At 37.9% G+C, this 72,089-nt stretch overlaps 2 long non-coding RNA genes and 1 other non-coding gene across 5 annotated transcripts; 2 read left to right on the plus strand and 1 right to left on the minus strand.

Annotated features, from left to right (window-relative positions):
- Positions 1-14,607: 14,607 nt before the first annotated feature.
- On the minus strand, positions 14,608-15,684 carry LOC141591439 (uncharacterized). Its single transcript, XR_012520856.1, has 3 exons — positions 15,582-15,684; positions 15,415-15,482; positions 14,608-14,684 (listed from the first exon to the last, which is right to left on the minus strand). It is a non-coding gene; the product is annotated as an uncharacterized LOC141591439 (long non-coding RNA).
- Positions 15,685-18,912: 3,228 nt separating this feature from the next.
- On the plus strand, positions 18,913-19,019 carry LOC141618095 (small nucleolar RNA R71). Its single transcript, XR_012531300.1, has one exon. It is a non-coding gene; the product is annotated as a small nucleolar RNA R71 (small nucleolar RNA).
- Positions 19,020-50,992: 31,973 nt separating this feature from the next.
- On the plus strand, positions 50,993-53,362 carry LOC141591471 (uncharacterized). Of its 3 annotated transcripts, XR_012520920.1 has the most exons (5): positions 50,993-51,138; positions 52,037-52,098; positions 52,354-52,457; positions 52,853-52,980; positions 53,068-53,362. It is a non-coding gene; the product is annotated as an uncharacterized LOC141591471 (long non-coding RNA). The 3 variants fall into 3 exon arrangements; XR_012520912.1 differs by having other exon boundaries at positions 52,037-52,457; XR_012520923.1 differs by lacking the exon at positions 52,037-52,098.
- The last annotated feature ends 18,727 nt before the right edge of the window (positions 53,363-72,089 follow it).

Raw genomic sequence — 72,089 nt, forward strand, 5'->3', positions numbered from 1 at the left:
TTTTGAAGTCGACAACGTTTATCGTTCGTTATCTTATATTTTTGGCGGTTTGAATGGGGAGGGAAAAGATGTCAACGGTTATTTATCTAAATAAAACCGTTGTCAAATAATTGTTTGCAACGGGTTGTTTTTAACCGTTTTCGTTTTTAAATTTTTTTTCCTTTTTTTTTAAAAAAAAATTTAGCTTGTTCTAGCAATTTCTTTGAAATGCTATTTTATCAAGAATTTGTTTGTAAAAATTCTTTGAATGCTATTTTTCAATTTCTTCTTGAAAATAGCATTCCAAAGAAATTTGTGCACTGCAAAAATTCAATCCTGCATCAAAATATTACACACCGTGATCAGTTAAACCCAGTTTCAAAACAAGACAAACAGGCTGATCAAAAGCCAAAACACAACTTCCTCAAAAAAACAAAAGAAGCCAATACACAATGGCTCTATATATATATATATATATATATATATATATATATATATATATATATATATATATATATATATATATATATATATATATATATATATATATATATATACACACACACACACACGTACATAAATCATGAGCAAACTATTGAGACTCCGCTAATGAAACAACATAACTGGCCCACATATTTCTCATCCGATTGATTTCCTCTGGCGAATATTCTGGGGCTTTGTTGAGTTTTAGTGGAAACTACAATTCAAAATATATATAATCAAAATAGATATAATACATGGAAGTATACAGAATTGAACTCAATTTACATCTGAAATAGTTTTTAAATCACACTAACCCGTATTGGAATGGCAGAAAGTTTTCCGTCGATAACCTTCCACATGGAGTGACAAACGTAAAAGGCGCATTGTTTGTCGTCTAGTGCTTTAGGAGACTATTATATAAATCACACACAAATCAGCTGAATTAGATAATCAACCTCTTGCATATACATTAATTAAATGGTACGAGTAATTATTAAGAATACACTTACTATTGGCGTGATAAAATTGAGATCAGTGTTGCTTTCATATTTCCCAAATGGACATAATCTTTTTTTTGCTTCAAAATCACTAATTCATAAATATACACACATGCCATTATTATTTGGATATATATGGCTCAAGTCATACAATAACAAATGACATTATTGGAGGTTGTAAACTTACTCAGTTATCATCCTTACACAACTGTCAGAGGGTTTGCCTTCGCGAGAGTCAATCTAGTACACTGTTTTTGTTTCCACTTGGATTGCCAGTAGCACCCAATGCTTCCTATTCATTTTGAGACATTGAACTGTTAGTTCATTTACATGCATTTAAGCATGTTAATAATAAATTTATAAAACCGTGATTCATTACAATAATCACGTACTATACATACATATTCTCATTGTAGGGGGCAAGCCATAGTTTTTTGGACGACATCAACCGACGAGCGATACTATTGATTTGTTCTTCGTATGAAATTCTGTTAACAGAGAACGCCTTAGGACTCAAGAATCCGTAGGCGTGACTAGGGACCTTCCACTCAGGGAACTGATTATTCAGGTACCTATTACGCCACATGGAATGAAGATTGTTATTGTAATTGATAATTTTAACAAACATCATTATTCGTAAATGGAAATGACTTAATATTTATATTAATAAAATTTACTTCATCCAAATCAAAATGTGAACAGCATCTAAATTGTCAAGGTCAACAAATTCCATCAGTTGCTTCGGGTCCAGTATGGCTATATCAGTTGCGCCTATAACTTCCTTTTCAATGCTAATCATGACTACATCACCTGTAGGTGACCTCTTTACAGCCAGGTTGTGCAAAGCCTTCAGCGAAGCAGTTTTCATCTTTTTCTTATATTCACACGATTCATAATAAGAATCATAAGCAGGCTTGCCTGCAACAACTTTCGTTAATATATTAGTGATGCGATCCCGCTAAGTGTTCACAAATTAAGATGTGGTCGTTGGTCACGGTCGAATCAAAACACAATTTATAGCTTAACAAGCAACTCTTCAATTAGTAAAGAGGCAAGTAAAGGTCGGATCCCAAGGGACGGGAGTTGAAATGAGATTTCTATTGTAACTAGTGGTGTCTAAGGGGTGTCACAAATTGGGTTGATGTAGAAGGTTACTAAACTAGAATAACAATGAAAATAAACAAGCAAGTTGAATAAAAAGGGGTGCAAACAATTGATTAAAGGCACTAGGGTGTCATGGGATCATAGGGGAATCATGGGATATGATCATACAAACATGTTCTCAAATTATAAGCAAGCAATTATTGTTGTGATGGATTGAGTTGGGTTATATCTTACAATCCTAGGAAAGTTTGGGTCCCAGAGCCGAATCGATTAGATTGTACAACACCTACAAGTCGACTTAATCTTCCCTACTCAACAACATGCATGGTCTAATGAGACTCGAGTTGGGTTATGTCTTACAAGTCTCATTGAAAAGATAGGAGATGATAGTAAATGCAAGGATTCATAGGCTTAGCATTTCATCAAATATAACATGTGCATGAGTTGAGATCAAAACAAGCTAAGAGACTACTCACTCATTATCATGTTGATCATGCTAGCAAGGTTGTCAATCATACTAACAATATGAAACATGATGAATAAATGAAAGTAATTAACAATAATTAAAAAGGGATTAAGAGATTATACCTACTAATGATTCCAATAATAAAGCAAGAATAATAGAAGTACTTGAATGCTAGATTGAGAGGTTGTCAATCTCCCAATAATAACCCAAATAATCTTCAATTACCCAAAATAAAGGATGAACAAAAGAGAGATTAAAGAACTAAAACTTGGATTAAAACTTGATTAATACTTGATTACAATATTGAAGAGAGATTTGATTGATATTAACTACACTAATTATTGATAAGAAGAACATGCTCCTCTAATTAGCCTAATGGGGTATTTATAGTGGAAATTAGGAGGATGCATTAGGGTTAACTAAGGGCTAAACTAGTAATTACACTTTTTAAGTTGAGCAAGGAGGACCCGGTATTTTCTGAGAGAAGGGCTTCTCTTTTCGTAGCTTGAAGAAGACAACCCGTGCTGTGAAGAAATCCGGGCGGAATAAGGTCGGGACGGCCGGATTTGGGCGATGGAATCCGAGCGGATTCTGAGGAATCCGGACGGATTGTTGAGGGGGAATCCGAGCGGATTCTCGCACGGGGCGCTCGGATTGTGCGAGGCCGGACGGGCGGATTGTTGACAATCCGCTCGGATTGTCGATCAAAGATAGTAACTTCTTCTTTTCTTCCCTTTTCTTCATAAATTCCTTGGGGATTTCCTTGGGGACTCAAGGATCTTTCCTCAACATTGCTCTTCTACTATGATATGTACAAAGACCTTCTAATCTTGTCTCTCCTTGATGCTTGGTCATTGAATTCGATCAATTTAGTCTCGTTTTGCCATGAAAATGCAAGATTCTTACTCCTTTCCTACCAAGGGATCAAAATCTCAAAGAATATGCAAAACAAAGAACTAAAGATAAGAAATGACCCAAATAAGCACTAAAAAGCATGGAAACAAGGCTAATTCGGGGGCTAAATATGCGCCAATTATGGTCACATCAAATATCCCTAAACCGAACCTTTGCTCGTCCCGAGTAAAGAGGTGACAAAGACTAGGACCAATACTAACCTATCCTAATAATATAGCCGATATGAGACAATTAGCGGGTCTCACTCCGCCCCTTCAACTCACAACAAGACAACCATGAGGTAGGATGCCTTCTTGCAAGGCAAGGTGGGTCTTGCCAAAATGGCGACACATCCAATCATTAAGCACACAAAAACACATAATGGATGCATCTACAAAAAGAATAGCCACTTTCCTCATCTAAGTGGCGGAAATTATCTACAAGGGAAGCAATTCAAGGGTACACACTCCTTCATAGATGCAATTTCTTCAAACTACTAAGCCTAGAAGGATACCAATAAATCACCTCCAAATTGTGTCAAGCTAGGGTACCTTTGTCCTCAATCGTTAAATGCTTTTGTCAAGAGTAGACTCCCTATGGTGTTAGAAACACTGGAGGATCGCGGAATTCCCCCTCTTGCCTAGACAAGAAGAAGGGTCGTCCCCTCTCTACCATGCACAAAAATGGATACGATGGATAAAGGGATCAATAGAATTTGAGTTTCATTTGGGAGTTTGCTTTGTTTTTGTTTTCCCCCCAATTTCTTGTGGCATATAACATTTGAGAACACTTTCTTTGCCATTTCTTTTTGATTTTTGGCATTTCAATACTTGACAACTTTTTTGCATTTCTTTTTGAACATTTTCAAAGTCACCCCAATTAGTAACGAGGGTGCCTTGTATTTGAAGCTTAGGAGTTCTATTTTTGCTCCTCTTTTCATTTGATGCATTTTTGCAAACTTTCTTTCACTTTTCATTTCATTGAACTCAAATTGATTTCTTTTTGTGCCCATTCCCTTTTATGACAAAAATGTATGGTAGAACATAGATGAATGATGGTTGCATGGTTTCAAGGGTCACCTTGGAATAAACGGTAGCCAAGGAGTTATCACACCACAAGGTACTCTTGACTAGGCCTTAATCCATGGGTCAAAGGATACTAGCATGACACATCCTAGGGTGTTTTACAAGCATTCTAACTAGCAAAGTCTTAAGAACAAAAAGCATCTACTAGGGCCTATATACACTTGTCAAGCTTCCCAAGTAGACGGTTTCACAAAATTTTTCTAACATGCAACTACATGCCATGATGCAACTAGCATATAAACATCCTAATGCATATGATTCTACCAACTAATATGCCAAATAAACTAAATGCAAGTCCTAGATTCACATTGTTTTACCGCATCAATCAAAATAAAGCCACATAGTCATTAACATAAAGAGGAAAAAGGAGATTGGAAAGATCATACCATGCGGTCTTCAATATCCTCATGTCTCGGATGTGGCGTAGTCAATCAATGTGAACAAGGATAAAACAAACACAATATAACAAGACAATATATACAAAGGAAATGAACTTGTTTTTGGGTTTTTCAATTTTTTTCAATTTTTATGATTTTTTGAAATTTTTTCAATTTTTATGGGTTTTTGAATAAGAGTTAAATGTTAGAATTCCCATCCCCACACTAATATGGGCATTGTCCTCAATGGCGAAAATGATGGAAATTATGCAAAGATGATGCATGATTTCTATACTAAATGCAATCTATACTAAGCTACACTACATGATGCATGGTGTTTGTTATGACAGAGAGGATAATTTAGATTACCTCCCGTTGCGTATGCATTAACTTCCCCAAACCAAGTAAGACACTATTGCTAATGTCAAAGGATGGGTATAGTTCATGCACACACTATGCTATGCATGAAACTAGTTTGTCATTTTGGATTTTACAAATGGGAACAATAAGATAAGAACACCTCAATGGTACCGAGGTGTGAGTCCTTTGATGTTGCTAGGACTAAACCAACAATGATAAAAATGAAATAAAATACAAAGAGATATAGACAAACCATGGGAGTGTAGGAGTCTCCAAGGCTTGCTAGTCTTCCATCATGCTATCATCATCACCACTTCCCTCATGAGAAGTGGTCACATTGCCACTTTCCTTGTCATTTGCTTCTTCACTTTCTTCTTCATCTTCCTCTTCACCATCCCTTTCTTCTTCACTTGCTTCTTCCTCAATATTATCATCAACTTCTTCATCATTTCCAACAACCTCATTGTCTCCCACCACGTCCGTAGATGCACCCGGAAATAAGACTTCTCTATCCGCCCAACTAGGCAAAGGACAAGATGGATCAAGGAGTCCTTGCCTAGCTAGATGTAGGAGGGGTGGATATTGAGCCAAATACGCATTTTTCCGATCTTCATGGGCTTGCTTGTGCATAGCTTGCATGAGAAGAGTCACATAGTCTTTCCCAATTTCAATTCCTTCCGGCTTGAACTCTTCATACTCAAAGGGGTAAGGTGGTATGACAATGGAAGAGGAGGGGGTTTCAAGATCACCCTTTTGTTGTTGAATGATATACTCGGCTTCTTCGGAAAGGGGAAGTAGATAATTGGTCCAGTGGACGCTTAGGCGACAAATCTTCAAGGGCAAGGTGAACGATCTAGCTTCACTAGTTAACCATCCATATTTAGTGTCAAGGGGGTTATGGGCAACCCACTTGAACTTGTGAATCATAATATGCATATCAATAAGATGGCCACCTTCCTTTGCTTTTTACTTCTTATCCATATTGAAATTAGGATCAAAGTGCTTAGCTAGGACCGTGACTAGGCCGCCATTGACAATAACGGTCGTGCCCTTCTTCCCATTATCAACATTAAGCCATCTTTCTACCAATAGCCTCAAAGAATTGTAAGGCTTGGTGTGAATTCTTCCGATTTTCAAAGCCGATTCAAGGAGAATAAAATCGAGTCTTGTGAAATGATTGGTGTCTTTCCTAGCAATTATGGTATTTCTCACAACCTTGTGCCATACTCTTATGCCCGGATCATGGACCAAAAGAGCACGACATGCATGAAAATCCTCAAATTTCTTCCCGGAGATTGCCTCCCAAAGAGGCTCGGGGTCATACTTCCCATAATGCTTAAGATAACTCGATTCATCACTAAGACCCAAAATTTCACCTAATTCCGTAAAGGTAATGCGTCTACTAACATTAGCTAGACGAAACTCGAGATTTTCCTTATTCTCAACTTTGGTGACTTTCAAAGAACTTAGAAATTCCAAGACAAGGGAGGGGTATGTCAATTCCTTTGTTTCAAACAATTTCTTCAACCCCATGGCTTTGAAAAAGGCTTTTGTTTGTTCAAGAACACCCAATTTTTCCAAGGCATCTTTACATATGAATTTGGTGGATTGAATAGATTTCATAGCAAACTTGACAAAGGTATTTCTATGGGTATCGGAAATAAAAGTTACCTCCGGATAATGCAAAAGTTGATTAATTACCGGAGTAGAAGATGTTGATGGTCCCATAGAAGGTTGTTGTTGTTGTTGCACTTCCAAGTTTGGTGTTGCCACCACCATAGCCAAAACTTTCTTTGTTTGAAGAGCCTTTTGCCTTTGTGAGAGTGCCTTAGCCTTTGGTGCCTTTGTTGCCTTTGTTGCTCCCTTAGTCCTTGCCATTGATGAGCTTAACCAAGAAAAGAGTAAAAAATCTTCAGCTTGTAGTATGCCCAAATCGATTTGAAGGTGAAAGGCTTTGCCTTTATGAAAACAAAAATCGACTCAAAGGTTGAAGATTTTGTTCTTGGTTTTGATTTTTGTTGAAGATGGAGTGATTAATTTGTTGTTGGAAGGATGGTTTGATTTGATTTTGGTGAATGTTGTTGAGGGTTTTTGTTTTTATGATGGAGAGGATGATGGTTTTGATGTTCTGGGTAGTGTTTATGAATGAATGAATGAATGAATGAAGGTGGGAGGGGTTTTAAAGAGACCGAAAATTTCAAAACTGCAGGAGCAATCCGTGCGGATTAGGCTCAATCCGTGCGGATTCTGCTTCTTCTACCTTTGCAAAAACTCGCCTAAAGACGGGCGAATTTGGTACAATCCGCTCGGATTTACTGAACACGGGACGGGCGGATTTTTCCAAAGACGGACGGATTTCTGTCCAGAGAAATTTGCTTGTTTTCCTCAGCTGCAAAGACGGGCGTCTTTCTCACAAGACGGACGGATTCTTCAGGACGGGCGGATTTTCATAAATCCGCTCGGATTCTTTAACAGTCAAGAAAATTTCAAAATTCAGCTCTGTGACACCCTCAATTATTGCGAAAAGTAAACACGTAAATTCTACAGAAAAACTGACAGGATATGTTTGTAATAGGTTCATTTGGGTAAAAACCTGTAATTTTTAAAACCTGAACCTGTTATAAAGATATCCAAATGGGAAGGTGTCAAACATGCAAGGTCCAAAATAAATCTCATGAATGAAACATCGCTAAAGTCGCGAAACAAAGTTATACAAACCAAATATGAGAAAGGGAGACATATGTCCCTAAAATGTATTTGACATAAAAAAGGTTTAAGGGTCACGATGAAATAAAACCAGTCTAGGTCCCAAGGTTACTTTGCTCGCTAGCTCGTCCATGTACCCCATATATGCATCACCTACCTGTCATTCGCATTTTATACAAATACGAAAGCCACGGTCGAAAGGGGAGTAACTCCGAGTTCTCCCAGCCACGAAATGTCATAATTAATATAACATGTAAACATAAGAATATGAATATGAATAACACATAGCCTTAGCATATAAATGCTAGACAATCATGCTTATCATGTGAACAACAATATAACAACACATAGTCCTAGCATGTGAATACTAGACCGACTCATACTACACTATCATGTGAATCACATAACATCCAGGAATCCAAACTCTATCAACCATAGCCGGCTTGCATCTCACCTTCTATGATTCATAGAATCACCATACAAGAAAGGGTAATATATCAAAGACAGGCATAAGTTCTTAGCACCGTCAATAGTCACTCTGTAACTCGAGTCTATGCCACGAGGTAGGGAAGGTAATCGAACCGGTATCTTGGCTCAGAGGTTCTATCAAAACATGGCCAAGACACAACACAACCCTAGCCTAAAATCTGCGCAGACCTAGACATGCGGATACACACCACCGCACCCAAGACCCACAATTTTTTTAAAAACAAAGTGAGTACCCTAAGGAGTCCACCAAAGGGTTGGCTAGTACTTAAGCTGACCACTTACTCTCAAAATAAGTAACGAGGTCATGCCCCAACTTGGATATAAACCCACCAAGTCAGGAACACAAAGGCTATTAAGCAGTGAACATATACTCGTCAAAGACTATAAAGACCTATCTATGATGAAGGCCGAAATACTCACCTAGGACCTAGTCCCAGCTAGTCCCAGCTTGAATACTTTAGCCCACACCACACAAGACAAGTAGGATACCCAATTAACCATAAGAGGGGCAAAGAGTCCAACTTACCAACATAAATACTAACCTTCTATCATGTGAAAAGCGAAAGTAACACATTATCAATCACCTAAACACTTAACAAACAACAGGCACAACATTAACTACTAATGTGACATTAATTCGTCGAGTAACTCGGAATAGTTACCTTAAGCTAGCAAAGAGACAAGCAATAAACTTGAGAAAGCTTCTAAAACCCAAAATTACTCTTCATCTTCAACCACATATGAGTCACCTAAAATAATTATGTGAAACGACGATATTAACGAATTATCGTTATATAAAATATGAGACGGAAATTAATTTAATTATATTTTAAATAAACCAAACTAGCGTCAAAACAATTTATAGATACGGCCCAAACTCGCGACTTAGCCAGGCCACTGCCTAGGCCACGGCCAGGCCACTGCCTAGGCCACGGCCAGGCCACTGCCTAGGCCACGGCCAGGCCACATCCAGGCCACAGCCAGGCCATTGCCAGCTGCTGCTAGGCTACAACAGGCCACGGCCTGGCTACAGCAGGCCACGGCCAGGCCGCTGCTAGGCCAACCTTATAAAAGTCACTCTCGTCCCAAAAATTAATTCAATCTCAACTCTCTACCCCATCTCTCTCATTACTCCGTCCTATAAAATAATACTCCATAGTAACCAGATTTCCATCTCAATTTCAATATCGATATTGTCAAAATTTCAATAATGAACCATACCAATATTTCTATCAAACCGTTCCATCTTACGGTCCTTTATAAAGAAATAGCCAACATAATAATACTGACCACAAAAATAAATCGTGTGTCTAATATGAAATCCTTCAACCTGCAAACGTGGATCCCCAAAGTCAAACATCAATTTCCTCAAACCTCTTAGTTAAGCACCAGGCCAAATACTTATTTTACAAACAAATCACAAGACCTATGAACCACTTAATTTTGAATACGAAAAATAGTTAGCACAGATTTCATATAACCCCGAACAATAGTATTAATAATAGGATCGGTAGAATCGTGTTACCTTAAACGCCCCTTATTCTTCGAATAAATGGTCCACAAGGCACGAGCCTCACCCCGGGTCATCGAATCCTTCATAAAAGGGCAAGAAAACGGAATAAAGAAGCTAAAAGACGACACTTTTATAAGACGGCGAAAGACGAAACCACTACAAAAAGGAGATTTTCTTACCTTAAAAGGAGGAGGAAGGAAAGGGGACGAGAATGGTACAAAAATTACGGAATTTGGTTGAGAATGGAGGCGGGATCTGGGATTGGAGGTGACGAAAATGGTGTGCGTATATGGTTTGTTGCTTCTGTTTGTTTTTCCAAAAGAAAAGAAGAGGAAGAAGGAGTCAGGGGGACGGGTGAGGGAGTAATAATAATAATAATTAATAATAATAATAATAATGATACACCAGCTAGCTTGCTAGCTACTAATTATACGTACGTTTCTTCATCGTTAAGTAATTTCACTCGTTTTTAAAACCGCCTCGAGTTAATAAAATCGGTTTTTAGTAAAAGTTTCAGTAATAAAACGGAATTAATAATAAATAAATTTAATGAGTGAAAATAAAATAAACTCAGCTAGTTAACGGAAATAATACGATATCAGCTTGACTCGGAATTATTAGCGATTTTTACGAAACTAACGGATATTAATAAAAATTGCTAATTTAGTGAAATAAGCTCAAAATAGCTAATTGGACGGTTTTGTTCCCAAAATCCAGCTCGGGTTCACTTAAAACAACTTCCATAAGGACTCGTAAAGAAACAGAAATTATTAAATAAATAAACTCGAACTAACTTTAAATAAACTTATTAATGATTATTAAAATTAACGTATCGAATTATGATGAAATTAATTAATTAGCTAAGCATATATATATATATATAAATCGTTAAATGATGTAATTAAATTCAAAATAGCAAATAAAAGAATTTTATCCAACTTAATAAAATACGGGGTGTTACAATCACCCCATCTTTTAAAAAGTTTCGTCCTCGAAACTTGAAAGTATAAATGAAAGGTTATAAAAATAAAACTGAAAGTGGAATCGGTAACCAAAACATTTTAAAGGTTATTTATCGTAAGAATCAAAATTCTTTCAAAAGTTTCAAATAAAATTTTTCGACAGAACCAGACTCTCAACAGAGGAACGGAAGTGTTCTCGTTACGTATTCAAGAACATCTCATTCCAAATCAAAGATAAGGTCAAAAGGCAAATTATTTGTAAAAATCAAAAATCAAAATACCTTCAAAAACATTAATGAAGATTTTTCAAAAATATAAGTCTCATTCATGGAACGGAATTTCTCTTGTCGTGCACACAAGAACGCTAACCTTCCAAGTCAAAGACAAATTTAAAACCGAAAATTACTCGCCGACAAGAGTAGAACAAGTTATTAAACGTTTCTAATAACGAGTTCTAACATCCGATCAACGTTAAAATCAAAAGAAAAGGTAACCACTCAAATTTGCTTTTGCAAAAGCTAAAATAGAAATAAAGGTTTCACTTTTAAACCCAAATGGGGGTCAAATCCCTGAAAATGTAATATTAAACTTTGACAAAGAAGTCATAAATAGATCATAGTTAACAGAAATTGGATAAAATTTAAAGAAATCTCGGGTTTAGCGATTAAAATTACGATAAATGAGTTTATATTCAAGGAAGGAATAGGGAACTAAATCAAATTTTCATTTTCAAGTCTTCAAAAATAGGTTAGGTTTGCAGAAGTGACATAAACTTTTAAGAATGAATCGAAACTAGTAGCTTGAAAGTTTAGAAATTGTACCAAAAAGGAAAGTAACTTAGATAGCATAAAAACAAACTATGTTAAGAGAGCTCAAACTTAACCAACAAGAGAGCTATAATGACTTTCATAGGGTAAAAATTGAAGTCAAAATTACAAGGTTGTCAAAGATAGAGTTTCACAAGATACGAGTGTCAAACTTAAAGGAGGAGCAAGATGAAGCGAGGAAAGGAGGTATGAACGGTAACGCTTATGATCGAAGAGAAAGGGAATTTAGACAACAAGGAAACTTAAGCAACATGTCAGGGTGTGAGACTAAAAGAGTCGGATCATAAAGATAACTAGTTAACAACCAGTAAGAGATATTAGAATTAGGAAGGTATTCAAGACAAGGAAATAACGAGTAAACTTTTATACTTAAGAATCAAATCCAACCAAGGTATGAACGAAAGGGGGGAAAACGATTAATGGTACGAAAGAGGATTTTTAAGGCTTAATCCATACGCTTCCTAAAACTTAAGGTTCTCTCTAACAAGGTCACGTCTATTAGGGTATTGTACCTTCATGACAAAACGACCAAATCCCAAACAAAAACAACAAAGCCAAGTTCTATAACTTTAGTAACATAGGCAACTCACTCTTAACACACATAATTCCACCTATCACTTATACTCACATTACCAAGGGGTTAGGTATAAGAATCCCCAAGTACGTCTCACCACACTACCTAAGTCCTTCCAATATCACAACTTCTCAAAACCGAGGTTATAGGTCAACCAGAAACAACTCCACAATCCAAATTATCCAACCAAGGTTAACACCCCACAAAAGAAAGAGAACTATCTAAAAGGCGTTAAGGGAGGATTAGCAAGGGTGAAAGGACAAGTTGGGAGTACAAGCTTAGCTTTTAAAGTAAAACAGAAGGGAGTTTAGAAGGAGGATAAGCACCAAGAGATTAAGAATAAGGCGAGATACAAAAAAAAACGAGAAACATCTTCAAGGGAGTAGAAGCATTCTTCAAAGGCCGAACAAATCTTCAATCCTCAGCAATAGGCACTAAATCTTGATCTTCTTAAAATATAAGTGTCCTTTCAATGGAACGGAGATACTCTTGGCGATCACTCAAGAACATCAATATTCCAATTCAAAGACATAAAAATACATTTTTACACCAACAAATGATAAAACTAATTATCAGACGTCTCCAATAACAAGCTTTAACACTAATTGACGTTAAAACCAGTGAAAAACATTAAAATATTTTCAAAACCTTTAGTTCAATTTTTCCCTTTTTTTTTTTATAATAAGGGTAATAACTCCATTAGCTATAGATAAGCTCACGGTCATTGATCCAAGAACACAACAATTATTAAATAACAATCAACAAACAGGTTAGTACCTAAAAAAGAGCAAACACAAAGAGACTACAACATAAGATCCTAAATCGACCCATCTTACCCATCTCTCAAGTTTATTATTTTAAGGTCAAGTTATTTAAATTGGGGTGCACAAACGTGCGTCGGGAGCAAATATGCTCTGATACCAACTGTGACACCCTCAATTATTGCGGAAAAGTAAACACGTAAATTCTACAGAAAAACTGACAGGATATGTTTGTAATAGGTTCATTTGGGTAAAAACCTGTAATTTTTAAAACCTGAACCTGTTATAAAGATATCCAAATGGGAAGGTGTCAAACATGCAAGGTCCAAAATAAATCTCATGAATGAAACATCGCTAAAGTCGCGAAACAAAGTTATACAAACCAAATATGAGAAAGGGAGACATATGTCCCTAAAATGTATGTGACATAAAAAAGGTTTAAGGGTCACAATGAAATAAAACCAGTCTAGGTCCCAAGGTTACTTTGCTCGCTAGCTCGTCCATGTACCCCATATATGCATCACCTACTGTCATTCGCATTTTATACAAATACGAAAGCCACGATCGTGGGGAGTAACTCCGAGTTCTCCCAAATTACGAAATGTCATAATTAATATAACATGTAAACATAAGAATATGAATATGAATAACACATAGCCTTAGCATATAAATGCTAGACAATCGTGCTTATCATGTGAACAACAATATAACAACACATAGTCCTAGCATGTGAATACTAGACCGACTCATACTACACTATCATGTGAATCACATAACATCCAGGAATCCAAACTCTATCAACCATAGCCGGCTTGCATCTCACCTTCTATGATTCATAGAATCACCATACAAGAAAGGGCAATATATCAAAGACAGGCATAAGTTCTTAGCACCGTCAATAGTCACTCTGTAACTCGAGTCTATACCACGAGGTAGGGAAGGTAATCGAACCGGTATCTTGGCTCAGAGGTTCTATCAAAACATGGCCAAGACACAACACAACCCTAGCCTAAAATCACAAGAGACCTAGACATGCGGATACACACCACCGCACCCAAGACCCACAATTTTTTTAAAAACAAAGTGAGTACCCTAAGGAGTCCACCAAAGGGTTGGCTAGTACTTAAGCTGACCACTTACTCTCAAAATAAGTAACGAGGTCATGCCCCAACTTGGATATAAACCCACCAAGTCAGGAACACAAAGGCTATTAAGCAGTGAACATATACTCGTCAAAGACTATAAAGACCAATCTATGATGAAGGCCGAAATACTCACCTAGGACCTAGTCCCAGCTAGTCCCAGCTTGAATACTTTAGCCCACACCACACAAGACAAGTAGGATACCCAATTAACCATAAGAGGGGCAAAGAGTCCAACTTACCAACATAAATACTAACATTCTATCATGTGAAAAGCGAAAGTAACACATTATCAATCACCTAAACACTTAACAAACAACAGGCACAACATTAACTACTAATGTGACATTAATTCGTCGAGTAACTCGGAATAGTTACCTTAAGCTAGCAAAGAGACAAGCAATAAACTTGAGAAAGCTTCTAAAACCCAAAATTACTCTTCATCTTCAACCACATATGAGTCACCTAAAATAATTATGTGAAAGGACGATATTAACGAATTATCGTTATATAAAATATGAGACGGAAATTAATTTAATTATATTTTAAATAAACCAAACTAGCGTCAAAACAATTTATAGATACGGCCCAAACTCGCGACTTAGCCATGCCACTGCCTAGGCCACGGCCAGGCCACATCCAGGCCACAGCCAGGCCACTGCCAGCTGCTGCTAGGCTACAACAGGCCACGGTCAGGCTACAGCAGGCCACGGCCAGGCCGCTGCTAGGCCAACCTTATAAAAGTCACTCTCGTCCCAAAAATTAATTCAATCTCAACTCTCTACCCCATCTCTCTCATTACTCCGTCCTATAAAATAATACTCCATAGTAACCAGATTTCCATCTCAATTTCAATATCGATATTGTCAAAAGTTAAATAATGAACCATACCAATATTTCTATCAAACCGTTCCATCTTACGGTCCTTTATAAAGAAATAGCCAACATAATAATACTGACCACAAAAATAAATCGTGTGTCTAATATGAAATCCTTCAACCTGCAAACGTGGATCCCCAAAGTCAAACATCAATTTCCTCAAACCTCTTAGTTAATCACCAGGCCAAATACTTATTTTACAAACAAATCACAAGACCTGTGAACCACTTAATTTTGAATACGAAAAATAGTTAGCACAGATTTCATATAACCCCGAACAATAATATTAATAATAGGATCGGTAGAATCGTGTTACCTTAAACGCCCCTTATTCTTCGAATAAATGGTCCACAAGGCACGAGCCTCACCCCGGGTCTTCGAATCCTTCATAAAAGGGCAAGAAAACGGAATAAAGAAGCTAAAAGACGACACTTTTATAAGACGGCGAAAGACAAAACCACTACAAAAAGGAGACTTTCTTACCTTAAAAGGAGGAGGAAGGAAAGGGGAAGAGAATGGTACAAAAATTACGGAATTTGGTTGAGAATGGAGGCGGGATCTGGGATTGGAGGTGACGAAAATGGTGTGAGTATATGGTTTGTTGCTTCTGTTTGTTTTTCCAAAAGAAAAGAAGAGGAAGAAGGAGTCAGGGGGACGGGTGAGGGAGTAATAATAATAATTAATAATAATAATAATAATAATAATGATACACCAGCTAGCTTGCTAGCTACTAATTATACGTACGTTTCTTCATCGTTAAGTAATTTCACTCGTTTTTAAAACCGCCTCGAGTTAATAAAATCGGTTTTTAGTAAAAGTTTCAGTAATAAAACGGAATTAATAATAAATAAATTTAATGAGTGAAAACAAAATAAACTCAGCTAGTTAACGGAAATAATACGATATCAGCTTGACTCGGAATTATTAGCGATTTTACGAAACTAACGGATATTAATAAAAATTGCTAATTTAGTGAAATAAGCTCAAAATAGCTAATTGGACGGTTTTGTTCCCAAAATCCAGCTCGGGTTCACTTAAAACAACTTCCATAAGGACTCGTAAAGAAACAGAAATTATTAAATAAATAAACTCGAACTAACTTTAAATAAACTTATTAATGATTATTAAAATTAACGTATCGAATTATGATGAAATTAATTAATTAGCTAAGCATATATATATATATATAAATCGTTAAATGATGTAATTAAATTCAAAATAGCAATTAAAAGAATTTTATCCAACTTAATAAAATACGGGGTGTTACAGCTCAGTTCAAGACGGGCGTCTTTTCTGCAGGACGCTCGGATTGCATAAGACGGGCGGATTCTTGGGAATCCGCTCGGATTCTTCCCCTATGTACACGGATTCAGTTCCACCCGTGCACAGCGCATTCCCTTTATCATTCTTCCATTCTTTCTTTCAAGTCTTGTGTTCTTCATTGTGGGGGCACTACTAAGGCATGGATAGCCTAGGCAATTGCCATCCCCACACTAAGGTAAGGCACTACACATCAATTGAAATTGTTAGTCCCTCCCTCACTTCTCTCTTACATGACAATTATTTTGATCAAAGTAAATAAAAATCCAAGACAAAAATGCAATACAAGAATTGAAATGTAAGTTAGGGAGTTAGAAATATTTACAAGTGGTGGTTTAGGGAGGACTCCACCAAACTCTCATTCTTGATGAGATGTCAAGGGGGCATGTTCAAGGTGTTGTTGATGTTGCTCAACACCTTGAAGAAGTAATCAAAAGCTTGTTCATTATTATGGTAGAGGTCCTCAATAGACCGTGGCCGTTGTTGTTGATCATGATCGATGGCATGTCCAATGTAGGGATTAAAAATCCCTTCAAATTCGTCGTCCCAAAGACCACAAACTTCATTGAGTTGATCATTGAAAATCTCTTGCTTAGATGGAGACAACTCTCCCAATTTCTTCTCTTGGCCAATGAGGCCATCCTCTTCTTCCTTGGTTGATTTTGATGAGCTTTACAAGCTCTCCTTGTCACAATTTACTTGCTCTTTGAATGGAGCATCTTCAATTTTCTTCCTCCATTGGAGTTCCGATTTCTTCCTTTCATCTTTTCGGCTATAGTGATCAATCATGAAACATGGCTCATGCAAACGAGGAGCTCTCATAGTCTTGTCAAGATTAAAAGTTATGCTTTCATCTCCCACTTCTAGAGTGAGCTCTCCATGTTTCACATCAATCACCGCACCGGCGGTGTGTAGGAAAGGTCTTCCTAGGATGATTGGAATGTTGGAATCTTCCTCCATATCAACAATGACAAAGTCCACCGGGATGAAAAACTTCCCAATTCGCACGGGGACATCTTCCCATATCCCTAACGGTGTCTTCGTCGATCTATCGGCCATTTGGAGTGTGATGTTGGTGCATTTAAGCTCTCCCATCCCCAACCTTTTACTTACCGAGTATGGCATGACACTCACACTAGCCCCTAGATCACATAAGGCTTTGTTGATCGTCGTGTCGCCAATGGTACACGGTATTGAGAAGCTTCCCGGATCCTTTAACTTTGGAGGTGAACTCCCTTGAAGTATTGCACTACTCACCTTAGTGAAGGCGATAGTCTCAAGTTTCCGGATTGACTTCTTCTTTGTGAGGATATCTTTCATGTATTTCACATAGGCCGGAACGTGATTGATTAATTCCGTGAAAGGAATTGAGACTTCTAAATTCTTCACAATTTCCATGAACTTTCCAAGTTGATCATCAAATTTGGGCTTGGCTTGACGACTTGGAAAAGGAAGTCTAATCATAATGGGCTCCTTCTCTTTGGCCTTGTCTTCATTTTTCTTTGAACTTTCTTTTTTTGATGATTCTCCATCTTTGGAGTTTTGCACAATTTCTTCCTTTTCACTAGCTTCCACAACTTCATCCTCAACTTGCTTCTTTGGTGCTTCATACCTTGTACCACTTCTCAAGTGAATGGCACTAACCGTTTCATGTCTAGGGGGATTACTTTGAGGTGGTAATTGCCCCTTTTGTCTTTGTGAGCTTGAAGATGCTAGTTGAGTCAATTGTGTTTCCAACATCTTGGTGTGAGCTAGAATGTTGTTGATGGTGGTTTCTTTTGCTTGGCTATCTTTTTGCATTTGGGTGAAAAATTCTTGTTGATTCTTTTGCATTTGGAGGACCGCTTTTTGAACATCAAAGCCTTGGTCATTTTGGTGATTCTATGGATTTTGATTTTGGTAACCTTGGTTTTGATTGTAAAAGGGTCTTTGATTTTGGTTTCTCATGGATGGTGGAGTGTATGTTGTTTGAGGGTTTTGAACATTTTGGCTTTTGTATGAGAGATTTGGATGGAACTTGGTGTTTTCATTGTAAAAATTTGAATAAGGGGTACCACTTTTATATGCTTGGAAAGCATTCACTTGTTCGGTTGTTCCCCTACACTCACTAGGGTCATGACCCAAAGTTCCACAATTCTCACATATCCCACTTGGGATTGATGAGGATGTCGTCATGACATTGACATGATGCTTCGATGATTTTGAGTTTTCCTCAAGTCTAGCCATAGCTTGTTCAAACTTCAAGTTGATTGTATCGATATGGGAGCTTAGTTGGGCACCTAATTGAGTAACGGCGTCCACTTCATACTTTCCTCCTCTAGTAGCCTTGCGAGGCCTACTATATTGTGAATTGTGGATTGCCATTTCTTCAATTTTGCTCCAAGTTTTGTTGTCATCAACCTCGGTGAACATCCCATTCGATCCCATATTGAGAATGTTCCTAGAATCTTCATATAAACCATTCCAAAACTGTTGTACCAAAAACCATTCGCTAAGTCCATGGTGAGGACATGAGCGACAAATTCCCTTGAACCGCTCCCAAGCTTCATACAAAGACTCTTCATCCCTTTGCTTAAAACCCGTAATTTGAGCTCTTAGCATGTTGGTCTTTTCCGGTGGGTAGAATTTTTTGTAGAAAGCTAGAGCCAACTTCTTCCAAGAATCTATTCCAAGGGTGGCCTTATCAAGGCCCTTCAACCATTGCTTTGCGGTGCCGATTAAGGAAAAAGGAAATAAGACCCATCTAATTTGGTCTTGAGTCACGCCCGTTTGAGAGATAGCATCACAATAATCGCAAAAGGTTTCCATATGAGAATGAGGATCCTCACTAGGCATCCCCCCAAATTGGCTCCTCTCAACTAGTTGGATGAAGGCGGACTTGGCAATAAAATTTCCGGTGAGATGTTGCGGTGTAGGAGCACCATTTGGTAGATTCTCCTCGGTGGGTACGGAGTGTGACGAGAATTTTGGCATTGTAGGTGGATTTTGTGGGGTATTGTGTAATGGGTTTTCTTCTCCTTCTATTGCGAAAGGATTGACAAACTCACTAGTGGGTTGAACAACTTCACCAACACCTCTCAAATTCCTCCTAACAAGTCTCCTATTGTTTGTCAAGGTTCTTTCGATTTCACGGTCAAAAGGTAACAAATCACTTTGTAACCTTCTAGACATGCAAAATATCAAACAACTCAAAAACAATTAGAACAAACCTTGAGGAGTTTTACTTCCTCAAGGTGAAGAAAGACACAACTAATAACAATAAAAAGAAATCTAAGTCAAACAAACACCGTCCCCGGCAACGGCGCCATTTTTGATGCGATCCCGCTAAGTGTTCACAAATTAAGATGTGGTCGTTGGTCACGGTCGAATCAAAACACAATTTATAGCTTAACAAGCAACTCTTCAATTAGTAAAGAGGCAAGTAAAGGTCGGATCCCAAGGGACGGGAGATGAAATGAGATTTCTATTGTAACTAGTGGTGTCTAAGGGGTGTCACAAATTGGGTTGATGTAGAAGGTTACTAAACTAGAATAACAATGAAAATAAACAAGCAAGTTGAATAAAAAGGGGTGCAAACAATTGATTAAAGGCACTAGGGTGTCATGGGATCATAGGGGAATCATGGGATATGATCATACAAACATGTTCTCAAATTATAAGCAAGCAATTATTGTTGTGATGGATTGAGTTGGGTTATATCTTACAATCCTAGAAAAGTTTGGGTCCCGCAGCCGAATCGATTAGATTGTACAACACCTACAAGTCGACTTAATCTTCCCTACTCAACAACATGCATGGTCTAATGAGACTCGAGTTGGGTTATGTCTTACAAGTCTCATTGAAAAGATAGGAGATGATAGTAAATGCAAGGATTCATAGGCTTAGCATTTCATCAAATATAACATGTGCATGAGTTGAGATCAAAACAAGCAAGCAAATAAAACATGAAAGCATATTAATTTAAGCATGAATCATTCCCTATGTTGGTTTCCCCTAATTACCCATTAACCCTAGCTAAGAGACTACTCACTCATTATCATGTTGATCATGCTAGCAAGGTTGTCAATCATACTAACAATATGAAACATGATGAATAAATGAAAGTAATTAACAATAATTAAAAAGGGATTAAGAGATTATACCTACTAATGATTCCAATAATAAAGCAAGAATAATAGAAGTACTTGAATGCTAGATTGAGAGGCTGTCAATCTCCCAATAATAACCCAAATAATCTTCAATTACCCAAAATAAAGGATGAACAAAAGAGAGATTAAAGAACTAAAACTTGGATTAAAACTTGATTAATACTTGATTACAATATTGAAGAGAGATTTGATTGATATTAACTACACTAATTATTGATAAGAAGAACATGCTCCTCTAATTAGCCTAATGGGGTATTTATAGTGAAAATTAGGGAGGATGCATTAGGGTTAACTAAGGGCTAAACTAGTAATTACACTTTTTAAGTTGAGCAAGGAGGACCCGGTATTTTCTGAGAGAAGGGCTTCTCTTTTCGTAGCTTGAAGAAGATAACCCGTGCTGTGAAGAAATCCGGCCGGAATAAGGTCGGGACGGCCTGATTTGGGCGATGGAATCCGAGCGGATTCTGAGGAATCCGGACGGATTGTTGAGGGGGAATCCGAGCGGATTCTGGCACGGGACGCTCGGATTGTGCAGAGGCTGGACGGGCGGATTGTTAACAATCCGCTCGGATTGTCACTCAGCATATTCACTTCTTCTTTTCTTCCCTTTTCTTCATAAATTCCTTGGGGATTTCCTTGGGGACTCAAGGATCTTTCCTCAACATTGCTCTTCTACCATGATATGTACAAAGGCCTTCTAATCTTGTCTCTCCTTGATGCTTGGTCATTGAATTCGATCAATTTAGTCTCGTTTTGCCATGAAAATGCAAGATTCTTACTCCTTTCCTACCAAGGGATCAAAATCTCAAAGAATATGCAAAACAAAGAACTAAAGATAAGAAATGACCCAAATAAGCACTAAAAAGCATGGAAACAAGGCTAATTCGGGGGCTAAATATGCGCCAATTATGGTCACATCAATTAGTAATTGCATTAGCTGCCATCATGGCTTTGCTTAATTTCTGCAAATGTAAAGATTAAAGTACTTACGATATGTTAATATTCGTACCCTAATATATTTAAAGAACAAGTGACCCCCTCACTAAAGATTAACGTCTGCATATAGGTACCTCGGGGATGACAACATTGATGAGTTTGTCAGCTCATTGCACATAAGAGCTTAGGGCTTCTTTCAAATAAGTGACCCCCTCAGTAGGAAATGGTACTTGTACTTCCCCAAACTCGTCTTTATATAATTAGGACACTTCCACTTTCCTGCAATTGTGACGAAGGGGTATACCATGAACCTTAACTTGCTGAAGCCGGTCGTAATTAAACACGTATCCCCTGGCAACAACAACTTTCTGTTTCCCCTGTAAATAGGACAGACGACAAGCCACCTTTCAATCGCCCTTCACGTCAGCTTTAATCAATTAGTACACATACATTCACTACCTTTAATAAATTTCCTAAGTAAAAAACGTGCATGATATGAGTAATTATAAACTAGCAGTTATTATCTTTTTCGGTGTTGAGAAGAACATCTAATCATTAACTACCTCCACTTCATCCTGTGTCACGGCCTTCCTGGCATCCTCTTCCTCTTCAACTGCCTGATATCGATCCTCGGCTCCCACTTCAGTCTCCTTTCCCATTTCCTTCTCCCTTGTCATGTCATCCTCGGCTTCCTTCTGCACATTAACACTTGTCCATATAACACGTACTGATTTTCCAAATCATATAACACACTGTATATAAGACAAATATTATTACCTATTTTTCCTCCTCCTCCTCCTCCTCCTCCTCCTCCTCCTCCTCCTCCTCCTCCTCCTCCTCCTCCTCCTCCTCCTCCTCCTCCTCCTCCTCCTCCTCCTCCTCCTCCTCCTCCTCCTTCTCCTCCTCCTCCTCCTCCTCCTCCTCCTCCTCGTCCTCTCCTTCTTTTATTACCTCTTGAACCATATCCAACTCTTTTTCTGATGGCTTTTTCCCAGTTTCCAACATTCTCATCATCAACCTGGCTATTTTATGTAGCTGTGTAGTAGAAATTAATGTCAGCATATATAGTTGTAAATTAATTACGTTGGTTCAAATACAGTATTTATAGATTACCTTCTTGGAAGCATCACCACGTCGAGTAGTTTTTCCAAAATACTTAGTGATACCAACATGCATTCCTACCCCTCTCACAAGACCTGGATGCTCTGCTTTGCCGATTGCCCTAGCAAGAATGTCATCACGTCCTTCAGGCTTCCATTTTCCTTCCTCTACCTCCTTCTCACAGATCCTCTACATACATATAAAACCATTAAGCAACACACAATTATATAACTCCGACTACCAGTGGTATGAGTGACATATTTATTCAAACTTACAATTTTCTCTTTGATGTCCTTATCATATTCAGTTTCCGTCTTTCCATTCTTAGGAGTGTGACCTTCCACCCAAGCGTCGTGACGACTGAATTTTCCAAGCTTTGCCTACAATTCATTCATCACATTGATATCCTCTCAAAATATGTATGATTACGATGAACATATATAACATCCGACTATAACACTTAATAGTCTAATACTATAAGAATTATGTACTTACAAGTTTCTTCTTAATCAATCTATAACCACCTCGGGAGCCGTAAAAGACGGTCTTTTTCTTTGAAATGTTCACCTTGTTCCTCTCACTCATAGCCGTCATCAAATAAATTGTATCAAAAAACGTAAGCATGACCAAACACTAAACTAAGTATACTTCTTTACTTACTATTATTATTAAGTTATCTTAAACTTGTCAGACTGCCTATAAGTGATATAGCTATCCCAAAGGTCCTGACTGACATACGGATAATTCTTTTTTGGTGGGTTCTTGTTCATCTCCCCGGTTTCCTTGTTGAACAAGTGGTTCTCAGTCATCTTTAACTTCCAAGATCTGAGGGCTTCCCCTGTCTCTTTTTTTAGGTACTTATCATACATTTCGGGGACAACGTAAGCTAACTGCATATATGATGAGCATAGTTGGTACAAGTGTTTCGGCTAATACACATATCAAGTAGTAACTTAATTTCAGCTAAAACATTTATTATCTTATATACATACCTTTATTCTGTTTATTAGCATGGTGTTCCGTATTTGACTCAGTTCACAGATACGCGGCATACCGAGAGGCACATATTGTCTTACACAACAACCAATCCAACTCGCAAAATACCCGGCATACTCACCATATGGCAGTCCCGTATCTTTATCCCATTGTAAAGGATTAGGTATCTTTGAATTTATTGCTTCTAGGGAAACCCTGTGGCGCATTCGACCCGCAGTGTGTTGCAAATTATTCTCATCACCTGAGTCGTCGCCTGACGCATTTCCATCATTTCTTTTGCGCTTTTGGACCATATCTAAAGCATAAATTAATAAACAAATAATAACATTGCATACTTATAATAACAAACAAATCTCTAGAGAGGAGGGTTTATTAGTTCTTTAAAGAGGAGAATCCGGATTGATCTGGCGACGGCAATGGCGACGATGACGATGACTGCGACGGCGATGGGGTAGGCTGGTGGTAGAGGGGAAGCTCAATGTTTGAGAATATTATGTGGGGGAGGAGAAGCTCAGAGTATATATGTGTGAATAATACAACACTTGCAAGACCTTGTTTATTGGAAAGTAACAAACACGGTATAAGAAAAACCGTTATATTTTGTTTCCAAACAGACTACGGTTTTGTTTGAAACCGTAATTGATTAGTACTATCTACAACGGGTTAGAAATAACCGTTGTCTGAAATATTTTCAATTTGTTTGATTTTCCCGCCATGAAATAAAGCAACATTTTTATATACATAACAACGGCCTCAACCGTTATAACTGTACACGTCCAGAACAACGGTTTGGGTATATCTGTTTTAATTTATATTTCATTTTGTTTGATTTTACCGCCAAGAAATAAAGCATCATTTTCATATAGATAAAGCATCATTTTGTTTGATACGATTTTTCCCTAACCCGCCCGCTGCAACAGCAGAAAAAGTTTACAACAGCAGTTTGATATATATAACAGCAAGACAATTATTACACATGACTTAAGATAACCCGATTGGATTGCTGATATTTTCACGGCTGCCGGGAACGTTTTTTGGATTTGCTAGTCTCTTCATTAACCCAAATACCTTCATCATGACCATCCCGTGTATATATGTTTGGAATGTTAACATTTTCAACATCATTACCAAATTGCGTTATAGCACTGTGATCAAGTCCTTCAAATTCGACGTCTTCATCATCTGGAATTCGGCGATGGCAAGATAGAACAACTGACCACTTCTTATCCATAGGATCGGTAACATAAAAAACTTGCTTTGCTTGTGACGCTAATATAAAAGGATCGTCCTTGTTTCCAACCTTGTCAAAATTTACTAATGTGAATCCTAAATCATCCTTTCTAACACCATTGTTGTTGTCAACCCACTTGCACCGAAATAGAGGTATCTCAAAATCCATGTAGTCTAGACCAATATCTCTTCAATAACTCCATAATATTGCATTGTACCCAAAATAGGATTTTTATCCTTTGAACTAGCAAAGTATGAGCTCTATGTCGCATGTCAGATGACATATCCTTGGAAACACGACCCCTTACACCTTTTCCATTCATTCAGTCACTATGACGATTCGTAGGAGCTCCAATTAACTCATCCAAGGAGAGGTACGCGTAACAATACGAAAGAGCTTCATCGATAATTGCTCGCTCAGCAATACACCCCTCTGGACGATACCTATTAGATGTGTAATCCTTGTAAACTTTCATCAATCGTTCGAATGGGACTGATATCTCAAATACACTGGCCCGAGATACAAAACCTCTCGGACTAGGTGGACAGTCAAATGAACCATGATAGTGAAAAATGAGGGAGGAAAATACATTTCAAACTGACAAAGACTGGTGACGAGGATCTCCTGCAAAGTTTCCGCTTCATCGGGATCAATGACTTTACTGTTGATTGATTTGAAGAAATAGCAAAATCTAATTATAGCATGTCGAACCTTTGGAGGTAGAATGGAATGAACGACCACAACTAGTAGTTGTTGCATCAATGTATGACAGTCATGTGACTTTAAACAAGTAAGTTTTAGGTCCTGCAACGAAACAAGGCTTCTAATATTAGATGAATAGCCCTCTGGCACCTTAATACCATGCAAGCATTCGCAAAACTCTTTTTCTCCTTTTTTGAAAGAGTATGAGCTGCAGACGGCAAAAAAGTCTGATTTCCTTTTGTTTTAGCTGCCAGCTCGGGCCTAATACCCATCTCAACCATATCATCCCTAGCTGCCTTGTTGTCGTTTGTCCTACCCGGGACATTCAGCAGAGTATTGATTATATCATCACAAACGTTCTTTTCAATGTGCATAAAATCTAGGCAATGTCTAACCGAGAGGTCACGCCAGTACGGAAGTTTGGTAAAAAATATGGTTTTTTTTATAACCACGAGTAGAAAACTTAGGTCCCTTCTTCCCATACTTTATCTCAATATCTTTCACTTACCCATTAAACGCCTTGTGAAGCTTACGATAATGATGACCAGGGCATAACCATCGACGATTTCCCCTGTACACATGCTTGCGAGAATGCTTCAAATATTCTGATTCAACATCCCCCCCCCCCCCCCCCCCCCACACACACACAATGGGCAAGCCTCTTTCCCATGTACAGTATGTCCAGAAAGATCGTCGTACGCCGGAAAGTCAGTTATTGTACACAATAACATAGCTCTCAAATTGAAACTTTCCTTCTTATAACCATCAAACACTGGTATCCCTCTTTCCCACAGAATCTTCAGATCATCTAGAAGTGGGTCCAAATACACATCTATGTCATTTCCATTGAGGCAAATTATAGATGGCCAACACAACTGGCCAAGTACTGTGTTGGGTACTCATGTTTCCATGAGGGTTCATTCCATCTGTGGAGCGCGCTAGACGCAAGTTCCTTGCTTCTTTGGCGAAGTCAGGATATTTAGCGTCAAACTCTTTCCATTGTTGACCATCCGCTGGGTGTCTTAACTTTCCATCATCAATCCTTCCACTATTATGCCAAGTCAACATTCTTGCATCTTTTTCATTCAAATAAATCCTTATGAATCTTGGTATTATTGGAAAATACCACAACACCTTAGCTGGGATCCATTCCTTAGTCTTATAACGCCATACAGAGCAAAACATGACAATATGATAATTTCTCATAATCTTTACGGTACAATATGCAGTCATTGGGACAATCATGTATTTTCTCATATTCCATGCCCAATTCTCTAATCATTTTTTTTAGCCTCATATGTCCGACTCGGAAGAACATTACCGTCGGGAAGCATGTCACATAGCAAAGCTAGAAGATCCGTAAAACTTTTATCACTCCACCCATTTGCCCCCTTCAAGTTATATAACTTTACCACCGCGGACAATTTGGTATACTTTTTACAATCAGTAAATAAAGGCATTTCAGATTGACTCAACTTCTCAATTAAATCATCAGCATTTATTTCCCCGTCACCGGTAGCTTCAAAATCATCGAATCCATCATCTTCAGCAAACTTCTCACCTAAAACAACTTCAGGTGTAGGTGAACGATTGTTTACACACATATCATATGCCCCATCCCCTATATCTAAACCAGCAGCTTCAGGTGTATGATTATTTACCTCTACATCAGATTCCCCATCCTCATCCTCTAATTCTCCATGAAAAATCCAACGCCTATAATCTCTACTGAAACTCTTCTTTTCTAAGTGTATTTTGACATCTTGGATAGGCAAAACCCTAATATTACCACATATATTACAAGGGCAGGGGATTGATGAGTGGAGATGAAAAGTTTCACTAACGAAATTGTAAAATTCAGCAATTCCATCATTATAAATGGGATCACCAATTTCACCATCAATCATCCAAGTACGACCCATATATAAGCCAGTAGCTATGAAAATGAGATTACTTTTTTAAGCTATAAAGATTACTGACGGCGACGACGGAAAATATGACTTCTTTAATTAGTTTTTCATTATAAATAACACCCTAAAAAAATACTCTCTATGTATACGCTAGTTGGTAAACTAAAATCACAAACTTTTCAGTTTTCACAATGGATCTATTTTTACAACGGTTTTAAGAAACACCGTTGTTAATTGTTGTAATATGACAACGGCTTTAAAATAACCGTTGTTGATATATGTAATATGATAACGGCTTAGCAAAGAACCGTTATCATTTTGTCTTATTATTGACATAACGGTTCCAATTCTTATTATTTTATTATGCCGTTTCCATTCTTTTTTATTATTATAAATAGAAAGTTAGTCATTATAATATTTTATTTGGTGGATTGAATTTGAGTGTAAGGACTTGATTAAAACGTAGTAACAAATAATATAAATAATTAAACTTTTATTCAAATAACCACTATAATCAAAATACAACTCATAATGTCAGATAATAATTAATTAAAGACTTAATTAGAATCTGATGAAGAATTAGGATAGTCTTCATGCCCAATTTCGGCATAGATCAAGTCGTAGATCGACACTTCATCATCAGCGGGCAGCGCAGCTGTTGGAATGGCCTCTTTCTCCCATGATATAGGCACGGTTGCAGGAATGTGCTGCCTCCTGTAATGTGTCAGCAGACGAAAATCAACATGGGTCGCATCCGAATAAAAGTCCTCTTTCCCCGCATCTTTCTCCGCAAATCTAGCCCCTAATGATCTTGCCTGACGAAAACTATCATGGCAGTTGGCTTCATCAAACTCGATAAAAGCAATGCCTACAAAACCTTGCTTGTTTGTAGACACAGGGTACACTTTTTTAACCGCAGTGAAACCGGAGTCATGAAGCATTTGCGTCAACCACCCAAAATTAGGGTTTAAATCCTTTCCATTCCCATCATAACGAACCGGGAGATTATGGAGAATGCAAGTAAAAGGTTGTGCGTAACGATGAAGTGATTGTAGCTCCGATACACCAGCCATATTTTTTTTAGAGAGAAATTAAAGAGTAAATGTTTGATAATTTTTATTTTGACCTAAAACATTATGAAGACATATTTATAGAATTATTTTGGTCAAATTGAATATTATTGGTCAAACTGAATATTTATTAAAGTTCTTAAACTGGTAACGGTTACAAGAAACGCATATCTATAACATAACAACGGGTACCACAAACCGTTGCTGGTGCTAATTTAGTAACGGTTTTCGAAATGTTGTTTTCTTAAACTGGTAACGTTTGTTTAACAACCGTTGATAAGAGCGATTTTATAACGAACTTTTGGAAATCATTAAACGTTTTTGATAACGGTTTGTTAAACAACCGTTTTCACATTATAATAAGAACGGTTCTCGACGGAAACCGTTATTCTTATTAGCGTGGTCTAGGTTTCCGCCAATATATTGAAAACGGTAATCTAAGTGTCGTTATTAAATGCATTAGACTGTTGTAATACGCTCCTTATTGATTGCCAGATTTGGCGTAGTGGATGTGTCATACTAGTATCTTTTGACCCATGTGTGGACATGGGGCCACGGGGGCGCTTGGGAAACAAGCGTTTGCATTTGTGGAGTCGCCACCAATTTTTATGGGAAATTGGTACCGTTCAAATACCTCGTGCCATGTCAAGACACAACGTAGAGACATGAACACCAAGCAATCTTTACCCTTAGCATTCTATGTCTAGAATGACTCTCGTGGATGCCAATGAACACGGATGTTCGCAGAGATCTAGAGTAAGGGGTGAGGGTACGTATTAGGAAGCTCTTTTGATCGAACACCTAATCCCGCCCGCCTCGATAGCGGCCTCTACTAATGATTAGGGACATCAAGTTGAAGTATCCCTGGGATTTAAGTATGTGGTTGACCACCAAGTTGGAGTAGGGATCGTAGTATAGGGGTGCCAATTCACTTTCTATGACACTTATGCTTTGAAAGCCCCCAAGTTCATATACTGGATCCGCAAGGACTTGATTGTTCGACTTCTTTTCGATTATTGCCTTGATCCTTGACGAAGTGATCGTCACTACTTTGCCATTTAGTGGGATCTTGATCTTTTGATGAAGGGTGGATGTCACCGCTTTGGAAGCGTGAATCCAAGGTCTTCCTAGAAGTATGTTGAAGGAAGCTTCAATGTCCACTATTTGGAAGTTAACCTTTCGCTCGATTGGCCCTGTGGCTATGGTTAGGTTAGCGAGTCCTACGACCTTTCGTCGCGTACCATCATATGCGCGAACACCTTGATTGGTAGGGGTCCAATCCGACTCTTTCATGCCTAGTTTGTATGCCGTTTTGAGGGGTATGACGTTGACTGCGGAGCCATCATCTACCAAGGTCATTGGCACATTCTTCTTTAGACAAATGACAGTGATGTAAAGAGCCAAGTTGTGACTAGCGCCAAAAGGTGGCAAATTGATGCGGTCGTTTCTACACCAAAAATAAAATACCTAGATTACTGCTAACAGAAGTCAGCGGCAAGTAGGGTCGATCTCCACAGGGAGGCTAAGTTGCTATCTATCTGTCTAGTTCGGTCTGTCAGGGTGTCACAGAAGTGGGGGTTTTGAATTGATTGTGAACTAACTAAAGACTAAGACAAGAGAGGTGAAAAGGAGAAATTAACAGAAAGAGAAAGGAAGTATGCTAAGAGTCGGTCTACCGTGGCAGCTATCGGATCTTGTACTATCAGGAATACTAAGGCGATTAGACTATTGATAAGAAGAGCTATGGTCGTCACCTTTCGGTCCTTAAACCGCCCTAGAGTGTAAACAGCTTAACTTTCGCCCTCACTGCAATACCCTATTGTAATTAAGCAAGCCTTCCCTTCCAATCTTTCGATCTAGGTCGGGGTTAACTAGATTTATGGTCTCCTGCATGCATTCATTCGACCGGATAACAGTTAAATTGCCTAATACAATTCTTATCGCAGGGCTAATCTATTTAATACAATTAAAGCATCGCTACCACGGCTTCCCTAATCCTAACATACTAGGGGGAATTTAGCTAGACATGGAATTAATAAGAACAATAAATAAAGAGGGAGAGGGAATAATAACCATTAAATAAAAAGAGAGAAAGGAAGAAAGAATTACTGAATTAAAGAGATCCGGAAACGAACAGGAATAAAAGTAACAGTGTATAGAGAAGGGAGAAGAGCAACGTGATCCTTGGATGACTACAAATGACAACCTTTACTCCTATTTATAAGAAAATAGGAGTAGAGGTTAAACCTAATGACGGAATTAGAGCTAAAAAGCCCAGTCCGTAGCAAAGTCCACTCGATCGAGTGGACTAAAACCACTCGATCGAGCAAACCCAGCCAGAAACTGCTCGATCGACTAACAATGTCCTCGATCGAGTAAGTGCATAAAAAGAACTGGTCGATCGACTACATAGTCTACTCGATCGACTGATTATTGACTCCTAAACCACTCGATCGAGTAATAAATCACTCGATCAAGTGAAACTTGACTTCAGCAGCTCATCATTCTCGTTAGTTTGACTTTGACTTGTCCTTTTAGCGCCCAAAACACCTTCACGCATCCCAAGACAGCAATATTTCCCGCTCCAAATCTACTCTTCTTCCAAATGCATGCTAAATGGACGGTAAATGACTTGATTTCGTTACTTTCGGGTTCATTCCTACAAATAAGACAAAATACACCAAAGTAGCATATTCGAGGCATTTCGTAGCATAAAACCACGATAAAAGCATAGAAATACGTGCATAAAATAGGCTAAAAAGACTATACAAAATGCACGTATCAAATCTCCCCAAACCAAACCTTTACTCGTCCCCGAGTAAACTAAAATGCAACTAAAGGAACGGAAAAAGATAACTCAGAGCTAGCTACAAATGCCCACTTAAGCCAATTTAATGCAAGCAAACTAACACTTATAGCTAAACAGTCAAATGCAAACGAGTTGTAAGATGTTTATAATAAAGCTGAACCGTCGACCTTGCAAGACCGTTAATAATGGACTCTCACGGGTCACTCTTCTCTCATGAAGCAAAGGGTAAGCAAATGAATGTAAGAGAGAAGAAGAAAAATAGTCGCTCACCTAGACTACGACCCACATAAACATGCATGCAACTAATATGATAGACAATTCTAGCTACCGTACACACATTCCAACCAACAAGGTCCTGTCACAGCCGAGGGCTTACAAAAATATGGTAAAGTGAGGCAATGGGTAAGAAAAGGCAAAACGTTTATGGGAATGTGGAGGTATAGGCGGCCAAGCTAGTACCTAAACAAAACCATATGAGACATATCCATTCCAACTCAATTATGAATAAACACATGCCCTTACTTGGCATAAAATCTCACCAAACCAAACCAGAAAAACTCCTCAAATGATATAAGATAGAACATAGGAGCAGAAACCGTCAACAAACAACATCTTTTTTTTTTCTTTTCTTTTCTTTTTCTATTTTTTTCTCGGTTTCTTCTTTTTCATTCCTTTTTTTTTTCATTTTTCATTTTCTTTTTTTTTTTCGATTCTTTTTTCTTTCTTTTTCATCACGTTTTTTTTTTCTTTTCATCATCCTCCCTTTCTTCATAGAATACCAACTCCGATTCAATAGAATATGCGCCAATATTTGATACAATGAAATATATACCGCAAAACAACAATCTAGACTAGCTTGACAAGGCAGGCTAAATTTGGATGTAGCTAAAGGGTCATCTGGCAAATTTGGCTAATGTGGAGTTAAATGGGTAAAAATGAAAGAAAGGGGAATTTGAAAGCACCTCCCTGCATGTGACACCAACCACTAACCCGAACGTATGACGGCAAAAAGCAATTGAATTTCATATATGTGCAAATTAATGATACATGTTATGCAACGAGTAACTACTCACATTCCTACATGAAACTGGTCACAGATGACACCAGTTTATACGGCTCTAAATCTTAGAAATTATAAGTAGGTTGCCAAAATTTCAGGTCAACTCTATATGTTCAGCTAAATTAAACATTAACTCGTAGATTATGCTAAAGACAAAGCTAAAAGATAACAGTTTAATGCAAGGCTTAAGCAAAAAGACAATTGCAGTGCAATTTCATCATAGAAATCTACCGTTCCGACTCAACCTATATGCTAAAAATAAACGTGATTTTTTTGAATTTTTAACAATTTTTTTGATTTTTTTTTTTTGGGATTTGAATTTTATAGAAAATAAACAACAATGCAAACATGAAATTAAATATGATAACAGAAATGCAATAAAAACAAGATGCAGACACAGATATGGATGCATAACCTCCCCAAACCAAACTGTACAATGCCCCCATTGTACCAAAACATGGAAAGGAAATGCAAACTGAAGGAGAAAGAGAGTAAATGCGAAAAAACTCACAAAATGCGCGAATAAGGGGACCTCCCCAAACCGACCATGAAATGAGAGGTTGCTAAGGGCCCGGAAAACCGTCTCAGGAAGCTGATACAAGTCAAATACACTCGATATCCGTCCAACAGTGGTCGATCGAGTGAACTGGGCATCCAAAAACTGCTCGATCGACTGGAATAGTGGTCGATCGAGTGGTTCTCTAATCTGCAGGTGGTCGATCGAGTAGATGAAATGCTCGATCGAATGGATTTGGCAGCACAAGTGCTCGATCGAGTACAAAAAGTACTCGATCGAGTGATCCGCAGCGTATTCCTGCATAATGCAATGAAAAACAGCCCGCAAACTAAAAAGACAAGCATACTGAGATAGTCTATGGTATAAAAACCATTTATTACAACTGAAATGAAATAAAAAGTAAAATAAAATCGCCGGGTTGCCTCCCGGGTAGCGCTAGCTTCAGTCAGGTCCCAGCTCGACCTTCTTTTTCTTCGAGCCTCTATAATTAATCACAATCAAAACAGCTCAAAGCGCGCAGCAACCTGTCAAATAGCTGCGCATGTGCTACACAACAGCATAAGTAGCACCAAAGTGGAATAGCAAAATAGGAAATAAAAATGTTTAACTTTTTAAGCCGAACAAATTTCCTATGAGTGCTCCTAATTTTATCCACAAAATAAAGGAGCGCGGGAGCAATTGTCAATATATAAGGGTCCCGATTCAGATTAGCAAACTTGAAATGATAAGGACGGTGAAAATTCGTTAAATTATGCGTCCACATATGAGAGGGTGTAGCATTAAAAGAAGGAGCACAAATTAAACGAGGCAATATACTGTTAAAACAAACAATAATGAAATTATCGCTTACTACCTCGGGTTGGTCGCTCTCAACGACGGAATCACTGACAAAGGAATGGATTACCTCATCCGTGCTAGGAGCAATTACCGTCTCAGCTGCTTCTTCATCAACCTCCTCAGTGGAATCCATCCCGTAAATCGCAGCTTCAAGTGTATCCGACTCGGCTGTGAATAAGGGAGGTTCACCGTAACCTTCATCATCGTCAAACTCGTCGTCAATATGAACCCAAGTGACGAATTTAAGCTCCCAATGGTTAACGCAATCGATCGAAAGCGAGTAATCACTCGATCGACCACTTTCCTCCTCCAGCATCTCACTCGATCGGGTAATAAAATCACTCGATCGAGTACTTTCCTCATGCATGTCACTCGATCGAGAAGAGATATTACTCGATCGAGGAGTTTCTTCCTGTCTGTGCTGATATCCTCGCATACACTTTGGAAATACGCTAGAAAGTCGTCATCCGAAATATAGAAATCATTTTCAGATTTGGGCAACGCGGTTCTTCATGGGAAAAACCGCTCTTGGTCAAGCACACCTCTTTTGGTTGCCGAGCAACCAACCCACCGTGTAACCGAGCAATTTGTTACTCGCAACTCAAAGCAATTTCAAGACTTGAGCACCCATATGTCTACCAAATTCCAGAACTAAGGATCTCCGCTCCGCGATTTCTTTTTTCTGTATATCACGAGGATCTTGTTGCGGTGGCCATTGATGGGGTGGATGTGGCGGCACAACTACAAATGCATTGTGCTCAAAGAAGACACCACATCCCCAAGATTTCTTCCTTTCCCAACTAGCAGGGTTTCTCGGCTTGGGCTTCAAATTGAGCAATTAGTCGGGAGACAGATGTCATCTTGGCAAGAGGGATCGAAGGTACTCAAGCCTTCCCTTCGATAATCTCCCTCAGTAGCCTGTCTAATAAACCTGTAGGCCTATCAAAACAACACTAAAGAAAAAGATAAGAACAACCTCAAGGTGTAACAACCCCATTTATTTAAGGGCCTGAACTAGGACTCCTCAGATAAATGACGGTGTAACCATCTCGGAAACCCGAGGCAGTAGATAACAAAGGAAAGAAACACAGTACTTTATTAAATGCTTATAGTGAGATTTCAACTGGAATTAAAACAAAGTTTCCAAAATATGACCAAAAGATGAAGCCTGATAAAACTACTAGTAAGACTAAGGTGGGCTAGGCACTAAGTCCGTCATCCAAGCTCTCTTCCCGGCCAGCTCCTATCAGTCTCTGAAATACCCGTCAATCTGCTCCCAATAATTGGATCATCACAGGGCGTACACGAATACACGTGGTCACCCTAAGGCGAGTAGGGAAAACAATTAAACAACAAAATATAATATGCATGATCCTCCGTCACCTCCATCTCCATCTCAACTCGTATCTCATATCTCATTTCTCATATCTCATAACCCGGACAACCCAAATGATACCGATCCCCTAGAGACTATATATCTACCGTAGCCGATCTGCCACTCGCAATGAGGACACCAGGGCAAGTCTGCCCGAGAACCCGCCCGGGCCTTATCACAACATCACATCGTATCTCAACATCGTCACCACCACATCGTCCTCCAACTCCAATGCATATGAAATGCTCAACAGTAATTAATGCAATGCCATATGTATATAAATCACCGAACCGATAAATCATAAAGTCATGCCGCTTACCCGATGTTGTGATATCATATTCAATACGATCAAATCAATCAATCACCTTCCCGAATATAAATGATAACGTAATTCAACCACCATGAAACAAGTCAACACAATTCGATCAATAACGATAATAGGACAAGTGTATTTCCCTACCTCAAAGTGCCAAAGAATTCCAATTAAGCGATTAAGCGATCCAGAAAAGTAAAGCAATGAATTTGACTATCGATCCTTCACGAATCCGTCACCTAAAACAATTATAATAATTATAATTACTAACTACTAAATATAGTAATTTCCCAAAATAGAAGCTTCCCGAAATATAATCCCGACACCAACTTGTGCCCAATTGTTAACTAAAATAACCCGATTAATATTTGACCCACTTCCCAAAATAGGAAGTTATTAAAGTATAATTTCTTAAAATGGAAACCTTCCCGATATAGTAACTTTTCTCTTTTAACAAACCCGACTCAAAAACCCGACTTGAATTATTTAACCGACTCGGGAATTAATTAAATAAATTATTTAATGACACGGGAATTAAATTAATTAATTATGAATACGACTCATTACGAATACAACGATTACATTATGAAAAACCCGCTTCTAAACCAAAAACAGCCCGTCATCGCACTACCCCCCTTCACACGCACTCACGCACCACCACGCACCACCTCACCACCGTGTCAACCACTGACAGTCCCCCACTTCAACCTTGACCATCAACAACCAACCCCACCCTGGTCGATCGTCCGGCGAGTCGAACCAGGGTCGCTAACCCGGCCGGTTCACCACCGCGCATCCCCAAACACCTCCTTTTCTCCCCTGACCACCGCCACAACCAACAACCATTAACTATTCTATCACCATCATTCAGCTCGCCGCCAACCCACGAACACAGACACCACAGCACCACCGTTTCGACCTCCCCCTAGTCCACGGTGGTGCCACCCAAAACCCACCTGTCTAAACTCCCCGAAAAAACCGTGTAATAACCCGTTTCTACCACCCATGTCGCTGCTGCCTTTTTCCGCCATTATCACCACCAACAACCACCCTAAACACCACCAATACACTCGCCCCTTACCACCCATTACCAATACCCTGCCAACAACTACCCTAGACGCCATTATAAGACACGAAACAACCCACCAAAACCCGACATTAAACGAAAACAGAGAAAGTGAGTTGCTCTTACCATCTTTCTGCCACCACAACGGCCACCACGGCCACCCTAGGTCGTCGCCAATCATCCCTACCCCTTCCTGCTCCGCCGTCAACAACCTGGCACTCTCTCTCTCTCGTTTTGTGTGAAAGCCGAGATGGGATCTGAAGAAAAGAGGTAGGAGGGAGGCGGGTAGAGGGTAGGGTATTATTAGGTTAATTAGGTTTAGTTTAGGGTAATTAGGGCTAAATGGGATTTAGGGTTTAATTGGTAATTGGGCTGGACAGTTAATGGGCCAGCTCACTGGTTTAGCTCACCTTTCGAATTCAATATAAAACCGTCTCAATTAACTTACGACAGCTTAATGTAATTATCGACTCAACAATTACCCGACTTAATTAATATTGTAAAATGTATAATAAATAATATTTAATAATATCCATTTAATAATATCCATTTAATAATATCCGTTTAATTTATTATATAAAAAATACGGAGTATTACAGTCTTCCCCCCTTAAAATGAACTTCGTCCCGAAGTTCGCTCCCTTACCCAAACCTCAGAAGGGTATTGCATATCGTACTTACGGACGTCGCGTAATTCTAACTCGATTAACACACACTTTTGACACCTCAATTAACATAACAAATACGGAATGTTACATTCTGCCCTCCTAAAAATAAACTTCGTCCCGAAGTTTTAGCTCTTCTTTACTTAACCCAATTAACTACAACTAATAACTACATGCGAACACAGATATATGACAACTATATAATTATCTGAGAACACCGTCATCTTCCATCTAAATTCCGATCTCAAACTCAAGTAACTCAATAACCATGGTCGCACTGGACCGTAAACATAGCTCCCGAAATCATCACTCTGTTCATAGGCCAACTCATAACTCATTACCAGTAGTTTAACTACACTCTTTTTACACATCAACCAACTACCAGAAGTAGGAACAAAACATATAGAACTCATTTGCATAGGTACTCCACCACGAAACATCTACTTGGTCAACTATAATCTACAAACAAGTGCAAATTAAGCATCAAGATTTTACAATCCTACCCAACTAAAAACATGGTTACGTCCTCGTAACCTTCATTATTATAACTAAAGTTCTCAAACTACTGCCAACCACTGAAAGAGGATAAGAGATTCTCAATTCACGCTTAAGTTAACTAATCCTTACCAAAGACAAACGATATGCAAGCTCTCTCAAGGAAGTTACCGTTACTCGTAGAAATCATTTGTAATTATTCATTTCACCACTCATTGTAATCTCATACTTTAGAAATATAGGGGATAAATCCTCCTAAGAAAGAATTAGGATCAAAACTTTGATAAATCGACTTATGAAAATTGATAACCTAATAGGTCCAGTCTGAGTTTCCTTTACTTAATTGTACAGATTTAGGTCAAGACACGAATCACCGATAAAATGAAAACAACCAGTTTCGCAAAGATTTATCGTCCCCGAAATATTTTTAATCCTCATCGCAAAGGTTTGGTAAATTTTATAACTTATTGGTCGAGTCACACAAGTGATTAAACAACGACATTGGAAATTTAACATACAAGACTATCATGCATAAAATTTTCGTTCTTGGTTTTAATTATATCTAGCCTGTACCCAACACAATGACAGAAAAGATTAGATGTATTTAACTACACCAATTTTACAAATATTCATTATATGTTATGCTAATATCAACTTACCATGTTAACACATAATTCACTTAAATCACCACATTACATTTCCCGTTTTGACACTCGTAACTAACCACACCCACCAATTTGCTATATGAACGAACAACATGTCTAAATTATCCCACCACTTATGACTCCGTTCTAGTTTCATTACTCCAGACTTAGCAACTATCATGAAACCATACCACCAGACACTGGCTGGAAATCTCATTCCGAATTTATACTCATATGACCAAAATTTAACTTTATTTCCAAAAACTTTTACTTTCCTACTGGCTGGTGAATACTTCCTCGACATAATCTTATAACAGGGTCGTCATAGAATCCATTTACAGCTTACTACGAAACTCGAAATCAGATAAACTTAATTCAATTCCTTTAAACAAAACGAGCTTAGGCGTCGACTCATATATCGTAATTTACAGTTTCATCTTGTTCATTTCAGTCCTCTCTTTATTAATGAACGACTATTACTTCAATCATCAGGATTTTAGTTGTACTTCTTTACTTAGTTATATTCACGGCTCAATTAAACGTAACTATAACGACTATCATTTAAATCAACGTGTACCATGTGAATCATAAAAGGGTTATCCCATTATAATATTGCCAACATAGTTATCATAAATAATCCTTATTAGAATATAATTGATAGTGATGACTCGAGAATATAGATATGCTAAATGTCGTATTATATCAAACAGTTTCCTTTATATCATGCTCCTACAATTGCAAGAATCCCTTTAGTATTTTATGACGATAAAATGATGAACATATCCACTAAGAATTAACAACATTGTTTATTATCATGTTATAGGTTTTAGGTTCAACTGAAATAATTTAATGCAATGAAAGCAATAAGTATAACCATAGGCACACAGACTCACATAATGGACCTTAGAACTCAGATGACATCCTACATATGTGAATATTTAGACATGCTCATTACTACCATCCATGTGTAAACTTTTAAACATCACTATTATAATTTTCATGCGAGTATATTAGAAAAAATCAAATTAACTTTTAACGTCATCAACTTACACGAATATGACAATATGGTTTTATATTTATATATATATATCCGACCACTATGCAATTATGATGAATACGCCAGAGATATTACAACATGCCAAACGTATATAAAATATGCAACAACTGGACTCATATAAAATATTTCACCCTCGATTAAAATCAAATTAAGCTATCCAATTTTACTCATACTATCATGCCAACCATGTTATCAACTAAGTTTTAAATTTTTGTCACTTGTTAAGATACATAACTACTGAACATGCGTGCTACTGTCGTTATATAAAACATTATAAATTCACATTGTTAAAGTTCATGAATTAATCAAACAAATTGTATAAAAATTCAACATTGAACGCACATTTTAAATGTTTGGATTTACATTGTAACCTCCGAAAATCGCGAATAATTAACCGTTTGATTAAATACTTGATTCATAATATTTTTATAAAACACGGTGAGTTACAAACACATGGGAAAAAATAATTAGGTCTAAAGCACAAGAATTCCATTTTTAAAGAATTTTACAACTCAGTTGGTCCAAACAAACATGTGATGACTATTGGTCCAAAACTTGGGTCAGTTTGCAAAACTTATTATTTAATATTGAGACATCAAGATTTTTCGTGGCTTATTAATTTGAAAACGTATACGACTCTTTTGATCGGTGGAGTTGGAATTATGCAAAAATTATTAATACAATTTAAATGAGAATTTTATAAAATCTTTGGTCAAACATCACTGCACAGGAACTCTCTAACCATAGCTCACTAAAATATTTATTACTCCTAATCTGTATATCATATAAGCATGAAACTGACGCCAAATGAACACTAACTCACAAGGCTACCTCTCATAAAATTTTTATCCGTAGGCAATAAACAGAGAAGAAATGGCAGTAAGGTCAATTAAAGAGTAACACCAACCAAAACGAGTTTTATCACTAAGTCATTCATTTCTATGTCCCAATTCTTATAACTATACTATCGATACTAATCCATCCCGACTTAAATCCAACACTGTACAATTCGTATCATCTACCCCATAGAATCCCTTCGCATCTTGATCTACTCATTACATCTAAATCACGATTGTGATGACTAAAGATATGAAATTCTATCGTGTCTCTTATTACTAACACAATACTATACTAGCATGGCTTTGGGATCACATAACCGCATATTACTAGACCTAATAGTACTATCAGCACATCATTCATACAAAATACTTACCGTAGCGTTGTCCTGCATAATGGTTAGATTATATGATCTCAAGGCATACATCAACTCAATTAAGCAATAATCAATGCATCAATCGCTTAATACTTAAGCAACGATATTTGAATTTCAAGTTCAACCTTAGGCAACTTTTCTACCCTTTCTCTCGTATACACTCATGGTTTCCGGTTCAACTCGAGAGGACCACCGTTCGGTGTGAGGGGGCCCCTAACTCATACCTTACCTTAGTGTGCTCCTAACAGTTCTATCCCGGGTTCATTTTAATTAGACACATCCTATGTTCATTGGGTTCATTGGTTTAGGCCTGAGGATCGTTCTCTCTGATACCACTTTGTAACACCCCCATTTATTTAAGGGCCTGAACTAGGACTCCTCGGATAAATGACGGTGTAACCATCTCGAAACCCGAGGCAAGATAACAAAGGAAAGAAACACAAGATTTTATTAAATGCTTATAGTGAGATTTCAACTGGAATTAAAACAAAGTCTCCAAAATATGACCAAAAGATGAAGCCTGATAAAACTACTAGTAAGACTAAGGTGGGCTAGGCACTAAGTCCGTCATCCAAGCTCTCTTCCCGCCAGCTCCTATCGGTCTCAAATACCCGTCAATCTGCTCCCCAATAATTGGATCATCACAGGCGTACACGAATACAAAGGGTCAGCCGCGAAGCTGAGTAGGGAAAACAATTAAACAACAAAATATAATATGCATGATCCTCCGTCACCTCCATCTTCATCTCAACTCGTATCTCATATCTCATTTCTCATATCTCATAACCCGGACAACCCAGCCATACCGATCCCCGGTAGACTATATATATCGACCGTAGCCGATCTGCCAGCTCGCAGCTGAGGACACCAGGGCAAGTCCTGCAGAACCCGCCTGGGCCTTATCACAACATCACATCGTATCTCAACATCGTCACCACCACATCGTCCTCCAACTCCAATGCATATGAAATGCTCAACAGTAATTAATGCAATGCAATATGTATATAAATCACTGAATCGATAAATCATAAAGTCATGCCAGTTACCCGATGTTGTGATATCATACTCAATACGATCAAATCAATCAATCACCTTCCCGAATATAAATGATAACGTAATTCAACCACCATGAAACAAGTCAACACAATTCGATCAATAACGATAATAGGACAAGTGTATTTCCCTACCTCAAAGTGCCAGCAATTCCAATTAAGCAGTTAAGCAGTCCAGAAAGTAAAGCAATGAATTTGACTATCGATCCTTCACGAATCCGTCACCTAAAACAATTATAATAATTATAATTACTAACTACTAAATATAGTAATTTCCCAAAATAGAAGCTTTCCCGAAATATAATCCCGACACCAACTTGTGCCCAATTGTTAACTAAAATAACCCGATTAATATTTGACCCACTTCCCAAAATAGGAAGTTATTAAAGTATAATTTCTTAAAATGGAAACCTTCCCGATATAGTAACTTTTCTCTTTTAACAAACCCGACTCAAAAACCCGACTTGAATTATTTAACCGACTCGGGAATTAATTAAATAAATTATTTAATGACACGGGAATTAAATTAATTAATTATGAATACGACTCATTACGAATACAACGATTACATTATGAAAAACCCGCTTCTAAACCAAAAACGACCCGTCATCGCACTACCCCCCCCCTTCACACGCACTCACGCACCACCACGCACCACCTCACCACCGTGTCAACCACTGCACCAGTCCCCCACTTCAACCCACCATCAACAACCAACCCCACCCTGGTCGATCGCCGCCGCGAGTCGAACCAGTGGTCGCTAACCTGGCCGTTCACCACCGCGCATCCCCAAACACCTCCTTTTCTCCCCTGACCACCGCCACAACCAACAACCATTAACTATTCTATCACCATCATTCAGCTCGCCGCCAACCCACGAACACAGACACCACAAAGACCACCGTTTCGACCTCCCCTAGTCCACGGTGGTGCCACCCAAAACCCACCTGTCTAAACTCCCCTGAAACCCGTGTAATAACCCGTTTCTACCACCCATGTCGCTGCTGCCTTTTTCCGCCATTATCACCACCAACAACCACCCTAAACACCACCAATACACTCGCCCCTTACCACCCATTACCAATACCCTGCCAACAACTACCCTAGACGCCATTATAAGACACGAAACAACCCACCAAAACCCGACATTAAACGAAAACAGAGAAAGTGAGTTGCTCTTACCATCTTTCTGCCACCACAACGGCCACCACGGCCACCCTAGGTCGTCGCCAATCATCCCTACCCCTTCCCTGCTCCGCCGTCAACAACCCAGGCACTCTCTCTCTCTCGTTTTGTGTGAAAGCCGAGATGGGATCTGAAGAAAAGAGGTAAGAGGGAGGCGGGTAGAGGGTAGGGTATTATTAGGTTAATTAGGTTTAGTTTAGGGTAATTAGGGCTAAATGGGCTTTAGGGTTTAATTGGTAATTGGGCTGGACAGTTAATGGGCCAGCTCACTGGTTTAGCTCACCTTTCGAATTCAATATAAAACCGTCTCAATTAACTTACGACAGCTTAATGTAATTATCGACTCAACAATTACCCGACTTAATTAATATTGTAAAATGTATAATAAATAATATTTAATAATATCCATTTAATAATATCCGTTTAATTTATTATATAAAAAATACGGAGTATTACACAAGGTACTTAGTCTTCCCTTGAGGCGAAAGGACAAACAAAAAAAAACAGATAAAGAGCGTCGCCTCCCCGGCAACGACGCCAAAATTTGATGCGGTCGTTTCTACACCAAAAATAAAATACCTAGATTACTGCTAACAGAAGTCAGCGGCAAGTAGGGTCGATCTCCACAGGGAGGCTAAGTTGCTATCTATCTGTCTAGTTCGGTCCTCGTCGGGGTGTCACGAAGTGGGGGTTTTGAATTGATTGTGAACTAACTAAAGACTAAGACAAGAGAGGTGAAAAGGAGAAATTAACAAAAGAGAAAGGAAGTATGCTAGGAGTCGGTCTACCGTGGCAGCTATCGGATCTTATACTATCGGGAATACTAAGGCGATTAGACTATTGATAAGAAGAGCTATGGTCGTCACCTTTCGGTCCTTAAACCGCCCTAGAGTGTAAATGACTTAACTTTCGCCCTCACCGCAATACCCTATTGTAATTAAGCAAGCCTTCCCTTCCAATCTTTCGATCTAGGTCGGGGTTAACTAGATTTATGGTCTCCTGCATGCATTCATTCGACCGGATAACGCTTAAATTGCCTAATACAATTCTTATCGCAGGCTAATCTATTTAATACAATTAAAGCATCGCTACCACGGCTTCCCTAATCCTAACATACTAGGGGGAATTTAGCTAGACATGGAATTAATAAGAACAATAAATAAAGAGGGAGAGGGAATAATAACCATTAAATAAAAAGAGAGAAAGGAAGAAAGAATTACTGAATTAAAGAGATCCTGAAATGAACAGGAATAAAAGTAACAGTGTATAGAGAAGGGAGAAGAGCAACGTGATCCTTGGATGACTACAAATGACAACCTTTACTCCTATTTATAAGAAAATAGGAGTAGAGGTTAAACCTAATGACGGAATTAGAGCTAAAAAGCCCAGCCCGTAGCAAAGTCCACTCGATCGAGTGGACTAAAACCACTCGATCGAGCAAACCCAGCCAGAAACTACTCGATCGACTAACAATGTCCTCGATCGAGTAAGTGCATAAAAAGAACTGGTCGATCGACTACATAGTCTACTCGATCGACTGATTATTGACTCCTAAACCACTCGATCGAGTAATAAATCACTTGATCAAGTGAAACTTGACTTCAGCAGCTCATCATTCTCGTTAGTTTGACTTTGACTTGTCCTTTTAGCGCCCAAAACACCTTCACGCATCCCAAGACAGTAATATTTCCCGCTCCAAATCTACTCTTCTTCCAAATGCATGCTAAATGGACGGTAAATGACTTGATTTCGCTACTTTCGGGTTCATTCCTACAAATAAGACAAAATACACCAAAGTAGCATATTCGAGGCATTTCGTAGCATAAAACCACGATAAAAGCATAGAAATACGTGCATAAAATAGGCTAAAAAGACTATATAAAATGCACGTATCACAAATCTTCGTCTGAGAAAGTAATAGGATTACTTAGTTTTGGTGATTCTTGGAAGACCAAGTTGACTACCTCTTCGGGTGTCGAGTTATTTGCTACACTTAGCTTAGCCAAAGCTTGCAGTAAAGCTTGGCGATGTGGGAAAGAGCTTGCTACTAGTTGCCAGACTGAAAGATCAGCCTTTGTTATCTGTAATTGCTTGAGCAAGTGATCAGTGGAGTCATCTTCGTTATCATTTGGGATGACAACGTTGGTTGGACCATTTTGAGTAGTGCTTTGATATGGACGCCCCGAACGAGTTAGGTGGTCCACATCTTGGTCTTCACCATTTTGGACTATTCCATTGACTAGGGAGTTTTCAATGAGATACTCGTCCTCATCATCATCGGCCCATACTCCATTGATTGTAGCTAGTTCCCTCAATCTCATGATTTCGTCTTCTAGTCGTATGATTTGGTCGACTAGTTTATCAACCACGGCGACTATTTCTTGCATAGTATCGTTTTGAGAGAAGATTAGTGGCACATGCTCCTTGGGTGTTGCGTTGGGATCATGTAAAGTCGTCACCACATTTTCTAATTCCCAAACTTGTCTATCCACACTCCTTGCCCATGTGATGAAGTCGGAAATGGTAAGGGAGATGGTAGAGTAGAACCCTTCATTCTCGATCGCGTGGATCTCATCTTCAATTGGAGAAATGAGGTGTGAACAATCTAAGGTAGATTCTTCACTTGTGATAACTAGAATCCCAAGAGGGTTCTGAGTGTTGTTGGGTTTACCTCCCGGCGGTATTGGTAATCGACCATCTTCAATCATGTCTTGGAGCACATTTTTCAATTTGTAGCATTTTTCTCTGTCATGCTCCTTGCCCCTATGGTATTCACAGTACGAGTTCTCGTCCCAGAATTTGGATTTCTTTTCGGGTTCGGGAGTAGGTCCTATGGGTTGGAGTTTGCCTTGTTTCATTAACCTTTTTAGAGCGTTGGAGTAAGTGTCCCCAAGATTTGTGAATTTCCTTGGTGGGGTACTTTTCTTGGATGGCTCGAGAAGGTTAACCTCATTGGTCTTGCTAGTGGAGCCGTATGAACGACTTGTTGAGCCTTGATATCCTCGACCTACCGTTTTGGACAAGAGACCTTTACGGATGTCATCTTCAATCCTTGTTCCTAGTACGGTTAAGTCCTTGAAAGTTTTGATGTTTTGGTATCTCAAATGATTGGCATAGATGGGTTTGAGATTGTCCACGAACTTCTCCACAAGGGTAGCCTCATTTGGGCGTTCAACTAGTTGGGTACTAGTCTTCCTCCACCTACTTAGGAAGTCGGTGAATCCTTCTTTGTCATTTTGGGTAAGAACCTCTAGAGTGCGCATGTTAACTTGGATCTCGGCATTATCCGCATATTGCTTAGCAAACTCGATCGCGGCATCTTCCCAAGTAGCGATTTTCTTGTGTTCTAAAGAGTAGAACCATTGCTTTAGGATGGTGTCAAGAGATGAAGGAAAGATCCTTAAGAACATCTCGGGTTTGATGCCTTTGATAGACATATAATCCTTGAAGGCACGGATGTAGTTCAAAGGGTTCTCGTGCCCCTTAAATTTAGGGATATCCGTCATATTGAAGTTGGTTGGCAATTTGGAATTGACGGCCTCATACTTGCGGTTGTTCTCCCTATAAATGTCATCTCCTTTAAGGTACATCAATTGCTCCTCTAAGTATTGGAGTCTTTTCTCAGCTACAGTCATTCCCATGAGAGGATTTTCGTCCTTGGATTCACTCGCGAAGTCACCTACTACTTCACTTTCGTGAGGAGGCAACCTCCCCTCTACGGCGTAGATCCGGCCCTCGATGGTGTCAAGGCGATCATACACTTGGTCTTGAGTGACTTGGATTTGAGCTAGTGCGGCTAGGATTCGATCATTACCATCTTGAAGTTGGTTGAGGTTCGTGTCGCTGGTTCCAGGCATCTTGAGAACTGGATAAGAGATCGATGACGAATCAAAACACGATCGACCATTCTAACACACTTGCTAAGAGAAGAAATGTTTTGACTCGTGAAGTGGGTGTGTGCCACTTGTGTTGAGTGAGCTTTGAAGAAAAGACAAGGTTTTGAAAATGTGTATCCTAGTCAACTATAGTGTAGTTGTAGGAGTGGACTCGAAGTGAGGTTTTGAAATGGGCTTGGGCCCGAATTTTGACTCGACAAACGGACAGAGTTTTGACTGGGTTTTGCGCTAATCAATGGCCTTTTTCGAAATTTCTGTTTTAAAAAAGGGTTTTGATTTTTACAAAAATCGTCATGGTTTCGTTTAGAAATGGTGATCACGTAAGGTACAAACATTCATACAAGGATTATAACGGGATGCTGAGTGCATTTAAAAGGGTTTTGGTTTAAAGGGTGGGTTGCCATACCGAACAATCCAACCCGAAGTCTGTGGAGAGGTTCGTACCAAACAAGAGTAAGGCCGATTCCTAGTCCATTTCCTCAAGTAGTGAAAGCCCTAGATACAAACAAGAGTAAGCATCATGGTATGGATGACATCAATCGCTATCCATCCTTAGGCCCAAATAAGAATTAGGACCGTTTAGACGGGACGATTGGTCGAATGGGTTGGGTTGGGCCTAGGAAGGCCGAATAAAACGGTCTAGGAAGACCGAGTTATGAAAACCGAAAATTGTCTTGTACAAATTATTCCCTAACCTTGTTCATGTTTCACCCTTGGCTACACGTAAGTGTATGGATCCCCAGCGGAGTCGCCAAACTGTGGACATGGGGCCACGGGGGCGCTTGGGAAACAAGCGTTTGCATTTGTGGAGTCGCCACCAATTTTTATGGGAAATTGGAACCGTTCGAATACCTCGTGCCATGTCAAGACACAAAGTAGAGACATGAACACCAAGCAATCATTACCCTTAGCATTCTATGTCTAGAATGACTCTCGTGGATGCCAATGAACACGGATGTTCACAGAGATCTAGAGTAAGGGGTGAGGGTACGTATTAGGAAGCTCTTTTGATCGAACACCTAATCCCGCCCGCCTCGATAGCGGCCTCTACTAATGATTAGGGACATCATCTATACTCGATATATCGTCGATTATATGCATGCAATGCAACATCCAACGTTTTAATCCTAACATGTGAAGAATCAGACTAAGTCGGTAAACACGTAATTTAATCATACAATAAATGTCAAAGTCGGGATTTAAGTTTAATTACATGTGAAGGCACACAAAGAAATATAATAAAGAAAATTACAATAAAGAAAATTACAATAATTACATTGGGTTAATTGATTTATGTCGAAAATACTTCTAAAACGGATAATTTGAGAAAGAAAGAATAAAGGAATTAACGCACAGGAATTAGGGTGATAATACGAATAATAGTAAATTAATACGTAATTAATAAACTAGGTCAAGGCAAAACGGGAAGTTCAGAGACAGAAATCCACCAGGCGCAGCAGTTGCTGCGTCTGTTCCTTGGCTCAGCTCTGGCTGTGAAGCCGGAATTGCAAGTCGTTAATGCTCGTTGGTGATTTAATGACGGATTATGAATAATTGACTCGGATGAAAGTGATTAGCAGGTTATTTACATGTGAATAACGGTCATGAAAGCGATAAAACATGGATGAAATCGATTAGAACGAATTATTACAAGATTAAAAGGTTAATAATGAATTAATAAACTAAATAAATTAATTAGGTTAAACAAGTTATTAAAGATGAATGAACGATGGTGGCGATAAATAACAGATAAAAAATATATCAATGACGAATTCCAGAGACTCAATATGGATGAATCGAACCTCTAAAACCCGAATTGACTTTAATGACGAAAACCCGCAAATATGAATTATTTGGGACTTAAGTCGGGATTTAATAATGAATTAAATACTAATGATGAAGAATATATTACATGTTAGAATTATTATGCGAATGAAATAAGAACAAACAATGACGAAGGAAAACAAACAGACGAAACCAACAGAGGACGAAGGAAGAAGAAGAGAAGCAAGAACGGCGGCAACCTCAGGAAAAGGCGCAGCAAGTGCTGCGTCCTTTCCAAGAGGCGCAGCAGTTGCTGCGTCCCTTCTCGACGTCTGTCTCCTGTTAATCCGTAAAAAGGGTTTAAACAAGGGGTTTTAAAAATCGGTTTTAATTGTATTTTCGACATAAATCTTACAATATGATTACAATAATTAAGAACAATAAATAAAAGAGAGATTTACACCCTCAGACTTACATGTTTGACGAAACGAGATGAACTAAGTTAATGTTTAGTGATGCTCGACTCGAATGTACGACGAAAGTGCCCTCGTAAGAGGAAAAAGACTAAGATTGATTAAAGTTGATTATGGTGGAGTTGGTCAAATTGGTCGGTCATGCAAAACGAGGCTGGTACTCAGAAGGATCCGAGCTTACGTGGTCGAATATTCAAGCACGTAGACGCCAAAAAGTAAGAACGTGGTCTAGAATGCAAAGGGAGAAGAGAAGGGTGGACACTCGCGTGAGAAATATGAGGAGCGAAGGCTCCTATTTATACTAATCACGTGAAGGAATAGGGTTTTCGGAGAGACTTTGGAAGTGAATCTCGGAAAGATATGAAAAAGATACGAAAAATACGCAGAAAAGGACCTGGGAAGAGGCGCAGCAGTATCGCGTCCCTGGAAGAAGAGGCGCAGACTGCCGCGTCTGTTCCCAAGTGGTTTCCTCCTGCGGAAGAAAGATTTCCGTGTTTAAGTTATGGAAGGACGTAATAATTTGGTTTTCCTTAATATTTTGTATGAATATTACGGGAAATTGTTTACCAAAGAATAAAGATTGTGAAATATTTATAAAATATGGAATAGAAATATCCGGAACATTCCAGAACATTCTGACTCGGGATTTTACGGTTATCAGAAAATGAAGACGGTTTTAGGCCCGGATTCCAAATGTACTCTAATTACTGTCAAAACGCACTAGTAGGAAAAACCCCTATCACGACGCAGTTATCGTGGCGGTTCTAATAGAAACGACGCGAAAAGATCAAAAAATTGGCGGGAATGAAATTTTATGTATGTAGGAGGTTTATAGTGGCGGTTTAAGTAAGAACCGACGTGATAACATAAGATTTTTATGGCGGTTCCAAATAGGAAACGCCGCCATAGGTCAATTGTGGCGGTTCTATTAACAACCGACGTTAAAAACGACGCTAAAAGTTAATACAAAGTTATACTTTTTTGGGCTAAAAAACCGCCATAATATGTTTTTATGTCGGTTTCTAATTAAAACCGACTTAGCATTATACGATTAGTTTCCTCTTAAACCCCTTAGCATTATACGATTAGCTTCCTCTTAAACCCGTTTCTTCATCTTCTTCAATTTCTCAGACTCCATTCTTGTTTCTCTCTCGAAACGCCCATGCTCCACTCCCTCTACCGCCACCACCATAACCCTCACTCCCCTCAACACCTCTCGGATATGCACGCTCGCCCACCATGCCACCCTCGCTAACATCGTGCCTCTTATCATCCCCATCATTGCTGCTTTCATTCAACGCTCCGATCATGGCTGCAACTGCTCCCAAACCGACCGCCGGTATGATTCAAAACACTATATTAATAATAACTTCTTAATCTAATTCATACCCTAATTCATCATCCCCATACCCGAAACCCTAATTAATAGCTTTCTGGATTCCATGAATTTATACCAAAACTTGATTCAATCAAACTACTAGATGAGATAGCCAATCCAAATTCATTTTGGGACTAATTTCTTGTTGTGATAGTGGCTGTTGAAGGCGATGTGTCTTAACACTCTAATTTCTGAGTAGTATCTGTAAGTTATAGCGACGACTCTCATGTGGTTGTTTGCACCATTTTGACTCAGCTACAAGTATTTTGCGCGACGGTGTTGATGTTTGACACGACTATTTGTGCAGAAAGTTTCAGGTTTTTGTACTAAAAGGTAGTGATGTAGTATTATATATGTTGAGTCGGATGGTTAGGGAGTTAGACACGCAGTAGTAGCTAAAGTGAAGTTTCAAAGTACTTGACCATGATGCCATTCAAGATGGTAGTGCTGAACTACCAGTGGAGTTGGCTGGTGATCTTGTGCTTTTCTCTATAGAAAGCATTGGAACTAGGAAATTTGAGAACTATGTTTATTTAAACTGATACGCTCATAAATCTTCTGAATGTTAGATTTTGTTTCTCGATGTTTCGGAATTGAACGAGGTGTCGTCAATCGTAGTTATGCACGTTATCGTGTGCAGTTAACTAGATATTCACCAAATGGCGATTTGATATATGCAGGGTGTACCTCTCTTCACCAAAATCCTCTGTAAGTGCTGGTTCACTTTCTTCGGTCCATGAAACCAAAGCTTGCATCACTCATGAGTCTTCTGCTTCAAAAGAATCACTCAAAGCTTTTATGTTACTCAAAGAAAACCCTGCTGCTCAGGTATACTCCCATTTAATCTTATAATATGTCATCTCTTTGAATGGTTAATGTGAACTTTAGTGTGAGCTATATGTTGTTGCATCTGTTATGCTTGGTTTTATCTTTAATCTATTTATATTCAAGCTGTTGTTGTAGCTTGAGCCCCTTGAATCCTAGTCCAGTTACTTGATCTCATCCTTATATCTTCCTCTGATGTTGTGCTTAAACTGTAAAGCTCTTTTATGGTCACCTGTAATACATGTCGCTGTAGAATAGTGCTGGGTGGCAACGGAAAACAAGGAACTGTTGTGACTGTAAATTGCGCTAGAGTAGTGTTTCTTTCTCAATTTCTCCATCCGCTGTGATGGTATGTACAAGAAACTGTTATGCCTTACTCTAGAATGATTCTTCAAAAAATATGTGCTTAATAGCCGAGGACTCATGATACTGTTGAACTATGGCTATACGTCTATACATCAGTCAGTAGGACTTCTTCTTCTGACTGTAAATATGGACTGATGGAACCTTTTCTTTTTATATTTCATTTATAGTAAACGTGTGATAAATGGAGTGGACTTTGGGTGATTTCGGGTCTGTTGCTAAGGTCATTGCTGGTTCAAGTTATTTTCAATTGAGTCTTTACAACTCTTTCCAACCAAGTTTTTTTTGGTCATTTCAATCATGCCTGTAAAGGTTTGCCTTGGGTAATTTTTTAGTCAATCTGGATTCAGGATTATGTTGGGTTGTTAGTTTTGGGTTTGGGCTCCATCAATCATATCGGAGATTATTGTTTCTTCGTCTTCTTCAATTTCTGCAGTGTCAACTAGGTCAGAAAGAGTGCTTTGGTTATGCCCACCAATTCCAAATGGCAGTAGATTATTGTTGTAGCCTTGTCTAAATTGATCTTTTGTTTTTGCAGATTTTTTAGAATGGCATTCTCTGTCTCTCTAACGTCGGCAAATCCACTCTTTTAATGCTGTTGTGAGCTTCTTCCTCTCTTAATGCGGATACTCTTTTCAACGTTGAATGCCCACCATTTGTTTTGATTATATGCCAATGTCACATTTTTTTAATTTTAGCCTTTCTAGTCAATAGTGGTCTTGAAAAATGTTCTTTTACTTCAGTTTACTTATTGATTGCTAAAGTTCTTTTACTTCAGTTCATCCTAGTTAACTTGTTCTTAGATCTGGGAATATTGTGTGAATGTTTATGGCGTTGAGTAATTGGTGAAAACAGAAGCTCGTTTTGCGTTGTTGCATGGAAGCCTGGAATGTTATGATATTGAAGATGCGATTTGCCATGCTGCTGCTGCTGGTGGTGTTCAACTCCGTTTTATCCCGGTTAACTTCTTTAACATCACTACTCTTTACTTGTTAGTGATTAATTCTCTGATTCTTACTACAATCATTAATTACATGCTTCTATTATTTACCCCATTGAAACCATGTCCATCTACATATTCTCGGCAAACAGTCGGTCTTGAATTTAAGAATCAAATTTATCGTTGAGTGTGATAAAAAATGCTGACCTATATCATATGTGTAGATGTCAATCAATTTTTCATGTGACTTTCACAATCTGCGTAGGCTAAAATGATACTAGGAAGCAAAGATTTGGTGGATTTGTTGAATAACAAAGTGCTTCAAAATGAGATTGTTACATAATCACTAATGCTTCAGTAGCTTGAATCGCATTTTCCTTATGTATTTCTTAATTGTTTTTTTCATGTACAAAGCTATGCTTCCGACTCCCCAGAACACCAGATTATGCACAGACCAAGATTTGGAAGCATTGGCAGGTGGTGTATCTATTAGAAAGGTTTTCTATTAGAAACGCAGATGAGGCATTTTATCAATATATGCTGTAAGTTTTCTACTTGGGAGTGTCAAATCTCTTATTGCTGGCTTAGAAAGTGTTTAAAAAAATTATAATCCGATGTTGTCTTGGCAGGTTAACATTATGTCTAAAGACGGTGCACTAATTGAGCGCAAGTGAAGGTCAAGGAGTACGAGTTGCTAAGGACGAGTTTCAGTGACACTACTAGCTGGCTGCTTTTGGATTCATTTATCGAGATGGCAAGGATACTCTTACGGCTAAGTCTTAATTTGAAATTGGAGTCGTCGATGCATTATTTTTGTTGATAGGTTAGTTAGTTGAAGATCTTTTGGTAATTGACTTGGAATAATCGGTTAATTGTATAAAGATATTTGTTATTGATTATCGAATCATATTTGGAATTATCAAGTTTTTGAGGAGGTGGTGCTGAAATTTTCGTACAAAATTATTTTTTAAAAAAATATTAATTTTTTTTACGACGGTTCCCGTAGAAACGACATGAAACAATTAAATAATTAGAAAATATTTCGCCTTTAATGGCGGTTCTTTGCCAAACAACCGTTGTTATAATTACCTTTAGTGGCGTTTCTGTAACAACAACCGTTGTTATTCTAACCTTGTACGACGGTTGTCAAAACAACCGTCGTTATAGAGAATATGTAGTGGGGCAATGATATTATTGAAATACCTACGGTGGCGGTTTTCAAACAATAACCGCCATTATAGATTAGTTATAGCGGCGGTTCTTGTCTAACAACCGTCGTTTTAAATAAGCCTATTGTGGCGGTTTTTTTTAAAAACCGCCACTGTAGGTAAGCTATAGTGGCGGTTGTACAACCGCCGCAAAGGCTATACAACCCCGTGATATACGGCGCACCCAAAATCTGTAAAAACCGCCACAAAAAGGTCATTTACAACCGCCACTATAGGGGTTTTTTGTACTAGTGACGACCTTATCGGCACGTAGGTGACAACTAAGAGGTAGACATTAGTGTTTGAGCAATCACTTGACGATAAACTTACGAACTGTCACAAATCGTTCCGCGTACCAAACATGCGGCCCAATCATCACCGGGTGGTTTGCGGGAGGTGCAGAAATGAGGTATCTACACCATGGACTACGGCCTAGTCAAGAGTACCTTGTGTTGCGATGACTCATTGGCTACCGTTTATTCCAAGGTGACCCTTGATGCCATGCAACCGTTCTTTCATTTCTATCATCATGTTTTGCCAATAGAAAGGGAATGGGCACAATAAATCTCCAATTTGAATTCAAGTACCAAAATGAAGGTCAAAGAGTTTGCGAAAATTGCATCAATGAAAAGAGGAGCAGAAATAGACTCCTATGCTTCAATAAAACTACCCTTGCTACAAAATGGGGTTACTTTGAAAATGTTCAAAAAGAACGCAAAGATTTGCCAAGTATCAAATTGCCAAATATCAAAAATGGCAAAGAAAAGTTCTCAAAAGACAAATGTCACAAGAAATTTGGGGGAAAAACAAAACAAAAGCAAACTACCATTGTGAAACTCAAAAGCATATTGATCCCTTTTATCCATTGATAATCCTTTCTTTGTTGCTTGGTAGAGAGGGGACGACCCTTCTTCTTGTATAGGCAAGAGGGGGAATTCCGCGATCCTACAGTGGTTCTAACACCATAAGGAGACTACTCTTGACAAAAGCATTTAGCAATTGAGGATAAAAGTACCTTAGTTTGACAGAACTTGGAGGTGATTTGTTGGTATCCTTTTAGACTTAGTAGCTTGGAGAAATAATATCTACAATGGAGTGTGTACCCTTAGATTGCTTCCCCTTTAGATGATTTTCGATACTTATATGAGAAAAGTGGCTATTCTTTTGTAGATGCATCCATTACTTGTTTTGTGTGCTTAATGTTTGGATGTATCGCCATTTTGGCCAGCCCCACCTTGCCTTGCAAGAAGGCATCTTACCTCATAGATGTCTTGTTGTGAGTTGAAGGAGTGGAGTGAGACTCGCTAATTGTCTCACATCGGTTAGTAGTATTAATAAGGGTCATAGTTTTATTTACCTCTTTACTCGGGACGAGCAAAGGTTCGGTTTGGGGATATTTGTTGTGACTCATATTTGTGCACATTTAGTCCCCGAACTAGCCTCGTTCCTATTCTTTCTAGTGCTTATTAGGGTTGTTTCTTATCTTTAGTTCCCTACTTTGCATATTCTTTGAGGTTTTGTGTCCTTGGTAGGAGAGGATTGCTAGCCTTGCACTTATGGAGCTAATGGAGTGCATCTAATGACCAAACATCAAAGAGGAGAGAATTACTAAAAGCGTAAGTGAATAAATCAAGTAGAATGGGCAATGATGAAGACCCCCACGACCCCTTAACGATCCCCACGGATCCTTAGGCAGTCAAAAGAAGAAGAAGGAAAGCTGAGCAAGGATCCGGGCGTTCCGAGCCCAGGTCGGGCGTCTCAAGCCTTAATCCGGGCGTCTCACCTTCAGGTCGAGCGGATCCCTGGGCAGCACGAGCATACTCCAATGTCAAGTCGGGCGGCTCCTTATGGGACTTGCAAGGTACTAATCTTCTTCTTAGGGACTTAATCGTCATTTAAGCCCTTAGTTACCCTAATACTTGTACTTAGTATAAATACCCCATTGTGTTAGGGGATTAATCACCGAGTTATAATTTAGCATTAATCAAGTTTGTATATTACTAGGTAGTATCCCGCGCTTCACACGGCCTGTTTTAAAATTTTATTATTTTAATTGGAGAAAAATAATATAATTCATATATGATCTTTAATATTTTTACTTAGAAATAAAAATAAATAAATTGTTCTCAAATTTAATTTTTTTAGGTTTAACTTCAATGTTTTAAAATAAAATACATACAATTTTAATTATTAAAACTAATAAGTGATAATTAATTATGCATGATAAACGTTTTATAAATAAATTTATTACTTATCTAATATCATATTAATCAAAATAAAATTTATTCGAATAATGCAATGATGAACATTGAGTTCTCACATTATATTATTTAACGATACTTATGTCCCGAATCAGTTAATATTTAGTCAAAGTGATGTGAATATAATTTTATGTAATTTATATTTTTTATGTATAACGTGTGATATTCATGTATCAAACATATAGCGTCCAAACTCAACTTATTCAATTCTTTTGATTGTGTGCTGCAAGTGCTATGTCAAACATATCTATAAGAAATTTAACCTTTTGTTTTTTAAACAACTATCAATTATATTATTTTTCTATAATGATGTTTAATAAATTACCTGTAAATAAAATATGTTGAACTTTCTCAATTTTTTTTTTTTAGGTTTAACTTCAAAGTATTTAAAAGATAACATATAAAACATTTAACTAAAAGTAATATTTAATTTGTCATAATCAATATTTTATACTTGACGCATACATATTTAATTGAATATATTAAAGAAAAATATAACGTGTTTTCTACTTTTTCATGGCGTTTATAATACTATATTACTTAATAATCATTACTTTTCTTTTGATTATTTAAATTTACTCGCGATCAATGTGTTACTGTGTACATACATACTCCTTGTCACACTAGTTAAACATATAAAAATCTCACATGTATTCAATTTCTCGCAATATAATTTTTTTCATTCTCACACTATAAAAATTTATATCTTAGTAGTTTTCTTTAAGTTCTATTTTTAGTAAATACAATGACTCTCCCAAATACATTTTTCTTACCGATTTAATTATCTAAGTTTTATAACTTTTTCAAAATGTTTTTTTACGTAAATGTAAAATATCAAAATATTTCAATAAATATAATCAAAATTATACTCAATTGAAAGCATTTTTCGCAATGAACGTAATTATTTATATTTTAAAATTTGTATTAAAATAATTTTTTACTAAATTTACAATCAAATTACCGTAATTTTTTTTATGTAATTTTATAATAAATTTATTAAACTATAGTTAATCTTTTACTGAGATTTATACGGCATTTATTATGCTCATATTAAATGATTAGCTGTAATTAATGCTTGTCATTAATGTTGTATAGGACACGTGGCGCATCCACAGCGTTTCAACCCAGTTTTTTTTATATATAAGATATATATTAGGTAGTATCCCGTGTTTCGCACGACCTGTTTTTATACTACATTTTATTTAAATTATAATTCTATATGTTTCTTATTATCATCAAAGATTAAGCAAAAGTATAATATTAAGATAACTTTTAATGGAGGCAAGCAAAAAAATAATACATCGATAATGGGTAGAAACACAAATACGATTTTTAGCTTACGTGCATAGTAACATGATTGAATCGCGGGTGGAGTTTTCTGCTACTTTTTTGCTACATCAAATTGCATATCATTTGAAAGTTGTGAAAAAACTTTAAAATTTTCAATTACCAATAAAATTTTATGTCATATTTTATTTGATGAACTCCCTCTATTGTGTCTCCGGCCTCTTAGTAATACTTTGTCTGAACTTGACACTATCTATCTATATATACTTTTGTACCCCGTACAAATTGTATATATTAGAGAAAAACATTGCATGTAAATTACACACCTTAATCTAGACATTTTACATACTGCCTCACTAACTAACCGATGTAAAGGAAAATGGAAGAACACAATTGCATAAGTAAGGTGCCTTCGTGTTTCATGCTCTCTTAATTTGACACTACTGATGATAATAAAAAAAAAAAAAAAAACTTGCCAAATTCTAGTCATGACAACGACATAAATCACTTGTATAGTAATTGTACTTCCTCCTTCCCATTCAATTGTTTATTATCTTTTTTTCATTCTGTTAGAATATGACTCGTCTGAGTCGTGTTCGATTTGGATATGTGAGAGTGAGATTAGAAGATGGAGCAAAAATAAACTAAGTAATAAATAAAATAGGAACAATGAAATACGTGAGGGAAGTAGCAATCATACGCGGTACGTACTTCTCCGCCGGTGACATGCTTTGATGACATCAGCATGTGTATTATGCTGTTCACGTGAGCTTAGCTTTTGAAAAGCACTTGTTTCTTATTATTATTCAATCGTGCATTAGTACGTACGTTGTTTTTTTCGGTTATTCCTTTGTTTAGTTTTTATGTAAGATTTTGTTTAATTTTCCTAATTAGGTTAGGTATATAGTTTTGGGTGGAATAATATTATATAAAGACCCAACTATATTCTAAGTTAATTAAGAGAGAAAGGTAGAAAACTTGGTGAGGCAAGTTTGAGGGCTTGTCTTTTGTAATCTGTAATTCTCTCCCTACATAGTGAAATACTTCCCTGGTCCTTGTGGACGTAGCTATCATATTGATAGTGAACCACATAAATTCTTGTGTTCTTTATTATTGTTATTGCATCGTCTCAACACGCTTCCGCGCATAAAAATTGGCATCTGAGCTAGGTTATTTGATCTGGGAAAGATGATGGCACAACAGTTAGCTACAAAGATCGACAGATTTACGGGAAGGAATAATTTCGGACTATGGTAGATAAAGATGAAGGCTATGCTTAAGCAGCAGTGTATCTGGAGACCGTTGACGCCGGGTTTCTCCACAAAGGTGACAAAGACTACCGCAGGGGCGGTGGCAGGTGCTGAGTCGTCGGTCACGGTGACTGAGGATCCTGAGTTGGTAACAATGGAGGAAAGAGCTCATGCGACAATCTTGTTATGTCTGGCAGACGACGTTATTACAGAAGTTGCAGGTGAGGAAACTGCTGCTGGCTTGTGGGCAAAATTGGAGAGTCTTTATATGACTAAAATACTCACCAATAAATTGTTATTGAAACACCGTTTGTTTGGCCTCAGAATGCAATAAGGTATGTCACTTCGGGATCATCTAGATAAGCTTAACTCTATTTTACTAGATCTACGTAATTTAGATGTTAAGATAGAACATGAGGATGATGCGCTTATTTTGTTAGTTTCTTTACCGTTATCATATGAGAACTTTGTAGAGTCACTTGTGGTGGGTAAGGAGACTTTGACCCTAGAGGAGGTGAAGTCGTCGCTTCACACTAGGGAGTTATGCCAGAAGGCAATTAATGTTGTGGCAGATAATCAGGCTTTGGGATTGGTTGCTAAATCTGAAAAGGAAACAGTTCAAACTGGAGGGAAAAACAAGAAGTCGTATAGGCCTAAGTCAAAGGGACCAAGTTCTAGTGATTATTGCCATAACTGTGGGGAAAAGGGTCATTGGAAGTTAGAATGTTTTAAGCCAAAAAAGGGAAATTTTACTTCTTTTGCAGCTACACAACAATCAAAAAGTGATTACGACTCTGAGGATGATCTAGCATTGGTGGTCCAAGAAAAGAAGCATCTAGGTGATAGATAGGTTCTTGATAGTGGATGCACATCTCACATGTGTTCTAAAAGGGGGATGTTTCTGACATATAGTCATCATAGGAGCACTGTTACCATGAGTGATGGAGCAGTTTGTGAGGCTGTTGGAGTAGGCTCCGTGAAGTTTTTAATGCATGATAGAAAGGTTAGATATCTCAAGGGTGTAAGGCATGTTCCACAACTTAAGAGTAATCTTATTTCTCTTGGAATGTTAGACCACAGGGGTTTTCGATTTCAAGGAAAAGGTGGAGTATTGAGTGTGTGCAAGGGTCCATGGGAGTTGCTTCGTGGTGTGCAGTCAAGTGCAGGTAATTTGTATCTTTTACAAGGTAAGGCATTGACTAGGGGGATGTCACCTTCTAAACATTGTGGTAATGTAGAGGTGAGTCATACTAGGCATATTGGTCTAGAGGGGTTGAATCTTGCTTCTGGTTTGATAGTTGATGATGTCGAAGGTGAGGTGGAGCTTGCCAAGGCTCTAGTGGTCGATGGATCATGATCAACAAGAACGAAGTCAACAACCGAATTGAAGAGTTCATCTTTTGTTGAGGATGATTGTGTCAACGGGAAGGTGGAGTTAGGGGATACTCCTAAAGGCCTGGTTGATAAAACAGATCGTCAAGAAGAATAACAAAGAGTCTTTCAGTTGCGGAGTGGTATGATAAGGTTTGGAAATTTCGAGCCTTGTATACTAAAAGGTAGCTATTTTGTCTCAAGCAACAAGTCTAAGCCAGAAGATGTTGGGTCGAGAGGTGATTTTATGGGGAGTCACTAGTTAGCTAGCGCGTCCCGGTGAGGGCGCGGGATCACCCTAGCGAGGGTGTGAGTGCTCCGGCGCGAGCACAGGTAAGGAGCCCCGACGGGGGTGTCCATGCCTCGGCGTAGGCATTAGACTCCGGCGTGGGTCAGGTTCTGGCTATAGTATTGCTTATCTTGGCTAAGGTGGAGCTAGCACGGTGTCTCATGGTTTGAGACTGGTATTGGCAATCGTAGTGTGACTATGGTGGAGGGCTCAGTTGACTGGAAGTTGTACGTAGATCCGACTGTCGAGTCAAGGTGGAGATTGTTAGAATATGACTCGTCTGAGTCGTGTTTGGTTTGGGTATGTGAGAGTGAGATTAGAAGTTGGAGCAAAAATAAACTGAGGAATAAATAAAATAGGAACAATGAAATACGTGAGGGAAGTAGCAATAATACGCGGTACATACTTCTCCACCGGTGACATGCTTTGATGACGCCAGCATGTGTATTATGCTGTTCACGTGAGCTTAGCTTTTGGAAAGCACTTGTTTCTTATTACCTCCTCCATTCAATTCCACTCTACCTATTTCACTTTTGTACACTATTCACAATTGTGTATTCAATTTCGATTTTCTCTCGATACGTAAATGGAAATATATTCATGTGGGATCTTGTTTGATTCGTCTTTACGAGTACATTAAAAATATCTAACTTTTTTAATTTTTGCAAATACGTAGCTAACGATATTTAGCGCGTAAAACACGCGTTGACAAACGTGAAAAAGGAAAGTGGTAGAGTGGAGTTGAATGGAGGAAGTATTACTCAACCTTCGTGCATTAGTACGTACGTTGTTTTTTTTTGGTTATTCATTTGTTTAGTTTTTATGTAAGATTTTGTTTAATTTTCCTAATTAGTTTAGATATATAGTTTTGGGTGGAATAATACTATATAAAGACCCGACTATATTCTAGGTTAATTAAGAGAGAAAGGTAGAAAACTTGGTGAGGTAAGTTTGAGGGCTCGTCTTTTGTAATCTGTAATTCTCTCCCTACATAGTGAAATATTTCCCTGACCCTTGTGGACGTAGCTATCATATTGATAGTGAACCACGTAAATTCTTTTGTTCTTTATTATTGTTATTGCATCGTCTCAACACGCTTCCGCGCATAACACATTCTTTGTGAGAAATATTTTAATTAAAGGTAAACAAATGATTGAGACAGCGGAAATAATAACTATTGTGTAATACTATTATACGATATGAGATATTTATTTTAAAATTGAAACACTCATCTAATACAGTAATTATCGTATAAGACGGTGTCAAAATGTGAGACAATTTCGTTATATAAAAAGACAACTAATTCGTTAGCAATAGATGAATTTTTTTTTATACAAATGAACCGCTTAACGGTATAGAATCGTCTAAACATATAAATTGTGTTTTACCAAATATTAATAAGTTGTTACTCCCTCCTATTCTCCATTTTGTTCCCCTTTCATAAGGGCACAAGATTTAAGAAGCATAATAAACAACTAATAAAGGAGTAAGGTGGGGTTTGTGAATTGGAGAGAGAAATGAATAAATATGAGTTAAATATGATAAAGCAAAGTACTAATTGTTCCCTCCAAAAAGTTAACCACATTTTTTGATAGCATTAAGTGTTTGATTAAACTGTCGAAATTAGGAAAGGTAATTAGCTTACAAAATCCGAATTTCTCACCCAAATTAGATAATTATATAAAACCAAGGTTGTTTAACAACCATTACATATGGAGACATACCTCCATTTACCCATAATTAACTGGGTAATAAATAAACTTACATAAGATTAGTGTTTTCTTAACTAAATACATATACTTAGGCTATATTAAACCAAAACAAAATGGCCGATAAATCTTGATTAGAGGACTTCAGATTTGATGATGGATACTCCTTTCTTTTCAGCTAATTTGGTTGTGTTTCAACCAAAACCAAAATGTCCAAATCAGCTGTCCTTCAAAGCAAGTAGTCTTAATTGAAAAATTGGCACCAAATTTCAAAAAAGGAGCCAAATTTTCTCAAACATTTCATTTTTGCGCCCAAATTACTAAAACAATGTGCAAAGTTCAATAATCCTATAAATAGAAAGCCCCACATGATTCTGATTCATTTATTTGCATACATCCAAAGAACAAATTCAGTACCAACTCAGAAACAAAAAAAAAAACAGAATCAATAAATGAAGACAAAAAATTTGGATAACTTAGAAAGAACAAGAATCTGTCAACTTTTACTGGAAAAAACAGTTGATGGAAAACCAAAGCACGGCTCATTGTCAGAGGTGGCAGCACAGTTTGGGGTTTGTAGAAAGACAATAACAAAGATCTGGAAAGTAGCAAAGCAACAGCATGCAAGTGGGCAAGGTATCAATGTCAACAGCAAGCTTAAAGGCAGGAGAATGCCTCATAGACTAACCTTTGACACTACTCAGCTAGAGAAATTGGAGCTGGCCAAGAGAACCACTTAGCATGAAGTAAGTGAAGGTTTGGGTGTTAGTCAATCAACAGTCAGCAGATGGGTTTCAGCAAAGCTCATTGACTCACATACAAATGCAATCAAGCCACAACTTACAGATAAGAACAAACTTGATAGGTTAATTTATTGTCTTTCACAACTTCAATATGATAAACATACCAAACAATTTGTTTTCAAAGATCGGAGTAATTTAGTTCATATAGATGAAAAATGGTTTTTTATAACAAAACCTAGTCAAAGGTTTTATGTTGGTAAAAAAGAAAGAAGACCTCATAGATCTTGTCAATCAAAAAGGTTCATAAGTAAGGTTATGTTTATGTGTGCTGTATCAAGACCAAAATATGGTCCAAACAAAGAAGTACTTTGTGATGGGAAACTTGGTATATGGCCATTTGTAATGGATGTACCAGCTAAAAGGAATTCAAAGAATAGAGTGGCTGGCACATTAGAAACCAAGTGTATAGAATCTATCACTAAGAAAGTAACCAAAGATATGCTGATTAACAAAGTGCTACCTACTATCAAAGCAAAATGGCCTGCTAATTATAGTAAAAATATCCTCATACAGCAGGATAATGCAAGACCTCATATATCAAATAGGGATGAAGATTTCAGAAAGGTTGCTTCAGCAGATGGGTGGAATATAAAGTTTACTCATCAACCACCAAATTCCCCTGATTTAAATGTACTTGATTTTGGTTTTTTTAGAGCAATTCAGTCTCTACAGCAAAAAAAAAAGTCTAATGTTTTAGATGAACTAGTTAACAATACTATGAAGGCATTTGAGAGTTAGATGTGGTGAAGCTTAACTATGTTTTTATCACATTGCAGGCATGCATGTTAGAAATTATGCCACTTAAAGGTGGTATTGATTATCCTATACCTCATATGCACAAAACTAAACTAGCAGCACAAGGTTTACTACCTGAATATTTAACTGCTCAGACTGAATTGGTTAACCAGTGCATAAGATATGCACAAAATCTTGGTCATGGAAGCTCTATTAGTGATTTGGTGGATTCAATTACTAGTACAGGTGAAACTTCAGGTGTGCAGGCAGATTCAATTAATGAAGAAGAGCTGACTGCTCCCAGTAATCCCCCAACAGGTGATACTGTACCTGTTGGTAACATTACTGAAAGCTTTACTCGTCCTAATGCAGGTCAGAATGAAGAAGGCAGACAATATTTATACATTGACATGTGTGCAGTTGATTCAGAAGAGCAAATTGGTTGTAGTAATGCCCCAACAGGTGGAAATGTACCTGTTGGTAACATTACTCAGCAATGTGCTCATCTTAATGATGTTACAAATGAAGATGGCAGACCAGACTTGTACACTAACATGTGTGCAGGTTATTCAAACTAGTAATAGAAGAAGTGTGAAGCAAGTTTTTGGTACAACAGTCAAAGTTGAAGCATGCAGAAATCAAACAGATTAGAATCGGGTAAGGTTTTGCGAAAAAAAGTGGCATGCAAAAAATAAGATGAAGCGATCGAATCGAGAGAACTTTTTGCAAAGAAACAAAGGCATGCAAAGAAATACAAGATGAAGCAAATCGAATCGACAACATTTTGGAGCAAACAAAGGCATGCAGTAAATATAAGATGAAGCAGATCAGAATCAGACAACATTTTGGATGCAACAATGCAAGATGTAGTAACCAGTAATCAAACAAGCTCAAATCAGACAACTTTTTCGTCCTAAAATAGAACTTTGCACATGTTTATTTAGTCTATTGGGTACATTTGTTTGAATGAAATGTTAAAGGTAAGACTGTTGTTATCGTAAGACTACTGTTATCAACATTTGGAATGGTAAAATAACAGAACCAGAATACATAACCATTGCATAGCCTCATCACATTCTGTGGTGGCGTAATGCACTGATTGTGTATTCTTAGACTGAGTAATGCTCTCATAAAGATCATTGAGCACTAACTTAGATAAAAGGAGTAAATTTAATCCATAAATTTTGTTTTATCATCATTAGTCCTTTTTAAATCCAAACTTATAAGAAAAACATAAAAAATTGAGAATAAGAGATAGAATTAGACCTTCCAGCAGGCTAATACTGTGATTCAGGGACAAAAGTATCCATATCCCCATAGCTATCAAGAACAACATCACAAGAATCAGGTACGGCCTGACTGTAACCAGCAAAATCATAGGAATCATCCAACTCATCCGCAATAACTTCATGTACCTTCATCCCCTCACCATCTTCAAGATCAAAGGCGAAATCAGGCATAATTTTTGAAAGCTGCATCATAACACAACGACGATACTCTGGGCTTTCACGCCGCTCCTTCATCTTCTTCATCCTGCGCTCAACATCAATCCTCATAATCTCCGCCATCTCTTCCCGAGCTTTCTCAAATTCATCTTTCCCAGATTCAATCATAGAATCAAAACAATCCTCATCATCCCCAACATAATCATCACAAAGGTTGAACAAACAAGGACCATCTTCATGATCGGAGTTAAGATAACTCAGATCTGAAGAAAAATACAAAAAAAATTCAAATTTATGGCGATTGAAGAACAAATCCATCGACATGATGAAAGATTTAGGGAAAAGAGAGAGGTAAATATGAGATCATTGATGAGGAGGTTGAATAGAAGTGAAGGAGACGGCTGATGGTGAGAGGAGATGAGAGGAATGAAGAGAGAGAGATGGTGTGATAACAATGGCGGAAGAGAGAGGTTGAGAGTTAGGGTTTTCTGATTAGAAGACCTAAATATGGCGGGAGGGATTAGGGTTAGTGGGTAATTGGGCTGGGTTAGTTAGTTGATTAGGATTAGTGTTAATGGGTTGGGCTAATTGGGGTGGGTTAGTGTTTGGGTTAGTACAAATTTGGGTGGCATAAAATGTAAATGCAAAAAAGAAACAAGGATAGAATGGTAAATGTAAAGGTAAAAAACTTACCAAAATAGGAAAGGGGAACAAAACCTGAATAATCCGTTTTAGGAATAGGGGAACAAAATGGAGAATAGGAGGGAGTATAAGATAATTTACAAATAGCGGAATAGGTTTGGTAGGCACTTGACATATATAAAAGTTGTTCTGTGAATGTGCTTCACTCACGTGTCATGTGTAGTGCAGTACTAATTTTAATTTGTTGAGAAATCCCAAGTTCCATCTCCTTTTGTTTACCAACTTACCAACCTATACTTCATCTACTTTAATTAATCCATGTAAGGTTATTTTAACTTATACTCCCTCCGTACCAGACCAAAGGTAACACTTACTAACAAGGGACGTACCACACCAAAGGTAACTGTTAGAACACACTTGGTTGATGATGCCAAGTTTCATTATGATTTAATTGTTTGCCTCTTAGTTTAATGCTTAGCAAATTGAAGCATCCAATGATAGATCAAAGAAGTTCAAAGATGATCAAGATGAAGGACAAGTCAAGCATGCCCATAGTCTAGAACGAATGTTGTAAACGAGGTAGTTCAACATATTCTTTTTATGCATAAGTTATGGCAAAACCGTGCAACAGTTCCTGTGACTGTTGGACCATGGTTTCTGGTACTAACGTATGGAGAATTTTCGGGAAAATTCACAAGTGTTTGAAATTCTTTAAAAAGCTTTTCTATGTTCAAAAGGAACATTATTTCAAAACTGAAGAACAAAAAGAACAAAAGGAATATGCTTGCACAATAATTTAAAAGATGCCAATCCCATTTGTGCAAGTTGTTTTTCATGCTAAAAATAGATCTTATGCTTTTTCCATTTGTGGCAAAATTGTGAGTTCTCATATCTTATGGGAAACACTCATTCGTTTTGAAAAAATGCAGCCACCTTGAGCCTCTCAAACCTAATTTTTCTTTTATAATTTTAAATGAAAATGCATACTACAAACCTATGGACATTAGATTAATGTAGTGTTAAGATCCTTCTCTTACACACTACCTTTCTCTATAAATAGCCATTTTGCAAATCTTTTCAGCATTAAAAGCTTTGTTCTTCAATCATTTGCAAAACCGTTTTCTGTTTTTCAAAAGTATTCAATTGTTTTTCAAAGTCAGAAAATCTCCAAGTATCGGTTAAAATCATTGCATAAAGAATATGTTCAATGATTCTCGTGTTTAGGTCTTAATTGTAATCTCCATGTTCTTAAGTGAACCACTGAGATTCTGACTCTGTAAACCGTTGAGATAGAACCTTAAGTCTTGAAGCGGAGTAGCTTTGAGCAAGAGAAAGTCTTGAAGCGGAGTAGCTTTAAGCAATTGCAACCGCAGTAGATTGGCGAGTTGTTTTCATTGTAATGGTTTAGTTAAGTTTGAGTAAATTTCTAAACAAGCAATAAAATAACGGTTGGACGTAGGCTCCGGAGTAGGAGCTGAACCAATTTTTAAACATCGTCTTGTTTGTTTATTTACTTTCACGTTTTCTTATCATTCTTCTTTTATACGTTAATCTCGCTCCCAGTGCTGTGCAACAGTCTCTCATACCGTTGCATAGACCTGCTGTACCGTTTGTGAACTTACAATCCATTAAGTTTCTCAAACTCGTACTTAATAGATCTTACTTGTGTTAGTCATTAACCAAGTAAAAGAGAAAATTTTTAAAAGGTACACCTAATTCACCCTCTCCCCCTCTTAGGTGTTTATCGTTCTTAACTCTTCAATTGGTATCAGAGCCTCGTGCTCTTGATATTGGTTAAAACCAAAGAGTTGATCCCATAGTTATGGACGATTCAAAACACACTAAGTATCCCATCTTTAAGGGAGAAAACTATGCCTGGTGGAAACATCGCATGGAACACTATGTCAAAAGTGCGGACTACGAATGTTGGTTGATCATTCAAAATGGTCCCCTCAAGATTGAGGTGACTAATGCCGATGGCACTAAGTCTATCAAAAGTGAGGACAAATATGTTGAGGCCGATTATAGAAAAGTCGAGAAAAACTCTAAAGCCATGTCCATCCTTCAATATGGCATCGGTGAACAAGAGATCAACCGGATATCTGGATGTGACTCGGCAAAGGAAATTTGGGACACCCTAAATCTTGCTTATGAGGGAACGTCACAAGTCAAAAAGTACCGTGTTGATCTTCTCATGCAACAATATGAGATGTTCAACATGGGAAAAGATGAGTCAATTAATAGTTTTTCTTCTCGTTTCTCTAGTATTGTTAATGACCTCAAGAGTCTAGGTAGAAACTTTGAATCCGAGGATTTAGTACGTAAAATCCTTCGTAGCCTATCTGAAAAATGGCAACCGAAGGTTACGGCTATTGAGGAAGCTAAAGACCTTTCTTTGCTATCCCTTGATGAACTTATGGGCTCACTCATGGCTCATGATATAACTCTCATGAAGCGATCCGGTGAAAGCTCTAAAGGGAAAGGTCTTGCTCTTTATGCTCTCTCAAGTGATGAGGAGGATGAAGATGACGAGTTTGCAATGTTCACTAAAAACATTGTTGGCATGATTAATGGTCGAAACTCACAAAGGTCTAATAACTATACTACTAAACGACGCTTTCCCAAAAGAAAGTCTACTTCCACTGTTGGTTGCTTCAAATGTGGTGACAAAGGTCACCAAATCAAAGAATGCCCAAAGTGGAATGACATTAAGTCTAAAGAAAAGCGTGAGTTTGCTAAAAGAGAATACAAAAGCAAAGTGATGACTGCCATTTGGGAAATGTCTGATTCTGACGAGGACGATGTCCTTGAGGAAGAATTGGATGCTAAACTTAGCATCTCATCTCAGTTAAGCAATGATGTTCCAAAGTCAACAAAGAAAGAAAGTGTCAAATGTCTTATGGCTCACTCCGTGGACTCAGATTCAGATTCTGACATTGAGGTAAATAAGCTCAAGAAAAAGGTTCGATCTTTCTCTAAAGACAAAATTTGTCATCTCCTAGACCAATTCATTGATAAGTGTCGTGCCCAAAGTAATAAATTAGAGGCTATGCAAACTGAAATTGAAGACATAGCCGAAGAAAATGTTGGTTTAAAAGAATGTCTAAATGAGGTAGATCAACCTAGTTCATCATCGAGTCTTGAAAAGGATATTAAAAGGCTCCGAAAACAGAATCTGTTTCTTACTAAAAGAGTTGATGAAATACATGCAACAGATCAGTGCAATGTTGCATCTGTGTCTAACAAGGGAGAAGAGTCCTTTGACAAAGCTGTGTCCTCACTAACCAAAGAACGTGACCAACTTTTGATTGATCTTGCAACATGTCAAAATGAAAAAGGGGATCTTGTCAAAATTGCTGAAATGTTAAATGATGAGTCAAGTCATGTTAAAAGTGCTTTAGATGGAGTGCAAAATTCAAATGATGATCTTCTCGTTCAAATTGAAACTTTGAAAAAGGTTGAACAAATCCATGCAACAGATAATGCTGTTGGAATATGTGTCCTCCGACAATAATGCGATCACGACTGTTGATCATGATGATCACATGTTTAAATCTCATTATATAGAATACAATTGGGAAGTAATTTTGTTACTGTCAACTGGTCAACATATATCGGTAATGATTGGCTGACTAGGGTTTGACATTACTGTTGTGTGACGGTGGTGATCAGTTGACCCCCTAGGTCATACCTATAGGGCAACACTCTTAATTGATTATTTAATTAATCGTATAATGGTGCGAGTTAATTAAATTACTTGAAAATTGACGTACGATTTTGGAAGTAAAATTTACGTATCATATTGAAATGTGATTAAATAAGATACGGTCTGAGTAATTGAATTGTATCATTACTCGGATGAAATAATTGTTTAATGTAACAATTAAATTGAATGAATTGTTATAAATACAATCAGTTGTAATTTATAAATGGTAAAATATTTTGGCACAAGTAATTATAAAATTACTAAGTCGATTTTTGTATGTGACGTATTTTTATTATACGTTGATTTTTAATATGTTAAAAATTACATAACAAATTTATATCACATATGACATGTGACATATTGACAATTGACAAAAATAATATGGAATCCATATTATTAAGTGGGCCGAAAATAAAAAAAAATGTTGAGAGAGAAAGTTAGAGAGAGAATCCTCTGAATTTTAGTTAGCTTTTTCATCAAGCAATGGCTCGATCAAAAAAATTAACAAAAAATATACAGAAATCGACGAACTCTAATAAAAAAAATAACAAAAAACAAGATGATGTTCAGCTACAATCCAATAAAAAAGGCAAATCTCATCACCGTCAGTTACAATTTTCGTCACAAGAGTTTGAGGAAGAACTGGAAGTTATTTTAGAAGATGAGGAAGGGGTTCCGGAGGAAACGGTGGAAGGACGACCAGAACAGGAGGAACCGGTACTGATTCAAGTCACCAAAGAAGATGTTGCTGGTGAAATCAAGTACTGGTCTACATCAGTGGTCTGTTACGTCCTTGGCGCGCATCCTCCTAGCTCTGTTCTTACAGGCTTCATCAACAGGGTCCGGAAATCGCAAGGGGTTGATAAAATTTCATTTATGCCCAATGGTATATTTCTTGTTCGCTTCAAAACTAAGGAACAACAGAAATTTGTGCTTAATAATGGACATTTGTTATTTGATAATAAACCTGTTATTATCAAAGAATGGAGTCCTGACCTTCAATTGGTTAAACATGATGTCAAAAAAATCCCTCTCTGGATGAAACTTTTTTATTTGGATGTTAAATTTTGGGGAACTGAATGCTTGAAAAAAATCTGTAGTGGAGTAGGCAAGTATATCAAATGTGATGATGCTACCTCTCACAGAAATTTTTTAGGTTTTGCCAGAATTATGATAGAAGTAGACATTGACCAAACCTTCCCTCCTGTGCTTAAATTTGTGGATGATAATGGGAACATACAGACTTTGAAGGTAGTGTATGACTGGTTGCCTTTGAAGTGCACACAATGCAAGGGGTTAGGTCATATGGCTACTGACTGCAGGAAGGGTAAGATGGTTAAACCTGGGGTTAAGAAAGTGTGGAGGACTAAGGATGTTGGGGTCAATCTGTGGGGTAATATCCGTATAAGACCCTCTAAATTTAGGACTATAACATAAATTTAACATGCGAATATCGTCATAAAACACAAATACAATAGAGAAACGATAAGGAATAAGAATCAACCTCGGGTCCTTTGATGCACGGCGTAAAGAACAGAAATAAACAGAGATTCCCTCCTAATTGTTGCAGCCAAGACCGTCCGAGATATGCCCTTGTGCTAGAACGTGTTCTCCGATTGCCTTGCAATATTGGGAGAACTTGATGTGAGTTTTCTCGAGATGTGAGATCTCAGTTTCAGAGAGAAAATTAATCTCCAAAACCCTAGTTTTTCTGTAAATGAAAATCGCTCGCTCAAAAGGAGAGGGAGCCTCTCCTTTTGTTGCCTCGGTCCGCGGGTCATGGGAGGAGGGAGTGGGCTTTCCACTTTCTCCTCATTTAACTCGTGATCCGATTGAACCGACCCCATTCGCTAAAATGTATATGACGCGGTTTTTATTATAAATCGTCATCGGTTATCGGCTATTAATACATCGACTAATAACACGGATTAGTTGAAGTATTAATACATGTCCGACAAAGACAATATTGTATAATTAATATTCAATATACATTTAATTAAATATAAAACGCTTATATTTAATTTTACGAATTAACTGGTTAATTCGCCTTAGCTCATAATATTTAATCCGTATTAAATATAATATCTCAACATCACATTTTTGACTAATTACTAGTCAAATAACTCGGACTAACCGGTTAGTCAAATTTGGCATCTACATGTCTGTATTTTCATACCGTCACATCTCTCAAACGTATCCTATAGGTGTGACTTTTAGGGACCAGTTGATCACCGCCATCCGTATGACAATAACGTCAAACTTATCTAGCAAGCCAACCGTTATTGATAAACGTGGATCAACCGATAATAATACCAAAAGTATGCCCTTTGATCCTTTTAGAGGTTTATAAGTCCTTGCACTAACTGTTAAGGACACCAACCCCAACAAGCTCCCACTTGTCCGTACAAGTGTATGTGCAATGACGTTATCCGCACTAACTGGAGGACACAAGCTCCAACAAACTCCCACTTGTCCGTACAAGTGTATGTGCGATAACCGATTCTCATATTCATTTAAAATTTCTCCCACTCAATGTAAAACAATTTGCCGATCTGGATCCACAAAGGTCGTATTTTACAATCGATCTGTATCTAGAGTGGTTTCCCCGACTAGAGAGTAACTCAACCGATAAAACGAATCCGTATCCGAGCATGGCCATGCATTTCGATTCTGACTCCTCGAGTGGCCCCGAGAAATATCGAGTACCTGATAAAGGCTGAATATTTCCTTCAACTCGACTCCTTCCGATCTAAGCACAGCATGAAATGACCCAGAAAAAATCTACTTGGCCCCCTGTTACGGATGACCGTGAGAAAGAAACCAAAGTCACCCAAAATCTGCCTTAGTCTCAAGAGACAGTCGATAGTCAAAAGAATCGACTCTTAGGATCACCATGGAGGTCCTATCCACGACCGGGCACGGAATGTTATAAAACATTTAGGACT

The sequence above is a fragment of the Silene latifolia genome, chromosome 1 (assembly GCF_048544455.1).
Source record: "Silene latifolia isolate original U9 population chromosome 1, ASM4854445v1, whole genome shotgun sequence".
NCBI lineage: Eukaryota > Viridiplantae > Streptophyta > Magnoliopsida > Caryophyllales > Caryophyllaceae > Silene > Silene latifolia.